The sequence below is a fragment of the Gymnoscopelus microlampas genome (genome assembly GCF_963454915.1).
Source record: "Gymnoscopelus microlampas genome assembly, chromosome: 11".
Taxonomy (NCBI): Eukaryota; Metazoa; Chordata; class Actinopteri; order Myctophiformes; family Myctophidae; genus Gymnoscopelus; species Gymnoscopelus microlampas.
In genome coordinates this window covers 3,644,970-3,717,058 of record NC_139948.1, presented here as the reverse complement: position 1 = coordinate 3,717,058, position 72,089 = coordinate 3,644,970, and the positions used below count along the sequence as shown (strand labels likewise).

Below are 72,089 nucleotides of genomic sequence, written 5' to 3'. Positions count from 1 at the left end.
GGGCTGGAGCCAGGCTAGAGAGAAACCTCACTTCTCACAAATCCAGTTGTATTCATAATGATTTGAACATAAAGCATTATTATACCATCCTCCATCATTGTGCCAGACGTATGCACAGTTCCAGTCTTCATGGTTACGAGGCCATCTCCTGCCGCCCCAGCTGCCCCAGTACCTGAATAAACAGAATAAACAACATCATGTATTTTAACCACATGCACTCACTCACATACTGTGACTTTGATAGAATTGCAATAGAAAACTAGACGCGTCGCAATTCTGGGAAATTGCAAAGTGTGGTTGCGCCGTCGCGGGTTGTGGTGGCGGCCGCCGGGACTCTAGGAATACGCGTGGAGGAATACCGTCGGAGGCCGTGCGTTTCAAATTCGGTGCCGATCGGATCCCGCGTTTGTGACACGTGCCGTTTTGATTTGAGGAAATAGCCCCCTCCCACTAAAGAAACATGCCCCTCCCACAAATGTAGCGGGCCAATGACATCGTCATGTCACTCCTGAGATCGCTTGCTTTTCTTTTTGAGAGAACTGATCCCCACAAAAATCATGTTTTTGCATCAAACGGTTACGTTTTGCGCATTTGTGGCGCCTCCTATGGATCAAAGTGGAAATGCTTTTGGGGATTAGTTGAGTAAACCACCCTCGATATGTGATTCAAATGTGGGATTGATTGGACGTTTCGTTTGTAATTTTTGGCATTCTTTGTAAAACGGGCCCCTCCCACTAACTTTGGAAGCCAATTACGGACGAACGGTAAGGACTATCAAAATGCCGTTTGGATATGTTTATCGCATGGGCCCAGAGATCATGTGTACCGTACCGTACCATTTTTTATTTTTTTTTTGTAATTTGGATAAAATATGTGGGAAGAGGAGCTAAAAGTGTGTTTAGAAGAAAATTCAAAATGGCGGAAAATCTATCCAGACGCAAATGGGCGTGGCCTATATGGGGAGTTGCGTCATGACCCAAGGAATCCAGGTGTAAAGATTTTTTTCATTTTACGACCTACGGTTCAAAAGTTATAGGCCAAAAGGTAAAGTGGGCTGTTATAGCGCCACCATGTGGCCGATTTTCCGATAAATCAATATCGGAAAATATATCCGGACGCAAATGGGCGTGGCCTATATGGGGAGTTGCGTCATGACCTTTTACCTTAGCGCTAGGTATACTCTTGGTTGCTTGTTTTTGCAGGAAATGCACTTAAGACTTCTGGTGATTAGTAGTTTCGTTCCCTACCTGTTGAATGCACTTATTGTAAGTCGCTTTGGATAAAAGCGTCTGCTAAATGACTGTAATGTAATGTAATGTAATGTAATGTAATGACACAAGGAATCCAGGGGATTTTTTCATTTTACGACCTACGGCTCAAAAGTTATAGGCCAAAAGGTAAAGTGGGGTGTTATAGCGCCACCATGAGTCCAACTGATGTAATATTTGTTTCAATAATTTGGCAATAAACTATGAACCTTCCCTCAAAGTTTTGTAACTCTAGTCTTTACGGTTTACGAGACAAAAATACTTGAAATTGAGTTTTTTCATTTGCCCATTAAAGTGGATGGGGAAATTGAATGCACTAATAAATCAATATCAATTAAACTATACAACCAATCTCTTAGCAAAGTACAAGCCCTGGATTCCCAATGAAGCCGGTCATTTTGACATATGGCACTAAATTGGGAAAAAATAAACTGTGGGAGGAGTAGCACATCAGAATAAAGAATAAAGTCGGTAGAGTACTATAGTCTGGTTGCCCTGTTAGGGCAACCACACTAATTAAAACAATCTAAAATGTCTCACTGTGTTGTGACTGTCAGTGGTGTTCCATTCACCCATGTCCATTTTCCTGCTGTCCTCTTCAGACCAACCCATGTGTGTGATGCTCCATTCCATGCGTTCAATCTTCTGATTAATTCCTGATCAATTAATTCATTGTCAATGGCATCATTTTGACTATTATCACAACATTACATTACATGCATCTACAGTATGTTGAAGATAGACAGCCGCACGCACGCACGCACATGCACACACGCACATTAGGGCGGGCCATACTTTTTTTTTTTTGAAAATCAAAAAAGAGGGGTGTTCAAATGACAGATTTTGGCATGTAGAACACAAATCTGAAGAAATTTTTCAATTCTGATAAACCTAACCTACATTTTTTTGCAGTTGATTATTGTAAATGTTTTGATTAATTTGCGATTTTCTTCTAGAAGAAAAAAATATTTTGGGAGGCTTTTATAAAGAATTCCTGTTCAAAATAACAGATGTTGGCATGTAAAACACAAATCTGAAGAAATTTTCCAATTCTGATAAACCTAACCTACATCAATTTGCAATTGATTATTGTCCATTTCTTTGATTAATTAGCGATTTTCTTCTCGAAGACAGAACTTAAGATGGAAGGCTTTTATAAAGAATTCCTGTTCAAATAACAGATGTTTGTGTGTAAAACACAAATCTGAAGAAATGTTTCAATTCTGATAAACCTAACCTACATACATTTGCAGTTGATTATTGTTTTATTAATTTGTAATTAATTCGCTCAGGCCAACTGCAGCAATAGCAACTGCGGCTCTGATTGAATCATCACAGAAGACACCCTATGAAAAGTGATTGATAAAAACAAGGTCAAGATAGCACAGGAGAAGTTGATACGAGAGCTGGGGGATGAATTTGAGGAGAAGTGCAGGAAGGAGGGGGGGGGGGGGGGGGCGTGTGAGTCCTGCATCCTCTTTGATGGACGGATTGACCTGACCAATGTAATGATGGAAGCTGAGGGCAGTGACCAATCTTTTCCTGCAAAGATGAGGGAAGAACATAGTGTTGTCAGTGAGCCTGGCAGCAACTATATGTTCCATTTTACCCCAGAAACAGCAACTAAAGAGGAGTCACATGCAGTGCAGATTGCTAAGGTCCTTTTTGCTTGGCTGAGAGAGAAAGGTTTTCATAAGACCTTGTGGGCCATTGGAGGAGACTCAACAAATGTCAACAGTGGTGTAAAAGCTGGAGTATTGTGAGGAAGCTGGAGCTGCACATGGGAAGACACCTGGTCTGGTTGGTGTGCAACTTACACACTGGTGAACTGCCCCTCCGCTGGCTCATTGTTGAACTTGAAGGTCCTACTCTGTCAACAAATTATCTGGACCAATACTAAAGCTCCTTGATTCAGCTACAGAGTTGGATATCAATCCAAAATTTACCAGGATCTCTGATGGCCCTTCACTGATCAAGCTGCCTTACAAGGTCATTCAAGATTTCTCGACTGATCAACACTATGGCTATCAAATTGTTTGTGCATTCGGAGACAGAGTGGTTCCTACAAGGCTGGATCTGTTGGATATTGGGCCACAATGGGCCAGTAAACCACAGCCACCGGCTCACCACAGCAAACAGACTTCTCAGGCTCTGGGTGTCAAAGCATGGACTGAGAGGAAAGAATCAGAAAAATCTGCAGTTCATTGTGGAATACATCATTGGAGTGTATTATCCATGTTGGTTCAATGTGAAGATCAAGGAGTCCTGGATTGAAGGGCCTAGGCACATCCTGTTTCAGCTGGACTGCCTGAAGTCCCAGAGGAAGTAGGTACTGGACATTGTGATGCCAACTGTTAGAAGATCTGCTTGGTATGCCCATAATGAATCCACCCTCCAAACACTGCTGAGCGCTAAGGATCAGAAGGAGAGGATTGAGGGGATGGAGGGAATCCTGGCCATCAGGGGAGAAGGAGACCCAGACACTCAGCTGGGGGACTCCTCTGTAAGAACCATAGGGACAACTGAGATCAATTATGATGCCTCCAGCATTGGTGGATTGATTAGCTGGTCAGAAGGTGTGTCAGAGCCACCTCTCACTTGCATACTAAACACATCGGAGATGAAAAACTTCATTGTCATCCCATGGAGGTGCCCAACTGGCCCTGCCACACTCAGAGCATTGAGAGGGTTGTCAAAATGGTGACTGAGGCTTCTTCTACGTACTTCTCTAAGGAAAAGAGGGATGGAGGGATCAGGACTCAGGAGACCAGCAGGAGACTGATGTCTAAGGCAAAGCGTCAAAGCAGGACTTGTACAACCTAGCAAAGTTTAGGAAGTGATAATTGATCTTCATAATTGTATCCAGTGATATACATGCACTTCCATTGTGAATAAATATAAATAAAGTATTTTCCTTATGTCTTTTAATATCCTAAAATGAGGCTAAAAAGGGCAAAATTAGTCATTTTGAAGTACAAAATAATGTAGGTTAGAGTTATTCCACCTAAAAAATAATGTCACATTTGAATTCCCCATATAAAAACACATCATTTAGACACCCCACATGTTAGGATTTCCTTTGGATTTTAATATCTTATAAATTAATTAGAACGGGTACAATTAGCGATATAAAAATGCAAAAAAATGTAGGTAAGAGTTGTCCTATCCAAAAAATAATGTCATATTTGAACTCTCCATCAAAAAACACATAAAATAGACACCCCTCTTTTTTGGATTTCCTTAATATTCATTTTAGCACCTGAGTATGGCCCGCCCTAACGCACATGCACACACGCGCACACACGCACACACAGACCTGTTCTTTTTTGCTGTTAATGATCACCAGATCAGCTCCTGTCTTCAGACATTGTTCTCTACTCTCCTCCCAAGTTTTCTTTTGAGTAGATGTGTAATAACAGCTGTCTGCCACCTTCATCCATCCACTGGGACAGGACCTGACTAAACATCAAACAGGGGTTTTATTGATGGATACATACTGTAATTACAATGATAGTAGTCAAATACTAAACCTTATAAGTAATGAATTGAGTAATGTTATCAGAATGATAACATTATTAATGATGACAGCGATGATGAGGATTTACTCTGTAATGTCTTTATTACAGTGGAATGTCAACATAAACAGTTGACATTCCACTGTATTAAACAAAATGGAACAAAACCAAAATACAGCCAGAGGGATGTGTCTTTCTACAGGAAAACACACCTGCCTAATTATAAAGTGGCTGATAGCTGGGGGGAAATATATATATATATATATATATATATATATATATATATATATATATATATATATATATATATATATATATATATATATATATATATATATATATATATATATATATATATATATATATATATATATATATATATATATATATATATATATATATATTATTATTATTACGTTATATTATTATTCATTTAGCCTCAAAGTTACCTAGTTTCCCTTTAAGCTGGTTTACTTCACTCTGCAACATGTCTCTCTCCAGTGTCAGGTTGGTGTAGTTGGTCTTTAAATGGTCTCTCTCCAGGGAAACGTTGGTGTAGTTGGTCTTTAAATGGTCTCTCTGCAGGGTCAGGTTGGTGTAGTTGGTCTTTAAATGGTCTATCTCCAGGGAAACGTTGGTGTAGTTGGTCTTTATATGGTCTCTCTCCATGGTCAGGTTGGTGTAGTTGGTCTTTAAATAGTCTCTCTGCAGGGTCAGGTTGGTGTAGTTGGTCTTTAAATGGTTTCTCTCTATGGTCAGGTTGGTGTAGTTGGTCTTTAAATGGTCTCTCTCCATGGTCAGGTTGGTGTAGTTGGTCTTTAAATGGTCTCTCTGCAGGGTCAGGTTGGTGTAGTTGGTCTTTAAATGGTCTCTCTCCAGAGTCAGGTTGGTGTAGTTGGTCTTTAAATGGTCTCTCTCCAGAGTCAGGTTGGTGTAGTTGGTCTTTAAATGGTCTCTCTGCAGGGTCAGGTTGGTGTAATTGGTCTTTAAATGGTCTCTCTCCAGAGTCAGGTTGGTGTAGTTGGTATTTAAATGGTCTCTCTCCATGCTCAGGTTGGTGTAGTTGGTCTTTAAATGGTCTCTCTCCATGCTCAGGTTGGTGTAGTTGGTCTTTAAATGGTCTCTGTGCAGGGTCAGGTTGGTGTAGTTGGTCTTTAAATGGTCTCTCTCCAGAGTCAGGTTGGTGTAGTTGGTCTTTAAATGGTCTCTCTCCTTGATCAGGTTGGTGTAGTTGGTCTTTAAATGGTCTCTCTCCAGAGTCAGGTTGGTGTAGTTGGTCTTTAAATGGTCTCTCTCCATGATCAGGTTGGTGTAGTTGGTCTTTAAATGGTCTCTCTCCATGATCAGGTTGGTGTAGTTGGTCTTTAAATGGTCTCTCTCCAGTGTCAAGTTGTTCACTAATTGATTATTGTCTGGATTATCTGCAAAGGACACAAATGGTCATTATAAACAGTGTTGTTGCTACTGTTCATGACAAAGTGAAGCATCGGTGTGGCAAATTTGCTTTGACAAGAAGAACTCAATGTGTTTGTTTTTACATTCATGATATGGTCTAATATCCATGGATTACATCCATAACCACTAGGCAATATGTCCATAATCACAGTATGTTTTGATAGATCTTTTTTTTTTTGCGTGTGTGTGTGTGTGTGTGTGTGTGTGTGTGTGTGTGTGTGTGTGTGTGTGTGTGTGTGTGTGTGGGGACGCGGCGACGGGACGCGTGCGGGTCCGTCCGGCCGTGTGTGTGTGTGTGTGAGTGTGTGTGGGGTGGGGTGATATATGCGCGAGACCGAGACAGGACGCCAATGATTGACATTAATTAATTCTCCATTTCTCTGTATGTCTCTCTCTTTCTCTCTCGCCCTCGTGCTCTAAAACAAACGTTTCAAAAAGTCAACCACGGTGCAATTCAGATCAGAAGCAGAGTTGCCGTGTCCGCTTATTATAAGCGAGTTGCTTGTAAAAAATATTTGTGGTTGCGTTTTTTCCAATTTGGCCTTGTTTCTTAATGTTGTTTTTTTTCCTTGAAAATAGCTGCGACGCGTTGTGAGCTTGTAGATTGGCAATTTTATTTGTATATAGGTTTAAAGTCGCTTTTGTTGGGCTTGTTTTCATAGACCTGGTTGCTTATTTCTCTCGCAAAATCTCGCAATACTCTTCAGAGATACATACGTGCGTCACACACACACACACACACACACACACACACACACACACACACACACACACACACGCATGTGTGCGCGCGCACACACATACACACACACACACACACACACACACACACACACACACACACACACACACACACACACACACACACACACACACACACACACAGCGAGCAAGCCCTATTCCTGTCAAATAATAAACAGCCCCATCCTTGAGCAGGCTCGCTCACTATCTCAATCTGTTTTATGATGTTTAACTTAATACAGTTAAACATACACGGTGCGTGGCTGTAGCGTGGCTCTAGATCGGGGCCAACATACCCAAATATCCAACGTTTGAAATCTAAAAGTTGTCAGGAACATCTCGCTGACCGCACTTTCTCAGGGTGGATCTTCTTGGAGTACCTTACACATTGCGAGATCAACACCTCGCCGAGGAACGCCCGATCTTGACTGAGATCAGTGGTTTTGTCGGCGAACACCAAAACATATCCCCGACAGTGAAATCGGGTCAAATATCGTACAGTGTGTAGGGGTCTTAAGCACTGTCTGTATACTTTTGCCTGCGCACTTCACCGGGTATGGACAAGTGATTATAATTCTAAACCTATGTTGTTGCTGTTTATAAATACAGCCTACCAGTTGAAGAAATTGCAGATTGACTTTATCCTTTTATGAAATATCTGAGGCTTTCAGGGTTTTTATGGAAGATGCTTCTGAACATCAATTTACAATTAAGCAATAGAACATGTATGTATTCTATTGCTAGTTTGACTCTTTCAACTTATAAAAATGGCATGATAACTTTAATCCATGTTGATTCCACAGCTCTGTATTAGATTCCTGTCTGGTCGATTGGTGTTCTGATATTTCACACACAGTAAGTGAATACCTGTGATGCCATGCATGAGTCTGAATGTGCTGGGAACCCTTAAAAGCCATGACCAGTTTGGACATGCCAGGTGTAGGGATGATACGAGTGTATGGTTGTAACATGAATATCCGTAATACTGGAAGGCCTAGACATTACAATGAGAGCCCTAAATAATAGTATTATGGATTGACACAGTAATCTGTTAACACCCACTTTAGTTATTGTACTTTGCAATAATGGACACATAAAGACTACACTAGAAACCATGGGAATTAGAAAGGGGTGCTCCATGGAGCTCATACCTCCGCCAGGATGGGCGGTATCTTCAGTAGGTGAGTAGCCAGCCAAGCCTACTACCAAAAACGTTGCTACTATTCTGAGGGGATTCCCATTGCTTCCAGTGCAATATTATTTTGTTTTGCTTCCAGCTAACGCTGTGACATTAATTACATAATCAATTACGTTGACGGCCCATAGGGAGAGGTCTTTATAATTTAGACGCCATAGCTAGGAAACGTCAGTCAACAACACTCCCTGAGTGAGTGATGTGGTAGTTTTGTGACGTGGCATACTCACAGCGCATGGCCTGGACTATGATCACAATGGTAGAAACCAACTGCATAAGACACAGCATCCCCTGACAGAGAGCAGCAACACTGAGAGGCCTTCTCACTGGCTTAGAGTTCTGTCCTGCAAGAGAAATTACATCTGCTAGGGTGTGCAGCAACTGAGAGACAAAAACAAGACTAAAAACTAAGTGATTTGAACTGATCAACATTCTCTCTAAAAATGCTTTTACACATCAAAGGAATGATACTGAAGGATATGGTGCAAGAAAATCGGAATTAAATGTTGAAGGAAAGACTGGGCTTTTTTGTTCGATAAACTCTTTTTCCACTTTGACACAGAGACATCACCTTGAGAGCAATTCACACATTTGTCAAACTCACCCTGAGCAGTGGTGGAAAAAGTACTCAAATGTTTTACTCAAGTAAAAGTAGTATTACCAGAATACTCTGTTACAATTAAATGGCCTGTGTTCCAAATGTTACTTGAGTAAAAGTACAAAAGTATTGGCATCAAAATATACTTAAAGTACCAAGAGTAGCAGATCTACAAGCTCACAACGCGTCACGATGCGACGCGTTGTGCTTGTAGATCGGCTATGTTCAAATAGGCTGTGAATAAAATAGGGCTGAAGTGGTTAATGTATGTTTTATAATATAATAATTTATACCTGCAAAGGAACTAGTAACTAAAGGTTTCAAATAATTGTAGTGGAGTAAAAAGTACAATGTGTGCCTCTGAGATATAGCAGAGTAGAAGTAAAAGTACAGAAAACTAGAAAAAGTGCTCCTCGGAGCACTTAGGGCTCACATTGGCCCTAACAGGCCAATGTGAAAATGGTGCCATTTATTCTTAGGTCTTTCACGGCAATCAGACACAGCATTCATGATTTGAGGCATTTTGTTCCAAAAATGTGTTTTGCCAAATTAGACCTGCTGGTGGCGCTATAACAGGCCAATGTGAAAAGGGTGGCATTTCTTCCTCGGCCTAGTGGGAATGTGCGTGCAAATTTTCACGGAAATCGCACGCTGCGTTCATGATTTGAGACATTTTGTTCAAAACGGACCAATCCTGCAAACCTTAGCCAATCAGGATGGAATATGAAATATCGGACAGATGCGTCTTGATCACATGACTATAGAGATACTGTGTACTGATTTGTGTGATGTTTGGATAAAATCTGAAGGATTAATATCCAAAAATGTATTTGACATAAGTCGGCCTCCTGGTGGCGCTGGAAAAAGCAGATGTGAAAAATGCAGTGCAGATGTTTTTCCTTGGCCTCTAGGGAGTAGGCGTGCAAAGTTTCACGCAGATCGGTGCAGTTATAGTTAAAAATGCAAATCGGCCTGTTATAGCGCCACCATGAGGCTGATGTGAAAAGTTTTAAGTGCCATTTCTTCCTCTGCCTAGTGGGAATGTGCGTGTGCAATTTTATGGAAATGGCAAGCTGCGTTCATGATTTGAGGCAGTTTGTTCAAAACGGACCAATCCTGCAAACTTTGGATGGCAACCTTAGCCAATGAGGACGGAATGTGGGAAATCGGACAGATCAGGGTTGATCACATGACTATAGAGATACTGTTTACCAATTTGCATGAGGTTTGGTTAAAAACTGTGGGAGTAATCGGAAAAAATGGGTTTTGCACAAATCGGCCTCCTGGTGGCGCTATAACAGGCCCATGTGAAAAAATTGAGGCAGAGGTTCTGAATAGGCATCCAGGGAGTCTGTGTGCACAGTTTCGCAGCGACCGGGCCAACGGTGCCGGAGATTTGGTGGTAACACACGGACAGGACGGACACACGGACGAACGGACACACGGACGGACGGAGGGTAAAACATACTCTCTCGCCATGCCTTTCGGCCTGGCGGAGACAAATACTCTCTCGCCATGCCTTCGGCCTGGCGGAGACAAAAATGGGAAATACTCCAGTAAAGTAAAAATTCCTCAAAAGTGTACTTAGGTACGTACTTGAGTAAATACACTTAGTAACTTTACATAACACCACTGACCCTGAGTGTGCCTACCTGCTGCATTCTGTGGTCCAGAGATGAAGTCGTCCGTGCCCTCGTAGATGTCCACCACTCTCTCCCCCTTGTCTCTCCTCTCCTCCTCCAACTGTCCACTGTCCTCAGCGGCCCCTCTCTGTCCTCCGTCTCCATCTCTCTGTCTGCTGACCTTCTTGGCACGAATATCTGCCGACATCTTAGGAGGATGAGAGGCTTGAAAAAAACGAACTACCGACTACACTTTGTCTATTACTCTCCTGTATTGTTTAGTTATCTCAAAATATCACTCTACATGATTGCTGGTTAAATAAACATACTGATTTAACAGAGTGTGACCATGTCTGTCTGTGGCTGTTGCAATGTATTATTAATAATAAAGGAGGAAGACAGAATCCACACTGCACCGCCCCGACCACGCAAACAAAAAAATTCACACACAAACACACGCACACACACACGCACGCACGCACGCACGCACACACGCACAGTTTCAGAATAAACGTTGCTGTTCACATTAAATGTGTGCTCACACATTGACCCTGCAGAGCACAGTGACTCAACAGTATAACTGCACGACACAAAAAGGGAAGTTTGTTCTGTAGATCCGAATAACTTTTGCCAAATGAGACCCCCCCCCAACACACACACACACACACACACACACACACACACACACACACACACACACACACACACACACACACACACACACACACACACACACACACACACACACGCACATACCTGGCACACCCTTCCAATCCAATCAAACTTTATTTATATTTAAAAACAACAGAGTTGACCAAAGTGTTTTACAGTGATAAGTAAAAGACACAATATGAAAAAATAATAAAAATAAATAAAATAATAACACAGTAAAACAGGATAAAAACAAATGAAAACAGAAAACAACTAAAATCATGAACACAAAGTAAAACTCTCACACAAAGCTATGGAATAAAAATGTGTTTTAAGATGATGTTTTAAAACAGAGTGTTTTTTTAATTATGTAACTCATGGGTGAGAAATCAAAAATAGTTGCTCCATTGATTAGAAATTGATAACACTGCACATACGGGCTGGGACGTATGCCACAACCCACAATGTAGACACTAAATATGGTCCGATCAGGTTTTTTGAGTCCGATCCCGATCACCAATCACCTTAGTCTGATCGTCCGATACCGATCACCGATCCGATCATGTGGGAGGGCATTTCTATTGTCTAAATATTTTTTTTTTATGTAAATAAAATAAAAAGGTTGTATCACACAAAGATTTGGAGACCCCCCTGTCGTAATCTGAGTTCCCAGAAGTTTTCGCCAGCTCTCGCATACAAACAGTAACTCTGAGGACACCCTAGGGGTGCCGGACCCCCTGTTGAAGACCCCTGCTCTACAGGTAATTACTTGATATCTAGGCTACGTTCACAGCTGCCATTCATTAGTGCTGTTGATTGCCATGTGGTCAAATGCCATACAGGCTCAACGAGCCATCGTTAACCTGCTAGTGTTACATAGCATACAGTAGCTGACTGTCAATTAGCCTGGTAAACCCTCCCTCCAGAAATCTCATTTCCATTTGATTTCTGGAGTGAGTCTGGCCTGATCCGCCTTTCTGCAATATTGGCTGTGGGCTGGAGTTGGGCGGGAGTAATACCGTTGACTGACAACCCCTTCAGCCAATGATCGTTTTTCCCCTTCAGCCAATTGCAGTGGATTTTTACCACCTCCGTCACTAATATGACGCAACAGGACTTTTGAGATCGCCATGCCCAAAATAGGTTGCCTTATTGGGATACATGCGTGTCACAGCACGCCCCTCCCGGTTCTCTGAATTTATATTTTTAAATAGGCTCTGTCATGATTAATTGACCACATATATGAAGTTAAACAACTAAATTCTATCCAAACGATATCTTAATAGTAAATTCTGTGCCTCAAAAAAAAATGTTGAGACCGTTTTAAAAACGAAAGTAAGACGTGAAGGCACTCGGACAACAACAATGGCTGCAGTTCGTCTTTTGTCGGAGGCACTCAGGCTGAACTCGGCTTCATTCGGGCTCACTCGAACTCGCCACCTGATTAGCCAACTGTCGCTGTCAATCACAGAACGATGAGCGACGACGCTGATGGGCTCGTCAGTTCGGCGTACAAAGCCAATATTGCAGAAAGGCCGATCAGGCCAGACTCACTCCAGAAATCAAATGGAAATGAGATTTCTGGAGGGAGGGTTTACCAGGCTAACTGTCAATAGCCGCAGCAGCAGCAGACCGATAGACGGTGCGTTTCTCCATACAACGGTGTTTTACTGAGAGATAATAGGCCTACTCCTCAATACAATGGCGATCGGATCGGTGAATTCACCCGTGATCGGAATGTCCCCATCACACTATTTACCTTCATATTGGGCCGATCCAATCCATGGTCGATCGATCGGACCATCTCTAGTAGAAATAACTAATTATATTTTACATGAGTAAAAGTACAAAAAAAAGGTGAGTGGGTGCGTATTATACATCATATGGCTATTATAGAGATTGTTGGCTTTTCAAAGGACAGTGTTATTCGAGGACAGAAGGAGATCAAATCAAGTTCTACCAGCTAAACCATTGGTTTGGTTTGGCAAGGTACGGTACTTATTTATGGTTTCCATTAAGGTGATCAGATATTCTGCTGTTGATGAGAAAGTCCAAGGCATGCACATGTAACAATGAAAAAATGACACACCCTACAAGCTACACTTGATTTGATTTATTAGACATCATAATATTAGAATAAATAAACCGAATCTCTGTATGCATGTCTGTCTGTCATCCACGTATCTCGAGAACCATTCAACCGCCTGACTTAAAATTTGCCACACACGTCACAAACGACCTGAGGGAGTGCAGTGCCCGGCATCGAGTCTGCCGGATAGGCGGTTGTCCAGAACCATTTGCATCGTTTCACTTGCATCATTCCCGAGTAGGCCGACGGGCACAGGTCTAGTTACATGTTATCACACATCAGGTGCCAAAACCGTAAAATTACGTGTTTTCAAAGAGTAGCGCTTTGGTGCCGAAACCGTAAAATTACGAGTTATCAGTCTTTTTTTTTTTTTTAATTTTTTCCACAAGGGGGGGCTAGCGCAGCACTGGAATCACCCATGAACACTAGTCTAAGAAGTAAGGGACAGATGGATCACCGTGCCAAAAAAAATCTGGCTCCCATCCGCTTCCATTCTATCTCCTTGCTAAAAACCTCTGTATCTCCTTAACTTTTTACAGTGGGCAAAGCGAGTCATTCTCGATGCGCGATCGCTCCACAATGGTGACTCTCATGAGACATGTTGTTGTTCCAGGCTTTAGCCAGAACCATCCATTGCTGTGCACGCATGCATTGTTTACGTGCGTGTGCTCGCTGTGGAGTCCACAGCTCTAAACAGCGTAGCGTTGCAGACGGTGAGATTTCTGGCACCGAACGGAATCTGTTTTTTTTTTCTGGCACCCGATTCTCACGGAAACGTCAAGGACAAAATGCCACTGGAACACTTCATTTGATTTATTAGACATAATAATTACATGTTAAATCGTTCTCACGGAAACATCACGGATAAAATTCCAATGGAAGACTGGAACAAGGAAACTTGAGAGACAAAAAAGATATGTAGGCCAACATGATGAGTGATTAATGAAGGTCATTACATGCCAGGATTCTAATTGAATGCAGTGTCACGGTAGTTTAATGCGAAGGCACCTGACTTTGATGAGAGGTGAGCTATTATGAGTCATTACGGACACTTTGAAACACTGTCTCTCAACTAACGACAACCAGCTTTACCTGTCCACTTCTGCCCTCCTTTGCCTTGGTAGCAAATACAGTAGCTCCTTCTGAACAGATAACATGCCTTCTGTTTTTGCTCTTTTCATGCACCATTCTTTTTACTGTGGTCCCTCGCATGCCGTTGATTTTAATTATTTTATTGTCTGACCACACCAGATACACTCCGTTGTCTTAAAAAAAAGAGAGAGAAAAAAGGTTTTCTCCAAAAAAAAAAAAGATTGAAAGCCCATTTAGCTTTTTCACAGAATTGAGGCAACTATTAGCAATCATTTCTTCTAGCTATTAGCAATCACTTCTTCTAGCTGTCTTGCGGTCTTGGAAACAAGACCGCAAATATTTTTTTGGACGGACCTTTTAGTCAAAGTATTTTAAATGTAATTGTGCTGTTTAACATAGTAATTTACTGAATAACTTAGGTACACCTTTACAGCAGGGAGTGTCAATCGGACACATAAAGCAATCTGACAACATAGCAACCAAACAGGCACACACAGGCTTTATATATGGACGAATCCACAGACGCGCTGCCTGTAGGCAGCCATAGCTGCGCTGTCAACGCTCCGCACCGCGACACCGCAGCAATGGCCGCCTACAGGCAGCTACAGGCAGCGCTGTCTGTCTGTGGATTTGTCTATAGACTAAGCACTGAATGGGGAATGGGAACAGGTGAGGAGAACAACACAGGTGGAAACAAGTAGTCATCAGGGCACTGGGCGATTGGGTGTGCCACAGGCTATGGCAGAGGCAGTGACATATATCTCCCCACTTTAGTCATTTTATACAAACTCTTTATACATTTTATATAAGCTGACAACATGTTGCGAAGCAGACTGGACACTTTATATGAAGAGATGTGGTGAAGATGGAGAAATAGAGGGGACAAGGACAGACCCCTATGGGCCCCGGTCAACTAGAGGGTTTAAGTGGGTAAGCTTCAGTTTCATCAATGACGTTAAGAGAAACTTCACTTCTCAGAGCCAGGTGTAAGTATGAACAAAAGACGCACGCACAACACACACCGACATACCGACACACACACACACACACACACACACACACACACACACACACACACAAACACACACACACAAACACACACACACACACACACACACACACACACACACACACACACACACACACACTAGTTGTGACATTCCTTTAAATCCTGGCATGCACTTCATCAGTATTGTTTTCATCTCTCATCTTTCTTTTTCCATTGTTCTATGCAAGGAAGACTTCCTCGCGATGAGAACTTGATAGCCTCCTGACTTCAAGTAACACTGTCCTCTGAAAAGCCAGACATCTCTATGATAACCATATACGCACCCACTCACCTCTGCACCCAAATGGACCTTTGCTCATGTAATGTGCGTTGGAAACACTAACTTGTACTGATATGACCCAATTAATGATATCCCAAATACTGTTTTTTTTCGTCTCATTTGACTCTTTAGTTTAATTTTCCCCCAATGATTTTAATTTACCTTTTTGTCGTACTTCGAAACATCAATATTTCATCACATTTAGAGGCCTTCAGTTGTAGAGCTCTCTAGATGCATCACTCAAGTTTTACTATCCTTCCCAATATTTAAGAAACTTTTAAAACAATACCTAATTTCTTCCTTACTGTAGTCCATTGATGTAGTTATCTTTACAATGTTTTTTTTTTTCTTCTTCTTTTTGAACAGTTTTTGTGTTTTTATTTCTTTATTTGCACCACTGCTCCCCTTGGAAACTTGTATTATTTTGTATTGTTCTTATTGAACTTTTAATCCTGTTGTTTAAAGGGACTACACCATGAATTTGAACTTTTTCTTCTTTTTTGTGTGTTTTTGGTCTCCCCTACCTCTCTTCTATCCTCAAAAATACCCCAGTTTGAACACTCAGGCTTTCACAGCAAATCTGTTTTTTTTTTGGGAAATTGGTCTAAAAACAGGCCAAACTGATTTGGTCCCCCTGCCTACGTCACGTCAGGGAACAATTCCTCCCGTTTTTCAGTTCCAACCAAAAAATAATAATGTTTTTCTTTTCTTTTTTTTTTTTTTTCACTTTTTCCACACAGAACCAGGAGATAACGGGAGGCATGCGTTAATCCGACAGACCTTTTCTCCGACTATATGGCACCCGCGTGCGGTTAGGGTTAGGGTGCGGGTTTGGTTCGGGTTTAGTATTGAAACGTCGGAGCGCTGCGCTGTCGGAGGAATGCGCTGTCGGACTAACGTACTGCACCCGGAGATAACATGCATACAAACTGGCTCAATAGCGCCCCGTGCCAAACAGGACAATGTGGTATTGCAGGTGAAAGTGCTTTATAAGCCAGAGAGAAGTTAGTTGGAATGAGTATATCTGAGGCTTGATTTAGGCTCAAACCTTTTGAAAAACGTTTGAGGGACATAAACAATATGATATTACATATTATTTTATTTTTTTAAATTCATGGTGTAGTCCCTTTAATGATTTCTCCCATGAAGGTAAGGATTCAAAATAAGCCAGCCGGCTTACGTAAAGGAAGACCTTTCCGTGCACAGCAACTTGTCATTTAATATGTATTGTTTTTATATTTGTTGTAACAATGTGCTAATAAACTAAACCAAATTAAACCAAACCAAACCAAACCAAACCAAACTAAACGGAATAGACTTTCACCATGCCACATTTAGTGCCTGTATTAGCCACCTAGCAGTCATAAGGTTTTCTTCAAAATAGGTAACCTCTTTAACCCTGGCATCCCCAGTTTGAGCATGTCATTATAGGCATGTTATTATATAAGTGAATTGGGTTTAAACATTTTTTACTTATATTTCATTGTGGCTCAGTGGTTAATGCAGAAATACTATCATTGGAAAAGGGTCATACTAATTGCCCAAAAGTACCCAAAAATACCCAAAAGTACCCAAATGTACCCAAAAGTACCCAAAAGCATACCCAAAAGTACCCAAAAGTACCCAAAAGCGTACCCAAAAGTACCCAAATGTACCCAAAAGTACCCAAAATTACCCAAAAGTACCCAAAAGTACCCAAAAGCATACCCAAATGTACCCAACAGTACCCAAAAGCATACCCAAATGTACCCAAAAGTACCCAAAAGCATACCCAAATGTACCCAAAAGTACCCAAAAGCATACCCAAATGTACCCAAAAGTACCCAAAAGTACCCAAAAGCATACCCAAATGTACCCAAAAGTACCCAAAATTACCCAAATGTACCCAAAAGTACACAAAAGCATACCCAAATGTACCCAAAAGTACCCAAAATTACCCAAAACTACCCAAAAGCATACCAAAAAGTACCCAAATGTACCCAAAAGTACCTGAAATTACCCAAAAGTACCCAAAAGCATACCCAAATGTACCCAAAAGTACCCAAAAGCATACCCAAAAGTACCCAAAAGTACCCAAAAGCATACCCAAAAGTACCCAAATGTACCCAAAAGTACCCAAAAGCATACCCAAAAGTACCCAAATGTACCCAAAAGCATACCCAAAAGTTATATTGTAAGTTTACTGTATATGCAGGCGGCCTTTACTATGTTTCACCCGTTTCAATTGAAACAGGCCTCTACCTCCTCCTCTCCCTCGCACCGGGGCCCTATGTCTCTCTCGCCCTGTCGTTATAAAGGATACAGCATTGTCATATTTAAAAGCACATCATCATTATTCACATAGCCTAACTGATTAGGCTACTGTTCTCTAGCCCTCAGCTCAAAGCCTGTATCAACAGAATAATGTCATAGACAAGGTGATGATTATTTTCCATTCTAAATGGATGATTACTCATATTGGTTTCTTAAAGACGCACTGAAGTGACATTTTCGGTCATTTTATTTTGAAGGTTCAGCCCGAAACGTCGGCTCAACGACTCTAAACCAATCAGAAGGTCCCATCCCTTCAGGCTATGGGACGTTGGATCTCAATCACTTCAGCCGTGCTGGCACACGGCTAGTGTTTGTTTACAAGTGAGAGAGAGACGGCCAGTGAAGCACGTTTGCTACTACCTGGCTTATTTCTAACCTATAATGTTTTCAGATACATATTTTAGTGTGCAGATGAAGTTTAAAATGAGTAATACACTCATCTTCAATGAGATTCAAAACGGAGTATCTCTGTAATTAAAATCAGCTGTGTTTGAAGAACGTGCAGCTATGGGAATCAAACAGGTGCATGTAATCAAGATTCATTTATATTCGTGAAGGCTGTATTATGTCATCACGCAGCACGTTTTCGTTTACAGGAAGTAATTAAGATTTGCTTTTTAGGGACTTTAGATACTTTAATACACAAAAATGTTTTTTTTTCATTTTTTTTGGCATCTATTGTTAGGTATGCCCATATGATGACCACGGATATGCTCTAAAAGTGTGAAAAACATATTTTTCATTTCACTACACCTTTAAGTAAAAGTATCAATACTGCAATGTAGAAATATATGTTACAAGTAAAAGTCAGAAATTCAAAATGTATATTATTCAAAAGTACTGGTATCTAAAAATACTTAAAAGTATTTGTCAAAAATAGCTGATCTAAAAACTCACGATGATACCATCATGAGCTTGTAGATCTGACATTTTGGTCATATTTTCAAATGACCGAAATGTATATGAAGTGGGCTGAAGTGGTTAATGTATGTTTTGTAATAATAATCAAAATATAAACACTTTTTTATCCCACAATTTGTAACCCTTTTTCACCCGGTGCCAATTTTCTAAGTGATCCTGAGCGCTACACTCCCCCCACCAGCCTAGGGAGCCCAGGGCAGAGCTCATGCCTCCTTCAATGCATGAGAGCCAACTGACCTTCTTATCACCTGACAGGGGGGAGTTTCCCCGGTAGGACGTAGCGCGTGGAAGGAGCACGTTATTCCAACCAGTTGGAGTGGATGGCTGTCATGGGGGAGGCGGTATAGCGACCAGGATTACTCCATGATTTTGTGAGGGTATTAAAGGAGTATTTCACCCCTGGAAGAACTTACAGTCACTCAATGTTACTAATATTTGTAGTAGATAACAGTAGCAAAATTTGAAATTTGCACTCTATGGCCAGAAAAATATAGAAGTCTGTGTGTTTGACTGGGGTTTGACTGGACTGCTGCATTACTACAATGACCATAATGCTTTGGGGCACTGCCCTTCCTTGTGGGGAGGGGAGGCTGCGTAGGGGTGTGGTCTACATTGTAGTCAGGAAATAAGGTGAGATAAAGAGACTATAGCCAAATTCCAATACCGAAAATCTCGGCCACTCGCTCACTCCCACTCGGTCACTCCGACTTCGAACCGGAAGTAGTCGCGGTCCAATTGTTCATGTGCGTCTTGGAGGAGGCGAGTGGAGTCGAGTGGAGTCGGCGAGGAGGCTCTCCACTTCCGCATTGAGCGAGTGTACATCAAGTGTATGCTCGCCCACTCTCAACAGCTCCTCCGCGGCAGACTTCCGCATCACGTGTACACTTTTTTTTGTTTTTTTCCCCTTCTCCCGTGACGTATACATGGTCCTCCTCCTCCACATGTGCCGAAAACAACGGCCGCACCCCCCCCCCCCCCTCGCCGCCGCCGCTCACTCGTTGCGCATCTCACACACACACACACACACACACACACACACACAGTGTAAAGTAACTGAAAAGACCGCAACAAGCCACTGGCTTCATTGCGTTGTTGAATGATATAAAGCATAATACAATTATACATTGTAATATATTGTGCACACTTTCTGTCTCAAAAGCTGTTTCTATTCGTGCATGCCTCAATGCAGTACACGGACAACTATAAATGACTGAGACAAAGATTATGTTAACATTTTTAACTTCTGGGACGAAGAAAAAGAAAAGAAAACGGGAGGTGCGCGAACAGCGCGATGGAGAAGAAGGACCCGCCGATATTTAATATTGTTTGTTGGTGAAACAATCATGACTGATACACATGAAAGAAGACAGCTAAATAGAGAATTTTACATTTTAAGAATCGGTTCAGAATTGAATGAGTACGACTATAGTTAAATGTGAACCGGTTTCTGCTATAAATATGCATCCACCGTTCTGCGCGCCCCTTGGCTGCGACGTTTCCTTTTTGCCACGCATCTACACTTCATGGAGTACATTTTTGTACTGGGGTTCTGGGGACTGTACGAGCAATAAGAGGGACAGGTCAGGATTAAATCAATAAATGTAAGTTTGCTCATCCTGGCGCTCACTATTTCAGGAATAAATGGCTTTGCACAATAATGTAACTATAAAGAGAACGATGTGGCCATCCATCCACATTGATGAATTGTCTATTCTTATATTCTGTATTATTCTATACCTGCATATTATTCTATGCATAGTATATTTTCATCCACGCCTCTGCTGCTCTGGTCCAACTGTGTGAGACGTCATAAGTGATCGCGGAATTTGCCGTCTCTTTGAAATGACGCGCTGAGTGTAGTCCGATCCTTTGAGGGCAACCGCTCGACCACTCGTCCTCTCAAATAATCCTCGGCTCCTCGCAGGGGCGGGGCTTAGGCGCGAGTGGAGGAAGCGAGGAGAGTGAGCGAGTGACCCAGTTTTGGGGAATGGAATTTGGCTTATGAGTCAAATGACTCATAGTCTCTGGATATGGATACAAATCTAAAAATACAGATACAACACAAAAAAACACACCATGCAGGATCATGTTTATGGGTCGTAGACCTAGATAAAAATAGGGGTTTGATGCAAAATCGGCAAAATGTCCCTTTAACTACCCTAGGAGACATGGGGAGAACATGCTGATGACGCGGAGGAGAAGACACGCCCCTAGTGCCCACAGAGTCCCCGGCGGGAATGAAACCCAGGACCTTCTAGCTGTGAGGCAACAGCGCTACCGACTGCGCAAGGGCCACCGTGCCCCTAATAATAATAATAATAATAATAATCAAAATATACAAAGTAATTAGTAACTAAAGTTTTCAAACACTTGTAGTGGAGAAAAAAAGTACAATATTTGCCTCTGAGATGTAGTGGAGTATAAGTAAAAGTACTGAAAATTGGAAGTACTCAAGTAAAGTAAAAATACCTCAAAATTGAGGTACAATACTTGAGTACATTTACTTAGTTACTTTCCACCACTGCTTGTTGGAACGGCAGGCTTTGTGGCAGACTTGTAGACCCTCTGTGAATCTCTTGCAGTGATGTGTTTTGGTGTGTTCATGGACTATCATCTTTTTGCCCATTTATTTGATAACAGAAGTGCCGTGAGTAGCTTATCATATTCTAATACAACTGTTTATTTGTGCATGACAGAAACAGTCTAATATCATGTGGAGTAAACAGGATGTAGATCCTATTAAATCAGGGCTCATCTAAATGAATCACCTGATTATTTTGAAGGAAGTGAGTCTTGTAATGTTAATTTAATGTGAGTGAATTGTTTGGCTAAACTTCAAGCATGTCTTATAGACATCAAGAGTTGGATGACCCGTAATTACCTACTCCTCAACTCGGACAAAACTGAAGTTATTGTACTCGGCCCTAAGCACCTCAGAGATAAATTAATCGATGAGAATTTTACCCTAGATGGTATTACCTTGACCTCCAGGGCCACTGTAAAGAATCTGGGAGTCACGTTTGACCAAGACATGTCCTTTCAGTCCCACATAAAACAAATTTCAAGAAATGCCTTTTTTCACCTGCGTAATATTGCAAAAGTTAGGCACATTCTGTCCCAAAATGATGCAGAAAAACTTGTCCACGCATTTGTTACTTCTAGGCTGGACTATTGCAACGCCTTACTATCAGGCTGCCCAAGTAAGTCCCTAAATAGCCTGCAGCTTGTCCAGAATGCCGCTGCGCGCATACTGACAGGAACCAGAAGAAGAGATCATATCACTCCTTCATTGGCCTCTTTGCACTGGCTCCCGGTTAAATACAGAATAGAGTTTAAAGTTCTCCTCCTCACATACAAGGCTCTCAATGGACAGGCACCAGTATATCTCAAAGAACTCATCGAGCCCCGTAAACCAGCCAGAACACCACTGCGTCCACAGTATGAAAAAATGCTTACGGTTCCAGTAAACCCCCAAAAAACTAGAACAGGAGGTAGAGCATTTAAGTTTCAAGCACCTCAGCTGTGGAACCTTCTCCCAGTCTCAGTCCGTAAAGCAGACACACTCTGTATATTTAAAACTAGACTAAAAACCTTTCTCTATGATAAAGCCTATAGCCGAAGTGTATAGACTCAGTCCCCCTATAGTCATCCTCTCTCCCCTCGTCCTCTCTCTTCCCGTCCTCCCTTTGGTTGTGTGGGTTTGTGTCCCATTGGTACAATCGTAATTAACCCTGTACGGATTCACGCTCTAGTAAGGCCTGCCACTAATTCTACAACCGGGGACTCGTTCCCCGGAGTTTCTTCTACCACCCACGTCGCAGGTCCATGGACTATTACTATGGACCCCCAGCTGCGGCTCAAGACTGTGACTGCGGACCGGGCCTGGGCCTCTCCATGGAGTCTTTGGACTGTTACTACGGACCCCCAGCTGCGGCTCAAGACTGTGACTGCGGACCGGACCGGGCCTCTCTCCATGGAGCACGACCTGGACACGACCGTGGACTTCTACTACACTACACTATACCGCATATTATATTATCTTAAACATTTTTATATTATTCCATTATATACTGCATACACACTATTGCTGTACTATATTATACTATCATATGCTAGTATCTTACACTATTATATTTGCTATTATTGTTATTGTTACTGCTTGCACTGTATCTCTTTCTGTCTCTCCTCTGTCTCTCCCTTTCTCTCTCTCTTCTTTCCCCCAACACGGTCGAGGCAGAAGGCCCCCGCCCTAGAGCCTAGGGTCTGCCTGACGTTTCTTCCTGTTGAATTAAGAGGGAGTTTTTCGTTGCCACTGTCGCAAAATTGCTTGCTCAGGGTGGGATGTTGGGTCTCTTCTCTACATGTAAAGTGTCTTGAGACAACTTGTTGTGATTTGACACTTTAATAAAATTGAATTGAATTGAATTGAATTTTAGCTATCTTCTATCTATAGCTGCCCATGGTGGAAGTGGGGCCTCATATTAGCTCTTAAAACTGGCTTCCAGATCCTCAAGGCTGCACCTATGTATATGTATGCTTCCCCATGTTTGATAAAAGGCAACATTGACCTCACAGGGCTGTCCTTCTGGGTGTGAACGTGAATGAACGGGTGAGGCGATGACTTTATTAACTTTATGTGAAATAAATCGGGGTTTATGAAAGCATATGAGGCCCGCATATTTTGCGTATTTTGCACGGGAATATGTGATTTTGCACCCTTTTTGAAAAGATCCTTGACCCCCTTAAAATCTGCGCCATTTGGCTGATTATACATTGAATTACGCGATCGCATTATCATGTTTTTCTTGAGGGTTTACATAAAGCACTAATCAACCAACACACTTTCAAAAGTAAAGCATGGTGTTCTTGTATGAGACACAAGTCTTGTTATATTGTTGTAAGAGCATGAATTTGACCTTTGATCACTCACAGTCAGAATCCATGGCCCTGCTTGTGGTCCTCACAGCAAATAGAACACACAGCAGCACCAGACACACTGCAAGAGCTCTGACGATGTCTCTCTGGATGATGAGTTCTCTCTGGACAGCTGGAGGATATAGAGTCTGTCTGTCTGTCTGTCTGTCTGTCTGTCTGTCTGTCTGTCTGTCTGAATGACAGATGTTATTACTCACATTGTACAATGGCTGTGATGTCCTAACCGACATTGTTCTTCACTGTTACAGAATTGACTGAGCTGTTGTCTCTTAGTTCTAGTCTGACTTTAGCACTGTCCAACCCAAGCACATCGTTTTGGCCACAAATGTAAACGCCCGTGCATGAATGCGCACACAATAACCAATAGTCTCTTTACCACAGTACGGTAACTTGAGGAAGTGAAAAAAAAAGTTTTCTTCACCTCCCTCGACAACTGCTGTAAGCAACTGGCCAATACAACAATTCAGATTTTGAAACAGTTGAGATTAAAACCATAAAGTTCTGTTTTGTTGTGTTCATAATTGACACTGTCGTATTGTAGATAACAATAAGTAAATGATGTTTATTTTTGTCAAATAATGACAGTGATCAGTTTGTGGTCAGTAACACCCTTTAGCCTTTTCTTCAGGACAGGAAACAGTGTGCTCAAAACACAACTCCCCACTTCCTGTCTCATGTCATGTTTCATGCAGAATGGGCCGTGGGTATGCCGTGCGTACAGACGTGCGTGCAGGGTAGTAGGCTACTGCGTGTAGTGTGTGCAGGTGCATGCTCCTTTGTCATATATTTGTCTAAAGGTAAGCCTCTAAGTCTTAGCCTTTTGTTTTTAGCCTTTTTAATGTTTTCTTTTCTCCTAATACAATTGTTTTTAAGCTGTTTTGTAAAGCGACTTTGGGTACTAGAAAACCGATATATAAGTCTGATGTATTATTATTATTATTATTATTATTAAAGGATAAAACAATAACGCTTGTGCCAAGTGTGTGTGTGGGGAATTTCACTGATTCTGCCTAGGTAACAATCAATCAATCAAAACCAAAAAAAGAATCTATTATATTTTGCATAGCCAACATCTAACTCCAAATACTTTGGGTCCTGAAGCGGAATTCCACAGGACACATGGTGCGGACACCGGTAAGTATGCCGGTCCTCCCATCCAGGGACGGCAGAATCAGGACAGCTCTGTAACCTTCTGAAGGGGGAACCGTCTGAAAACAAAACAGCATGCTACTCAGTCACCGTGCTAGGATGTCTCATTCTCATTTCAGAGCTTGATAGCAGTCCAGTTCCAAAAATGTTCAATGCCAGGCAGGGTCCATGTATCATATAAATAGTGATATATTTACATGTTCTTTTTTTTTTTTTTTTTTACAAATATTTATCATGTAACATGGTATGTTTGTTTATGTTGTATCCTGTAACATGGTATATGTTAGTTTATGTTGTATTCTGCATTTCTATGAGACGTGATCAGACCTGTGCAGCATCAATGTGCGCTGATGAAAGCTGTGATGGATGTAGGGCTGCAACTATCCATGACTTTCTAAAAGATTATTCTTTCCAGATTCAACCAAAAATTAAGAATATATATATATATATATATATATATATATTTCTTATATAATCAACGAATCAATCAATTGCCTTATTTTATACTTTGCTGCACAACAGTGTCCCGCAAGACTAGTGAAAGTAGCTGATCTACAAGCTCAAAATGCATCGCATCGTGACACGTTTTGAGCTTGTAGATCGTCTCTTCTCACTATTCTTTAAGCTCTGGAAGTTTTTTTTTTCTTCAAATAATGACATCTCCAAAATAGGGATTGATCATTAATGGATAAATGTATCAACTTATTTCTTATAAATTTGATTTTAATAATACATTAAATGTATTAGTTGGATGAACTGCTTTAGATGTTCTCTTGTCTACAGGTCTGGAAGTTTCACATAGTGTTAATGTATATAAACAATGGACAGTACCCGAGACCAACAGTAGGAGGCAGCAACACACAGACTGGCGTCTAGACAAAGTGGTCGTCAGAAGAAGAACATACCCACAATGCAGTAATGAAAACAACATGGTGTGTTGACTGACTGTTGTTGACACTTTAAAACCTATTATACCTCTATGTTTAAAACACCATAGATTTATATCAAAGTAAAATACAAAGAAAAGTAAAAACGTGTCGTTTCTAAACAGTGTCGTCGTTAAGCAACAGGAGGACGTTTGTTATCAGCTCAACCACTGAAACACAGCAGGTAAAGATCAACTCATTATGTTGGGTTTCATCTATCACCCCCCCCCCCAGATTGTCCTGAAATGTCACCAGTAAAGCCCGTATTTCTCCAAACATGTACAACATCCAAAATATAAGGTGATTACCCGGTTGCCCCTAATGTTAACTCGGTGTCCGGCGTGTTTGTGCAATGTATTAGTCCATATTCTTTAACAAATAAAATGTTTCAATCCCGTTTGAATGGGCGTTAGCGAGGGGGCGCATCTGGTGAAAGCCGGAATTACACTCAATGTAAACAGGAAGTAAACCAGGGGGGAAAATGGCGTTCGGCCACAAACGGGATTAAAACACTTATTTGTTAAAGAATATGGACTAATACATTGCACAAACAGGCCGAACACCGAGTTAATATTTGGGGCAACCGGGTAAACACCTTATCATTTGCATTTGTACATGTTTGGAGAAATACGGGCTTTGGAGCTTAAATTCCAGGGTAATCTAAGTACGATTCTCGTAGAGATAAAAAAAAAAAAAAGTCAAAATCGATAAAATACATCTACGAGAGTCTTTATATAAGGCTATAGCTCCACAGCAGCAGCAGCAAGACATTGATATACATTGTTTTGTAGCATGTTGTTGTTGACGTCACTATTATCATTGTAACCCTATAGTTACATCAGTTTTATAGCATTACTGTGGTTAATCTCCATAATAAGCAATGAAGTGTAAACGTATCTTGTAAACCAGTAGGATCTTTACTCTGTCCACAGTAATGTTAATGTGATTGTTTCCCTGTCTTTCATGGGCTGCAAATTGACAGTTTAGCTCCAAACTCACCTTTAATTGACAAAGGTTTTCTCCTAATTTCTTCAAATTATATAGCGTGTATACTTCATAAGTTTATTGTTAAATCACAATTTTACAAAAACGGCAAACACGTCAAGGGAACATTGATTCAGCTCTAAATACTGAAAAGAAGCGAACAAAACTGGCACTATTGTAATTGATTTTTCATGAAGAATAAGGCATTCTAATGACATATGCAAGCTTTGGTCCTATGTAAGTCTGCCTCCGAGCAGACGCGAGAAAGAGCGTGCCTCCTGCAAACTTCACCGTCAAAAAAGATGAATGAACCAGACTATTAACATGGGAAGTTGTGTAAATTCATTTACGTAACAAATATGGGCGTAAACAGCCTAGTGAAACATGCCCAACGGGTCTCATCGGGATGCATCATTATTCAATACGTTGTAGATCTGCTATTTTCAGATCACCTACGTATTATAGGTTTAAACTGGTTGCACTGATTTTGATGCTGTACATTTTGCTGGGGCTCCCCTGGAACCCCCTCAAGGACCCCTGGGGGTCCCCGTACCTCAGTTTTAGAACCACTGTTCTAATCTAGACCCTATGTAAACAACTGTGCAGAGCCATTGGCGGTCCTTTCATGAGGAGGGAGGGTTGGGACTAGGATAAGTGGGTGGTCAGCGTGTGTCGTTTTCCTATCCAATCGTGGCAACGCCCCCTTTTGTGATGCAGTAGGAACCACCAGGAATCATGGTTCCGTGGCATGCAACGTTAAACATTTGATTTACAATCCCAGCGCCTCCGGATCGAATCCCTCTCCCGCTGTTGTTTATTTATCTAATCTAAAATGTGTCACAAATTATTTTATTAGGATTAAAGTTAGGTTTAGGCATAGTTTTTGTTGCTCCCCGCGAAGCAGACCACTCGGCCCACTTGTGAGAACACACTACAGCCCCTAATATGAAGTAGTTAGGCAAAAAAACCTGTTACAACGACACATAGGCGCGCTGTCTCTAGTGGCTTTACGTCCACTAGAGACGACTCAGCGCCGTTCGAGTCATGTACCAATGAGGACAGAATCGTAATTTACCCCCCCCCCCCCCCAGGCAGTGCCAGCGCTGAGCACTATTTTCCACCACAGAGGAAAGCCGGCCAGTGCTATCCTCTTGGAATGAGACGCAGTGACTAGGGGCGAAGCAGTTCCGTGTGCGTCACAGAAGGGGGCGTTGCCAAGCTACTACGATCAGGTAGGAGAACGAAACGCGGGAGGGGGAGGGACTGGGTCAGGTGGGTGGTGCTAAGGTGTCCACATACAAATATAATTTTAAAGTTTTGTGAAGACTGAACCAGACCAACACTCGGCGACAGTATTTGCGAAGGCCTCACAGGGCGTTTTATTTAAATAAATGGCACAGTGGAAGGGGGAAACCCCTGCTGCCATGGAGGTGAAGACATTTTCAATAAACAAACACAACTTCTTCCCCTTCCCCGTAGCTACGCTACTGAATCTGTCGAGAGCCCCGTTCAGAACGTGTGCGTGTTAGCTTACCAGTGGGCGTGCCTTCAGATCAGGAAGCAGACCGCGCCCAATCAAATGTAGTGGGCGGGATTTACTATCTGTGCGCTCCCTTCCCACTGAAAACAAACCGAAACTCATTTAACAATAGCGTCCTTGGAGCAGACAAAACCACGGAAAGATATTCACATTTTAACTTGCTCTTACATCATAGAAACAAGTGGGCTTATAACCAAAACGACTTCTCTGGGAGAAGTGGTGTTAGTGTTCCTTGTAGAAATATTGTTAGTGGGAATGAAAACATAAGCGCAAAACTGGAAGTGAAGCGCTGAGGGCAGACCAAAACCCTGGTTTCCTTGCGCACGGGTGCTCCATTCAGCTCGTCCCAGAGCCAAGTGAAAGAGTAAAAAACAGCAGAGGGCGCTGTTTTTCCTTTTTATTTGGCGATGGGTTCCCAGATTGTAATTAGGGGTGTTCGATATGGCGATAGATATCGTCGCGACGATACTATGTCTCCACGATATGCTTTTTTAGAGATATCGTATCTATCGTCATAAAGTGAGTCACTCAGTCATAGAGTGTGCACTCACATTCTATGATTTGCAGTTCTATACCTTCATTTATACTTCTGTAGTACGACGGTTTCGTTCGCAAAAAATAGCAGATCCACAAGCTAACAACACGTCTCGACCGCACGTCCGGACCGCATTGATTGCTTGAAGATCTGTTGTGTTCATAACACATGCTCCCAAAGTCCCCGCCCCCTTTCTTCTTGGCAGCGAGGGGACCGTCACTCTTGTCAGTCTGCACAACAGCAGTAATGGACGGAGAGTCCGGCTCATTTGGATATTCCAAAACCGACACGGTGCAAACTAAAGTTAATTGCAAAGTGTGCAATGTTCGAACGTCACTCGATATAACTTTTAACCAAACGCGGGTGAAACAGCGAAGGTGTCCCCGCATAAAGAGTGCACGCACGCACATGGATCGACGGACCTCGCGTATCTATTAAAAACAACAATTCGTACCTCGCTTACAAAAGCTTATCAACACCATGAATTAACATAGGAATGACCGACCTGGCTGGATGCATATGCATATTAATGATCCATTGTGTGACGTGTACTTTTCCAGTAGTGGAAAAAGTACTTAAGTAAAAGTATCAGTACTGCAATGCAGAAATACTCATAAGCTCACAACGGGTCGCAAGGCGGCGCGTTGTGATTGGCTATTTTCAAATAGCCGAAGTATATAGGCTATGGATAAAGTGGTTAATGCGTGTTTTGTAATAATACAAATCTACAAAGTAACTCAATTGTAGTGGAGTAAAATAACAATATTTGCCTCTGAGATGTAGTGGAGTAGAAGTAAAAGTACTGAAAAAAGAAAGATAATCCAGTAAAGTGAAAATTCCTCAAATTTGTACTTAAGTACATGTACTTAGTTACATTCCACCACTGACTGTCAGATGTTCTGTCTGTTACACTACTAACTCACCATCAAGCAGCCTACACTGAATGTCACATGATGCAACAGCTGGATAAAAAGGAATAGATTATCTATCTATCAGCAGCATAAAAAACTAATATATCTACATCTATCTATCTATCAGCAGCATAAAAACTAATATTATATCTATATATCTATCTATCTATCAGCAGCATGAAAACGAATATTATATCTATATCTATCTATCAGCAGCATAAAAAAGAATATTATATCTATATCTACAGTATCTATCAGCAGCATAAAAACGAATATTATATCCATCTATCTATCTATCTATCTGTATGTAGCCTGTCTGTCTGTGAACACATTAATTAATAAGATATGATGATTCATTATATTATATAATATAATGATTATACGTGCCCCATGATCATATCTTATAAAAATGTTATAATCATATAATTAATCATCATATATGTTATTAATAATCATAAAATAATAATAATCCTAAAAACGAACATAAAACAATTATGGTGATATATATCGTCTATTGTGATATTTCTTGAAAAATATCGTGATAGTATATTTTTCAATATCGAACACCCCTAATTGTAATTGTCCATACGTTTCTCCTTCACGCCCACTGCGTGGGGTTCCAGTCCATGAACATTTCCATAAGTCAGTGTCGGGTCCTATATTGCCTAGAACAGAAACACTATAATTAGACTCCAAGTTATCACACCAAATAATGAGGAGGAGAATAAGTGGGGAGGTTTGCTTACCGCCTGTGCACCAGTCTGGTCAACGTAGAGAGTCAGGCCACACTGGGGCAGAGACGGTGCTTTTGTTCTGCTGGTGCACTCCCCAGCTGGGCAACGCAGGTGCGCTCAAATCAGGTTGATTCCATTGGTGGATTGGCAGGTAGTGTCCCTCGATGACGCAGCCCAGCTGGGAGCGTGGCCTGCTTGGCCCCGCACCGCCTCTCCCTGTTGAGGTGCTTACCTGACAGGCGGTTGCCTAGCGACACTCCACAGTTTACTGTACAAGTTTTGGAAAAACATTCTTTCTCCTTATATTATATTGAGACCCAATGATCATGTTTTAGGGGAAGTAGAACCATGGAACACTAAAGTCCTTATTCAATTCCTTCATTTCAGACCAGTATGTGGAGTCCAGACTGCAGGTGAAGATGAACTCTCCAGACTCAGCCAGGGACATTTCTATTAAACAGGAACCTGAAGACCACCCGCACCTCAGTACGTTTAATGTTCTCTCTCTTTCTTAAATTGTTTCTGTTCTATTGTAGAGCTGTCGCAATATAATTTCTTTACTACGCAATAATCATGACAAAATATATCATGGTGCATCGCAGGAGTCCATCTTTTGACACATTTCCATGTGTAGTCTTAACTCATTCAGTGCTATTGACCAAGGGGCAAGTCTTAGATATTTACGATGAGGCCGACAAAATGGCCAGAGTGGCGCCGTTTTACCCTGCGCCGACCTGCAGTGTCAGAAAGAATTTATTTTAACGCAAGTGAATGGGTTTTTTGACAAACTTTAGACTAGATTTTCTTACTGTAATAAAAATTGTCATAAATTCTATATGCTTCCAGTCGCTAGTTTAAAGTCTCCTTTCAATCATCAGGATATGTGTTTTGCTAAATTATGGTCCTATTTATTTTAAAATTGACGATAAAGTAGGCTATTCTCTAGGAGGGGCGGGATGATTTGATTGACAAGCTACACAACCAATAGCATTCATTCCCCGCCCCCCCGCTCTTGATTGACAAGCTACCCAACCAATAATGGTCTGGTCTCATTCTGACGCGATATTGAAAGATGGCGGACCTACAGTCTTGGAACAATCGGCTTCATTTTCGGTCTGTAGAAAGCAGCGGAGTGGCTTTGTCCATCTCATTTATACAGTCTATGCCAATGACGTGTAACACGTCCAAACAGTGTTTTCAGTGTTTACGCTAGATGGCGCTGTTCCCCAACCTGTGATCCACCATTTCACTCTCAGGCACACAAAGAAACAGAGATCATGTGATCGCAAAATCTCAGTCACCATTCGCTTCCTTGTAATTCGATTTGGGAAAACGTCTGTATCTTGCCTCCCTTGCCTCCCTCCCTTGTTTTCCTCTGAATGTTTGGCCAGACATGCTATTTAGAAACGATCGGGGATCGATCATACCGGAGATAAATATTCTGTGACTACTTGAAAAGGTAAGAATAATGAGAGATCGCACTATTGGCCATTATTTATTTACTTGAAACAGAATGAGTTAAGTTAAGCATGATTCCCTAATATGAATCCTATAATCTTTGCACCCAAAATGCATATGTTGGAGAGTTGGGCTTAGGCCATTTTGCCTTTATTATTGTTATTCTTGACACCACTAGGTCTCCAGTTATTAAAGTCCTTATTCAATTGCTTCATTTCAGACCAGTGTGTGGAGTCCAGACTGCAGGTGAAGATGAACTCTCCAGACTCATCCAGGGACATTTCTATTAAACAGGAGGAACCTGAAGACCACCCACACCTCAGTATGTATTGTCACTATACGAGAATCTTGGCAAAAAATATAATGACAATGATAATATCCGGATATTCATAGCCATCATTAAATATCACTCAATATTCCTTTTTTGTTTTATTCTCATTACAATATCCAAAAGCATGTCCTCTTTTTCACAAATGCAATACAAAAGAAAACTGCAGCAAATTGTAAATTTTTCTACAGAGTGGCCGTAGACCAAAGCATCTAGAACAGGGGTCTTCAACAGGGGGTCCAGGACCCCTAGGGGGTCCTCAGAGCTACTATAGGGGGTCCGCCAAATCTTTGTGTGATATGTTTTAATTTTTGTACATTAACCACTTGAACCCTAGAATTCCTTTTCTGAGGGTAACATTGGCCGAAAATAGCAGATCTAGAGCTTGTAGATCGGCTATACTTTTGGCAAAGAGGCTATAGGTTTAGAGGGAAAAAAGAGCAGACTAAGTTAAAAAAAAACTTTAATCTGAAACACAATTTTATACAATATAGAGTAGGGGGTCCCTGCTTCATCTCTCCCTCAACTAGGGGGTCCTTGGCCTGAAAACGTTGAAGACCCCTGATCTAGAACAGGGTTTGTCTGTCACACAGCTCAAGCCGCTAAGTGCATGACGTCATCAAACAGAAGCACATGAAAGCCTGACATGCCTGTTAAAAGTTTGCCAGTAGGTTAAAACTATGAAAAATGATTTTATGGTGTGCCTTTGTGGGGGGTGAGAAGTCTAAAAATGGGTCTGTTAGGGCAGGTACACACTGCAGGACATTAGGTCCGATATTGCTGTCGCCGACCTTTTTTGGCGCTCGCCGACAAAACCTCCCGATCTGACGCAGATCGGCCTTTGATCGGCGAGATAATGCTTGCTGTGTGTGAAAGGCTCCGCGACACGATGTGGCCGCGATTATCCGCTCTGCGACGGCTTTCCGACCATTTTCAGATAACTACCATGTTAGATATTCAGCTCTGTCTGGGACAGGAAAGCAGACAATATCATACAATATGAAAGGAGCTACGATCACCTTGCGAGGAGATGCACGCTACAGCCAATGAGAGCACATTACAGCCACCGTGGCTATGGAAGGTCTGTGGACCTGACCACAACAAACAAATTCTCATCATCCCCCGCATAGTTACCGCCCAGTCCTGTATTAAGTTAAGCATTATTATAAAACAGAATGAGTGAGAGAGCGTGCTAGAAGAGGGACTGTTTATTTGAGACTATTGCACAGAGATAGAGAAAGAGAGAGAGAGAGAGAGAGAGAGAGAGAGAGAAAGACACAGAGAGCGAGCGATCTGTATTTGTGTGTGTGTGTGTGTGTGTGTGTCGTTGTCTGTGAGTGAGTGTTGCCAGATTTTGCGAGAGAAATAAGCAACCGGGTTTGTGAAAACAAGCCCAACAAAAGCGACTATGAGCACTTTAAGCCTATATACAAATACATTGGATACTTGAAAATAAACGATCTACAAGCTCACGTTGTAGATAGGCTATTTTTAAAGAAGACATTTGGGGGGGGGGGGGGAATGTGGAATATTTACAAAATCCACACAGATCTTGTATGGGGGTCTATGGCACAACATGTTTTCAGAAGGGGGAGGTCTGCGCCTCTGTGGACAATTAATTATTATTATTATTTTGGGGGTCCTTGCCATGAAAATGTTTAAGAACAACTGGTTCAAACAACATTAGGAAACAAGGCCAAAAAAAGTAACTACACTTTCAAGCAACTTTACAGAAAAACAATCCCAAAGTCGCTTATAATAAGCGGACATGGCAACTCTGTCACTGACCGCTTCTGCGCACGCGAGCGAGAGCGAGCGAGAGAGGGGGGAGAGGGAGAGGGAGAGGGAGAGAGGCATATCACGGGATACGTTGATTAAAATGAATTGGAATAAACACAAATGTATGTATTGGGTCTGACTCTGGAGATAGCATCCTAGTGAACTATCCTACAGTGTGTCAGCCCTTGTTGGGGATCAATCGTGTTGTGAAGAGCACAACGATATTATGACAGCCGATTTCAAGAAATAAACTCCTGCAGTGTGTTATGCTTAACGATCAGATGACCCCCCGACCACTTTAAGGTCCTGCAGTGTGTACCTGCCTTTAGTCTGCTCTGTGTGAGATAAGAGATCTTTGACAAGCTTTTTAGAAGCTTCTTGATTTGAGGTGTAACCACTTCAACCCTAGCATCCCTTTGCTGGCGGGGGGGGGGGGGATTTAAAAAAAATCTGATCTGAAAACTCAAGAGATTTGGTGTAGAGGGAAAAGAGAAAGGATCAGTACAGAGTCGACCCTGCTCAACATTAGTATTAGTTAAAGGGCAAGACCACTTTGGTAACTACACAACCCAGACCTCTACCAAAGTGGTCTTGCCCTTTTAACTAAGCACTTTTTTCACACTTTCAGAGAATATCCGTGGTCGTAATGGGGACATAGTTGACAATTGATCCCCAAAAATATATAAATGTATAATTGTTGAGAATTTTTCCAATCTGAATTACTTCCTGTCAAACAAAAAAAAATCACACCCTGTGTGAAGGAAGCGGTGCCTTTGGGGCGGGCCTTAACTCATTTCAGTTCGTCCCTATTGGTGGTCTGAGTCCACTTACCAAATTTGTACTTGGCAGCATGCTGCAAACTGGAATAATGGCTGTTTAAAGTCCAGCCAATGGGCAGACAGAGGGGGCGGGGCTTAAGTAATTACAGTTCGTCCCTATTGGTGGTTTTAGTCCATGTTCAAAATTTGTACTCCGTAGCATGCTGCGAACTTGAGTTATGGCTGTGTAAAGGCCAGCCAATGGGAAGACAGAGGGGGCGGGGCTTCAGCAATTCATGCTCGACCCTATTGGTGGTCTAAGTCCACATACCAAATTTGGACTTGGTGGCATGCTGCAAACTGGAGTTATAGCTGTTTAAAATCCCGTGCTCATCCCGTGCTCATACACTGGGGGTCCCTGGACCCCTCTTTGATAACCAGTGGCACGTGTGGCCAATGAGAGGAGAGATGGCATAGGCAATCTGCAAGTCCGTGTGTGTGTGTGTGTGTGTGTGTCCGTGCGTGTGTTTGTATGTGTTGCTTCTTTGCCGTGCTCATCCCGTGCTCACACAAACGGACGGGCGGACGGACACGCAGACAGAGTCAAACGTAGAGCGGTTGGCACCACTAAAAATAACATAATATGAGATAACATCGGCGGGTAAGTAGGTAGCCTTGAGAACTAATTATTCCCGAGCCATGTGGCCCATAGGGCATGAGTTTATCTCCTGTTTCTGTGGCGTGAGGTGGCTTGATGTACAAGTATATCCCTGAGCCATGATGTACACAGACTTACCCCAATCCAACTCTTGATGCTGAGTGTCAAGTGGGGAGACATTGGGTCATATTTATAGTCTTTGGTATGACCCGGCCGGGGTATTGAACCCCGACCTCCCAACCATGCCAATTAGCTGGGTTTTCTAATCGGCGGGTACTAACCAATTTTAACATATTATATTAAACACTTGTCAAGTAGTCTTTCAAACAGCTATGATTCATCAGCCTATGCTAGATACTAGAGGACAGTGCCACTCAATCTGAACAAAGAGGATGGCCAAATGGTGCGTTATTGATTATGTCGTAAACGGTACATTAAATGTTTCCAAAAACATTTGAGGTGAGAAATAACATACACTTGATTCAGCACTGCCTTGAAAATGGGTGAAGTAGTCCTTTAAGTGGTTAACAACATTCAAATAAGTGTATCTTCTTCAACTATTTCCAGATTTCAGTGCATGGCACGTCACTTGAAAGCTTACAGTCTGCACTTTAATAATATTTATACACTGAATAATATAATGACCATGACTTGCAGCGCATTCTATTAGATGTGGAAAAAAAACTTGCTTGACCTATTGGCAGCATGCACAAGAAATGTGGCGCTGGTCGGTACAGTGGTTTGTGAAATTAGCCCCAGACACACAGATAGATTCACAGACTAATTTCTAGACATACTGTACAGGGTCTGATCATGAAAATAAGTGTACATACATTTTAAACTACGACCCATTAACTTTCACAAGACATGTCAAGCTTTTGTGTTTGGAGGTGCTTCTAGTTAGTGGCATGAGCTATCATTGGTCTACTTTGGAGGTGACATACATACATACTGTACATACAGACAAATCCAGTTGTATATAGCTTGGCCTACAGCCTCACTTACTCCCAAATCAGAGCTCACATATTAATTGATCGATTGATTGATTTAATACTTTATCAGAAAAACAAGGTAAACTGCATGGAGGTACAGTAAAACATTTAGGCTAAAAGGGTAACACAAAAAGCTTTAATGATTCAAATTAAATATTTGTTCTATCGCCGTAATTCATTTGTTGGGTAACATAACTAAATATATCGTTGCTGTCCAGCAGGAAGCAGCTAACTCCATTTTTTCCGCTTTTGCATTTTCTCCCATAAATCAGGGCCATTGAACACCTTTTACGTCTGTGTGTTGATTAAAAAAATATTGAACCAATGAAAAGTATTAAAAAGTGCCTCTGACAAAACCATCTACATTGGAATCTCAAACTTTCTGCTAAAAGAGCTAAGTTAACCATAGGGGGGTGGTGTTAGCTGGTTTAGCTGACTCCAGGCTCCACCCCCTTTTGACCTCCAACCTCATTGTGAGCTTGGAGGTCCATTCAGGTGTTCTAATCAATGATGAACAAAACCTCCTAACTCTTTTTTTGTTTTTGTAATTTCCTGAAAAATGAACATTTTGGAGTTAGCTGGTTGCTGCCGGACAGCAGAGATATATTGATTCAGGTTACTTTTTAAAATATGTATTTTGCTATAGTCTTGCTAACACTCGAGCCTGCTTTAGATATTTCCAGAACCACCTGTAAATACCTGTACTTATTTAGTAACTGTTTTGTCAGTCGTAGTAGGTAATAGCTATTTACATGGAAGATAGAACAATAGATATACATTTTAGGTGTTCACTATCATGTTATTTTTCTGCTCCTAGCCATCCTGCACATGGTTGTGTGTAAAGAGGAGGTTTCTCCTGAACAGAAGGGGAGCCCCAGTCTGCTCCAGGAGGAACCAGAGCCTCCACACATTAAAGAGGAACAGGAGGAGATACTTCAAAGACCAGAGGAGCCTGATGGATCAATGTTGACATTACTAGCAGTGAAAAGTGAAGTTGATAATGAACACATCTCTTCACACTGCTCTGAAGTTGAAGTTGAAGTTGAATCTGACACTGAAGTCACTGAAGACAGTGATGATTGGGGGGAGACGAGTGGAGGTGTCCACACTGGAGAAAAACGTTTCCACTGTAAACTGTGTAACAAGAGTTTCAGCCGTTCATCTGACCTGAAGAAACACCAGCGTATCCACACAGGAGAAAAACCTTTCCACTGTAAACAGTGTGATAAGAGTTTCTTTCAGTTAGGTCATCTGAAGAGACACCAGCTTATCCACTCTGGAAAAAAACCTTTCGACTGTAAACATTGTGACAAGAGTTTCACTGATTCAGGTAAGCTGAAGGAACACCAGCGTATCCACAGTGGAGAAAAACCTTTCCATTGTAAACATTGTGACAAGAGTTTCAGACAGTCAAGTCATCTGAAGACACACCAGCGTATCCACTCTGGAGAAAAACCTTTCGACTGTAAACATTGTGACAAGAGTTTCACTGAGTCAGGTAGTCTGAAGAGACACCAGCGTATCCACGCTGGAGAAAAACCTTTCCATTGTAAACATTGTGACAAGAGTTTCAGAGAGTCAAGTGACCTGAAGGTACACCAGCGTGTCCACACTGGAGAAAAACCTTTCGACTGTAAACATTGTGATAAGAGTTTCACTGATTCAAGTGCACTAAAGAAACACCAGCGTGTCCACACTGGAGAAAAACCTTTCCACTGTAAACATTGTGACAAGAGTTTCTTTCAGTCAAGTCATCTGAAGAGACACCAGCTTATCCACACTGGAGAAAAACCTTTCAACTGTAAACATTGTGACAAGAGTTTCACTGATTCAGGTAAGCTGAAGAAACACCAGCGTATCCACACTGGAGAAAAACCTTTCCATTGTAAACATTGTGACAAGAGTTTCTTTCAGTCAAGTCATCTGAAGAGACACCAGCTTATCCACACTGGAGAAAAACCTTTCGACTGTAAACATTGTGACAAGAGTTTCACTGATTCAGGTAAGCTGAAGGAACACCAGCGTATCCACAGTGGAGAAAAACCTTTCCATTGTAAACATTGTGACAAGAGTTTCAGACAGTCAAGTCATCTGAAGAAACACCAGCGTATCCACTCTGGAGAAAAACTTTTCGACTGTAAACATTGTGACAAGACTTTCCGTGAATAACGCCAACTGAAGAAACACCAGTGTGTCCACGCTGGAGAAAACTCTTGTCACTGTTAACAGTGTGAGAAGAGTTTCAGTCAGGTAAGTGCTCTGAAAAGATATCAGTGCATTCACACCAAGGGGGAGAAAAAAAAACGTTCCACTATAAATCAGCTCACTGGGAGGATCGAATTAAACAGCTGTATGTTGTCAGGGAGTTGGATAGACAAGTGAAAATATCATGGAGATGTATAATGCTCCTGTTAGTAGACGTTTCTATTAGGACTTATCTTGTGGAGTCATTCTCCATCTCTTTAGTTTTTCTTATTTTGAAACATTACTACAATCAGTTTAGAGTTAACGGTAACTTATTTTCTTTCTTTTTTTACTTAAAGGCATTCCAAATGACTGTGGTGTTATTTATTTATAATGTAAATGACCATGTAAACCAGGGGTGGGCAACTTTGTAGATGGTGAGGGCCACTAAATTTCCACACTCACTCTGGGGGGCCGCATTGTTTATCGGCACTCTCGCCAGTAGTACCCCATTACTCAAAAAGCCCATAATAGTCACATATGTGATAAATAAGGGATATTAACAGTTATTGTCATTTTCATTTAGCATTTAGTAATGCTTCTATCAACTTACTACAGCTGTACTGCTAAACAAAACTTCACATTCCTGAGTATGCTTTCAGAGTATTGCTGTAACCTTGGCTTAAAAATATACAAAAATGAACACTAGAAGTATAATTAATAAGGCTTCTATTAAAATAAACGAGAGCCCGCTCTACTGGTGGACTGTTGTAATTAAAATGGTTCATGGAAAGTTGCACGTTTTGAACAGCTGAAGGCAATAGTTCACCATTTCGGATATGTTTAGATTACTTTGTTTTTCTTTGTGATTTTTTTGTGTTATGTGACTTTATTGTCACATAACAGGTTTATACTACAGCAATAAAAAGGTGGGTGAAATTAGTTTTTGTGCAAGTTCTGTCGTTTTTATTTCCATAGATAAAATGAAACGGAAGAAGGAGAAGGGGGCAAGGGGGGAGAGAGATCAATCAAAGACATGTAACCATAATACCTGATGATTATGTTTTAGGGGGGGAAGAAATCACTGAAAATCACGCCACCCCGTCTTTAACATCACTTTCATGGCAGATGCAATGCAATAGCACACAAAAATAGAATCCTCACAGTTCACAGACAGGCCTATGATCACCCCCAGCAGCTTAAAGGAGTAGTTCACCCAAAAAATGACTTATTTTTTGTCAATTACATATCCCTTGAAGGCTTGAATTGATGGAGATTGTTTTGTTTTTGTTGCATTCCTAAGCCAATAATTTGATGACCGGCTGTGTTTCCGGTAGGAGACTCAAAGAGTCTCTTTTGAGTCTCCTACCAGAGACATTAGCATCTTTCCGCCGGTCATCAAATTATTGGCTCAGAAATGCGTAAAAAAAAAAAAAAAAAACTCCATGAATTCAAGGCTTCATGGGGTGTGTAATTGATATAAAATCGGTAATTTTTTGGGTGAACTACTCCCTTAAGACACAGCTTCCCCAGACTGAGAGCAACACCTCTAAGAGGCCTTCTCACTGTTTTAGAATGCTATCATGCAATGGAAAGGACAGCTAGGTGTACACTGACTGAGAGAGACAAAAACAAGACTGTAAAGTTGTACTTTTACACTTCAAAGGAATTATTTACTGAACTGGCCAGGTTTATTTTTAAGTTTAAGTTTTATACTGAATTCTGAATTGAAGTCATCCTGCTGCAGGAAAGGCAATGCATTGTTTTGTTGTAAAATAAAAATTCTCCACTTTCAAACAGCGAAAGCACCATGATGTCATAATTGTCATTGTCATGACGCGATTCAAAAGAAGGAAATCCACTAACACCAGGCACGCACACACACACACACACACACACACACACACACACACACACACACACACACACACACACACACACACACACACACACACACACACACGCCAATAAAACAATTCCGATTGTGTTTAGACTAAACACATAAAGTCTAGTTTAGTTGTGTTCATAATTGACACTGTGGTATTGTAGATAGCATGGTAGGGTTCTTGTATGAGACACAAGTCTTGTTATATTGTTGTAAGAGCATAAATCTGACCTTTGACCACTCACAGTCACAAGCCATGGCCCTGCCTGTGGTCCTCACAGCAAATAGAACACACAGCATCTCTGAATGATGAGTTCTCTCTGGACAGCTGGAGGATATAGAGTCTGTCTGTCTGTCTGTCTGTCTGTCTGTCTGAATGCCAGATGTTATATTACTCACATTGTACAATGTCTGTGATGTCCTAACCTACATTGTTCTTCACTGTTACAGAATTGACTGAGCTGTTGTCTATTAGTTCTAGTCTGACTTTAGCACACTGTCCAACCCAAGCAAATCGTTTTGGCCACAAATGTAAACGCCTGTGCATGAATGTTCACACAATAACCAATAGTCTCTTTACCACAGTAACTTGAGGAAGTGAAAAAAAAAAGTTTTCTTCACCTCCCTCAACAACTGCTGTAAATGTAATCTCCAGCAACTGGCCAATACAACAATTCAGATTTTGAAACAGTTGAGATTAAAACCATAAGTTCTGTTTTGTTGTGTTCATAATTGACACTGTCGTATTGTAGATAACAATAAGTAAATGATGTTTATTGTTGTCAAATAATGACAGTGATCAGTTTGTGGTCAGTAACACCGTTTAGCCTTTTCTTCAGGACAGGAAACAGTGTGCTCAAAACACAACTCCCCACTTCCTGTCTCATGTCATGTTTCATGCAGAATGGGCTGTGGGTGTGCCGTGCGTACAGACGTGCGTGCGGTGCAGGGTAGTACTGTGTGTAGTGTGTGCAGGTTGCATGCTCCTTTGTCATATATTTGTCTAAAGGATAAAACAACTAGAAAAAGTGCTCCTCGGAGCACAGGTCTCCGGCAGGTCAGGTAGACTATTGTGGCCATAGATATATATAAAGGCTAGATGACTCACCCGCGCTGCTGGCCAATGGAGTACGACGTCGCCACATGGCGGCCATCTTGGGACGGTCATTCATAACATTATGTCTATGGTGCATATACTTTGAAATAACCATAGCGTGCTCAATTTTCATCCGATTTTCAAACGGTTTGGTGTTTTGTAAACACCAAAGATGTAGTTATGATATTATTGTATTTAAAAAAAAAACATGATTATAATTATAAGTATGCAGTATCATAACTACATCTTTGGTGTTTACAAAACACCAAACCGTTTGAAAATCGGATGAAAATTGAGCACGCTATGGTTATTTCAAAGTATATGCACCATAGACATAATGTTATGAGTGACCGTCGCAAGATGGCCGCGGTTGAGCTACGCTTGCGCCGCCCCTTGAGCCATCTAGCCTTTATATATATCTATGATTGTGGCCTCCTGGTGGGGCTATAATAGGCCAATGTGAAAAGGGTGCCATTTCTTCTTAGGCCTTGCACGACAATCGGACACTGACTGCATTCATGATTTGAGGCATTTTGTTAAAAACATTTGTTTCGCTAAATTAGACCTGCTGGTGGCGCTATAACAGGCCAATGTTAAAAGGGTGACATTTGTTCCTCAACATAGTGTGAATGTGGTGCAAAGTTTGACCGCAATCGGACGGTGCGTTCATGATTGCAGAATTTTGTTCAAAACAAGCCAATTATGCAAACTTTAGATGTCAATCTTAGCCAATCAGTATGGAATATGAAAAATCAAACACATCCGTCGTGATCACATGACTATAGAGATCATGTGTACTGATTTGAGTGAAATTTGGATAAAATTGGAAGGAGTAGTATAAAATAATGTGTTTTACATAAGTCGGCCTCCTGGTGGCGCTATGAAAGGCAGATGTGAAAAATGCAGGGCAAAGGTTTTTCCTTGACCTCTGGGGAGCGTGCATACAAAGTTTTACACAGATCGGTGCAGTTATAGGTAAAAACACGAATCGGCCTGTTATAGCGCCACCATGAGGCTGATTTGAAAAAAATCAAATGGTAGTTCTTTCTCGGCCTAATGGGAATGTGCGTGCAAGATTTCACGTAAATTGCATGCTGTGTTCATGATTTGAGACATTTTGTTCAAAACGGAGCACTCCTGAAACTTTGGAAAACATTTTTAGCCAATCAGGATGGAATATGAGAAATCTGAAAGACCAGTTTCGTTTAATGACTATAGAGATACTGTGTACGGATTTGCGTGATTTTTGGACAAATATGTAGGAGTACTGTCAAAAAATATGTTTTGCACAAATCGGCCTCCTGGTGGCGCTATAAAAGGCCCATGAGAAGAATTTGGGGCAAAGGTTCTGAATTGGCATCCAGGGAGTGTGTGTGCACAGTTTCGCTGCTATCAAGACAACGGTGCCGGAGATTAGCTGGTCACGGACGGACGGACACACGGACACACGGACGGACGGACAGGGGGGAAAACATACTCTCTCGCCATGCCTTTCGGCTTGGCGGAGATTGATTGATTGATTGATGTACTTTATTTAGTAAGACATGAGAACAACAGTACATGGAAGTACAAATTCACAATACGAGGTCTACTAAACTGGAAGACTCATAAAAGCACTGAGCTTGTTTCAAATGAGTTCCCCACGCACAGAGACAGACAGATATACACAACTACTATAGAATGTCATACAATCAGTTTACAGGTTACTGGTATGAAAAGTGAGAAATATGTACAAAAGAAGAAGGAGAGGGGGGGGGGTAGGGGGTCGGGGGGTAGGTTAGGTTAGGACGTAGACAGGGGCCATTTTCCAATTGCAGCCTCCTGAAGGTGTATATTTAGGGCAGTTTTGAAAGAGAGTAGGGTTTTACACTCCTTTACTCCTTTTGGTAGGGCGTTCCACATTTTTGATGAATAGCATGGGAACGAGTTACTTCCCTTTGTTGAGCCAAAAAAGGGTTGGACAAGGTTTGTGGAGCTGCCTCTGGTATTGTGGTCATGGACATCATTAACATTTTGGAAGTATTTTGACAAATACAGGGGGATCACAATGTTGTGGTATATCTTGAAGAACAGGCCCATAGCAAGTTGCTGTACTCTGTCCTCAACCCTAAGCCATCCGATCCTATCAAAATGATCAGGGGTTAGGTGGGTTTTGTAATTGAGGCCAAGAAGTAGCCTTACAAGTTTGTTTTGGGATAACGCTTGTGCCAAGTGTGTATGTGTGGGGAATTTCACTGATTCTGCCTAGGTAACAATCAATCAATCAAAACCAAAAAAAGAATCTATTATATTTTGCATAGCCAACAACTAACTCCAAATACTGTGGGTCCTGAAGCGGAATTCCACAGGACACATGGTGCGGACACCAGTCAGTAGGCTATGCTGGTCCTCCCATCCAGGGACGGCAGAATCAGGACTGCTCTGTAACCATCTGAAGGGGGAACAGTCTGAAAACAAAACAGCATGCTACTCAGTCACCGTGCTAGGATGTCTCATTCTCATTGCAGAGCTTGATAGCAGTCCAGTTCCAAAAATGTTCAATGCCAGGCTGGGTCCATGTATCATATAAATAGTGATATATTTACATGTTCTTTTTTTTTACAAATATGTATCATGTAACATGGTATGTTTGTTTATGTTGTATCCTGTAACATGGTATATGTTAGTTTATGTTGTATCCTGCATTTCTGTGAGACGTGATCAGACCTGTGCAGCGTCAATGTGCACTGATGAAAGCTGTGATGGATGTAGGGCTGCAACTATCCGCGACTTTCTTCAAGATTATTCTTTCCAGATTCAACCAAAAATTAAGAATATATTCTATTTTTTTTTTATATATCAACGAATCAATCAATTACTTTAGCCTTATTTTATACTTTGCTGCACAACAGTGTCCCACAAGACTAGTCAAAGTAGCTGATCTACAAGCTCAAAATGCATCGCATCGTGATACGTTTTTTTTTTTTTTAAGATTTTTTTTGGGGCTTTTTATACCTTTATTTAGAGGGGGACAGGGAAAGTAGGCTGACAGGAAATGGGGATAGAGATGGGGGGTGACATGCAGCAAAGGTCGTTGGGAACGGGAGTCGAACCCGCGACACGCTGTCAGGCTGGCATTGCAGCCTAGGGTGCCTGGACCGTCACGCTACGGCCCAGGCCATCATGATATGTTTTGAGCTTGTAGATCCTCTCTTCTCACTATTCTTTAAGCTCTGGAAAGTTTGTTTTTCTTCAAATAATGACATCCCCAAAATAGGGATTGATCATTAATTGATAAATTAATGATCAATCATTAAAAATGTTAACTTATTTCTTATAAATTTGATTTTAATAATACATTAAATGTATTAGTTGGATGAACTGCTTTAAATGTTCTCTTGTCTACAGGTCTGGGAGGTCACATGTTACAGTAAAAAACAGGGGTCTTCAACATTTTCAGGCCTCATCAGCTGAGAGACAGATGAAGCAGGGACCCCCTCTATATTGCAAAAAAAATATGTTTCAGATTAAACTTTTTTTGTTTACTTGGTCTGCTCTTTGCCAAAAATAGCCGATCTACAAGCTCACAACGCCTCGCAGCGCTAAAGTTCTCCTCATAAAAATTGATGCTAGGGTTCAAGTGGTTACGGTAAAACATAAAAATCACATCACACAAAGATTTGGCGGACCCCCTGTTGTAACTCTGAGGACCCCCTAGGGGTCTCGGACCCCCTGTTGAAGACCCCTGTAAACAATGGACAGTACCCAAGACCAACAGCAGGGGGCAGCAACACACAGACTGGCGCAGAAGAAGAACATACCCACAATGCAGTATTGAAAACAACATGGTGTGTTGAGTGACTGTTGTTGAACACTTTAAAATACCATAGATTTATACAAAAGTAAAATACAAAGAAAAGTCAAACGTGTCGTTTCTAAACAGTGTCGTCGTTAAGCAGCAGGAGGACGTTTGTTAGCAGCTCAACCACTGAAACACAGCAGGTAAAGATCAACTCATTCATGTTGGGTTTCATCTATCAATCACCCCCCCCCCCCCCAGATTGTTCTGAAATGTCACCAGTAAAGTCCGTACTTCTCCAAACATGTACAAATGCAAAATATAAGGTGATTACCCGCTTGCCCCTAATGTGAACTCGGCGTCCGTTGTGTTTGTGCAATGTATTAGTCCATATTCTTTAACAAAGACGTGTTTTAATCCCGTTTGTTTGTTGTCGATTCTGTCGGAAGTTATCAATGGGCGTTAGCGAGGGGGCGCACCCGGTGAAAGCCGGTATTACACTCGATGCAAACAGGAAGTAAACGAGGGGGAAAAATGGCGTTCGGCCACAAACGGGATTAAAACACTTCTTTGTTAAAGAATATGGACTAATACATTTAACAAACAGGCCGAACACCGAGTTAACATTTGGGTAAACCGGGTAAACACCTTTATAATTTGCATTTGTACATGTTTGGAGAAATCCATGTCTTCATGCACCAGACATTGAATCCTTACCAACTAAACATTTGTCAAGCTGTAGTTTGTCTGTAAAGCAAAGCAAAGTTTGTTGTTTACCCAGGGTGTCGGACTAAGTACGAAACTTGTTTCCAGCCGGACCCTGCAAGGAAGCCTTGCTCAAGGGCTATTCAGCGGTGATTCATGATTGATGTGATGAATTGGGGAATCGAACTAGGGACCTTCCAGTATCAAGGCCGCCCCTCTAACCACTAGGCCACCGCTGCCACTGTCAGGCCTAGAATGACCATCCAGGTAATGCATGGCATTGAAACGGCACGGTGGCGCAGTCGGTAGCGCTGTCGCCTCACAGCTAGAAGGTCCTGGGTTCGATTCCCGCCAGGGACGCTGTGAGCGCTGGGGGCGTGTTCTCTCCTCCACGTCATCGGCGCCCATACCCTAGGTGGGGTTGGTGAAAGGGCCTACTCTGTGTGGAGTTTGCATGTTCTCCCTGTGTCTCCTAGGGTAGTTAATACCCTCACAAAAACATGTAGTAATCCTGGTCACTATACTGCCTCCCCCTGGTCAGCCGGGGCGCCTGATGGAGGGGAAGGGAACTGGTTGGAATAACGTGTTCCTTCCACGCGCTATGTCCAACCAGGGAATCTCCCCCCTGTCAGGTGATAAGAAGCGGCCTGCTTGCTCCTCATGCATTGAAGGAGGCATGAGCTTCAGCTTGGGCTCTCCCTAGGCTGGCAGAGGGTAGGTAGTGCCCAGGATTACATAGGCAATTGGCACTGGGTGAAAAAATGTGGGTTACAAAATCGTGGGATAAAAATTATTGAAAAAAAGAAAAAAAGAAAATGGTCTTCATCATGGGCTGCAAATTAACAGTTTAGCTGCAAACTCACCTTTAATTGACAAAGGGTTTCTTCAAATGATATAGCGTGTATACTTCAAGTTTATTGTTCAATCACAATTTTACATAAATGGCAAACATGCCAAGGGAACATTGATTCAGCTCTAAATACTGAAAAGATGGAGAAAAAAAATGTCTATAATATGCATACAATCAATAGATCGTTTGACATAGGCCCGGCCTATATTTCCTTTTTTATGTGTTCACAAATGTTTGGACACAAGTTCGCACGACATGAGGTATGGCACTGTTGTAATTGATTTTTCCTCAGCACCTGAGCTGAGGTGATCAAGCACCCTAGAAAAGCAGTGTATTTGATTGTGACAAACCATTATAGCACTGACGAAGGTCCTGGTAGGACCGAAAACATTTTGCTTTTTATTTCACAGAGCACCTGAGCACAACATGGGCACTACAAAATAAAGAAAAACATTTTTCTTTAAGTCTCGTCTAAGGAGTTTTTCCTATATCTATATGCAGTGAGCGAGTCTCCTTTTGCCAGTTCAGCTTTATGTTTTTCGGGACCACCGCACCTGCAGCTAATCCTCACCTAAGGGACAAAGAAAGGCGCAACAGTTCTCCTATTCTCATGAAGAATAAGGCATTCTAATGACATATGCAAGCTTTGGTCCTATGTAAGTCTGCCTCCGAGCAGACATGAGAAAGAGCGTGCCTCCTGCAAAATTCACCGTCAAAAAAGATGAATGAATCAGACTATTTACATGGGAAGTTGTGTAAATTCATTTACGTAAAAAAATATGCGCGTAAACCGCTTAGTGAATCATGCCCGACGGGTCTCATCGGGATGCATCATTATTCAATACGTTGTAGATCTGCTATTTTCAGATCACCTACGTATTATAGGTTTAAAGTGGTTGCACTGATTTTGATGCTGTACATTGTGCTGGGGCTCCCCTGGAACCCCCTCAAGGACCCCTGGGGGTCCCCGGACCTCAGTTTTCCAACCATTGTTCTCATCTAATCTGTAAACCATTGGTTCTCAAAGTGGGGTCCAGGGACCCCCAGGGGTCCTTGAGGGAGTTCCAGGGGGTCCCCAGCTAAATGATAGATTTAGATTAGGCACCAAATGCACCCTTATGGGTCTGCACAGTTATGGGTCCATTTGGTTCCATTTGTACACTCTCAGAGTTAAATTGACATATCTATATATATACAATTTGAATCCTGCGCCATGTCGGTTGTCAGTATGTTTGTCAGTATGTTGTATGTACGTTGCGTCCCGAATATGGACACAACGCCAGTGTGACGTAATCTCACGACAGCATGACATCACGATGAGACGGTCGTCCCGAATATGGACACAACGCCAGTGTGACGTAATCTCACGACAGCATGACATCACATCCTACCTATAAAGCCTGCCGTGGATTTAGGAGAGCACAAAACTCTCTCTCACACTGTGAGGTGCCTGTAAGGTGGCACTGCAAAGTGAACGACGCGTCACGCTAGACGAACTTCTAGTATTTTACAATATAAATTGGGGTCCAAGTGATAGAAATGCCTTTAAATGGGGGTCTGTAGCCCTAATGCATGTCAAACTGGGGGTCCTTGAAATTAAAATGGTTGAGAATCACTGCTAGAGACGTAAAAAATATTCTCTTATGGGGGTTCCTGGCATATCTTTTGAAATGGGGGTCCGCGGGCTAATAAGTGTCAATTTGGGGGTCCTTGAAATGAAAAAGTTTGAGAACCACTGCTGTAAACAACTGTGCAGAGCCATGGGCGGTCCTTTCATGAGGAGGGAGGGTGGGGACTAGGATAAGTGGGTGGTCAGCGTGTGTCGTTTTCCTATCCAATCGTGGCAACGCCCCCTTTTGTGATGCAGTAGGAACCACCAGGAATCATGGTTCCGTGGCGTGAACAGACTACAGCCCCTAATATGAAGTTAGGAAGTAGTTAGGCAAAAGAAACTGTTACAACGACACATAGGCGCGCTGTCTCTAGTGGCTCTACGTCCACTAGAGCCGACTCAGCGGCGTTCGAGTCATGTACCGATAAGGACAGAATTGTAATTTATCCCCCCCCCCCAGGCAGTGACAGCGCTGAGCATTATTTTCCACCACAGAGGAAAGCCGGCCAGTGCTATCCTCTTGGAATGAGACGCAGTGACTAGGGGCGAAGCAGTTCCGCGTGCGTCACAGAAGGGGGCGTTGCCAAGCTACTACGATCTGGTAGGAGAACGACACGCGGGAGGGGGAGGGACTGGGTCAGGTGGGTGGTGCTAAGGTGTCCACATACAAATATCATTTTAAAGTTTTGTGAAGACTGAACCAAACCAACACTCGGCGACAGTATTTGCGAAGGCCTCACAGGGCGTTGTATTTAAATAAATGGCACAGTGGAAGGGGGGAAACCCCTGCTGCCATGGAGGTGAAGACATTTTAAATAAACAAACACAACTTCTTCCCCTTTGTGGCTCTGTGTCATAATTGTCCTAATCTCTCAAGAACAGATTCAGAGCTACGCTACTGAATCTGTCGAGAGCCTCGTTCAGAACGTGTGCGCGTTAGCTTACAAGTGGGCGTGCCTTCAGATCAGGAAGTGACCGCGCTTTACCTAATCAAATGTAATGGGTGGGATTTACTGTCTGTGCGCTCCCTTCCCACTGAAAACAAACCGAAACTCATTTAACAATAGCGTCCTTGGAGCAGACAAAACCACGGAAAGATATTCACATTTTAACTTGCTCTTTCATCATAGAAACAAGTGGGCTTATAACCAAAACTCTGGGAGAAGTGGTGTTAGTGTTCCGTTTAGAAATATTGTTAGTGGGAATGCCCTCAGCGCTCCACTGGAAGTGAAGCGCTGAGGGCAGACCAAAACCCCGGTTTCCTTGCGCACGGGTGCTCCATTCAGCTCGTCCCAAAGCCAAGTGAAAGGGTAAAAAACAGCAGAGGGCACTGTTTTTCCTTTTTATTTGGCGATGGGTTCCCAGATTGTAATTGTCCATACGTTTCTCCTTCACGCCCACTGCGTGGGGTTCCAGTCCATGAACATTTCCATAAGTCAGTGTCGGGTCCTATGTTGCCTAGAACAGAAACACTATAATTAGACTCCAAGTTATCACACCAAATAATGAGGAGGAGAATAAGTGGGGAGGTTCGCTTACCGCCTGTGCACCTGTCTGGTCAACGTGGAGAGTCAGGCCACACTGGGGCAGAGACGGTGCTTTTGTTCTGCTGGTGCGCTCCCCAGCTGGGCAGCGCAGGTGCGCTCAAATCAGGTTGATTCCATTGGTGGATTGGCAGGTAGTGTCCCTCGATGACGCAGCCCAGCTGGGGGCGTGGCCTGCTTGGCCCCGTGCCGCCTCTGCCCCACTGACTCTCCCTGTTGAGGTGCTTACCTGACAGGCGGTTGCCTAGCGACACTCCACAGTTTACTGTACAAGTTTTGGAAAAAACATTCTTTCTCCTTATATTATATTGATACCCAATGATCATGTTTTAGGGGAAGTAGAACCATGGAACACTAAAGTCCTTATTCAATTCCTTCATTTCAGACCAGTGTGTGGAGTCCAGACTGCAGGTGAAGATGAACTCTCCAGACTCAGCCAGGGACATTTCCATTAAACAGGAACCTGAAGACCACCCGCACCTCAGTACGTTTAATGTTCTCTCTCTTTCTTAAATTGTTTCTGTTCTATTGTAGAGCTGTCGCAATATAATTTCTTTACTATGCAATAATCATGACAAAACATATCATGGTGCATCGCAGGAGTCCATCTTTTGACACATGTCCATGTGTAGTCTTAACTCATTCAGTGCTATTGACGTGTAACACGTCCATTTTTTCCGAAGCCCAGAGTGCCAATGACGTGTAACACGTCCAAACAGTGTTTTCAGTGTTTACGCTAGATGGCGCTGTTCCCCAACCTGTGATCTACCATTTCACTCTCAGGCACACAAAGAAACAGGAGATCACGTGAACGCAAAATCTCAGTCACCATTCGATTCCTTGTTATTCGATTTGGGAAAACGTCTGTATCTTGCCTCCCTTGTTCTCGTCTGAATTGCTATATTAAACGGCCAAAAACTAGAGAATGGACGGTCGAAATGAGACGTTTTTAATTTAGATTTTTTTTGCGGAAGCACATTAAAAACCTCCGTGTTTAGCAACGATCAGGGGATCGATCATACTGGAGATAAATATTCTGTGACTACTTAAAAAGGTAAGACAAACGAGAAAACGCACTACTGGCCATTATTTATTTATGTACTTGGCTAGTTAAGTTAAGCATGAATCATTCCCTAATGTGAATCCTATAATCTTTGCACCCAAGATTCATATGTTGGAGAGTTGGGCTTAGGCCATTTTGTCTTTAGCATCTGCAAATATTATTGTTATTCTTGACACCACTAGGTCTCCAGTTATTAAAGTCCTTCAATTCAATTGCTTCATTTCAGACCAGTGTGTGGAGTCCAGACTGCAGGTGAAGATGAACTCTCCAGACTCAGCCAGGGACATTTCTATTAAACAGGAGGAACCTGAAGACCACCCACACCTCAGTACGTATTGTTACTATACGATAATCTTGGCAAGAAATATAATGACAATGATACTATCCGGATATTCATAGCCATCATGAAATATCACTCAATATTCCTTTTTTACATGTTTTATTCTCATTACAATATTCAAAAGCACATCCTCTTTTTCACAAATGCAATACATAAGAAAAACTCCACCAAATTGTAAATTTTTCTACAGAGTGGCCGTAGACCAAAGCATCTAGAACAGGGCTTGTCTGTCACACAGCTCAAGCCGCTAAGTGCTTGACGTTATGAAACAGAAGCACATGAAAGCCTCACATGCCTGGTAAAAGTTTTGTAGTAGGTGAAAACTATGAAAACTGATTTTATGGTGTGCCTCTGTAGGGAGTGAGAGGTCTAGAAATGGGTCTGTTAGTCTGCTCTGTGTGAGATAACAGATCTTTGACAAGCTTTTTAGAAGCTTGTTGATTTGAGGTGTAACCACTTCAACCCTAGCATCCCTTTGCTGGCGGGGGGATTTGAAAAAAATGCTGATCTACAAACTCAACAAGAGATTTGGTGTAGAGGGAAAAGAGAAAGGACCAAGTACAGAGTCGACCCTGCTCAACATTAGTATTAGTTAAAGGGCAAGACCACTTTGGTAACTACACAACCCAAACCTCTACCAAACCTCTTGCCCTTTAACTAAGCATTTCCCACACTTTCAGAGAATATCTGTGGTCGTAATGGGGACATAGTTGACAATAGATGCCAAAACAATTATATATTCATAATATTTATGATTGTTGAGAATTTTTACAATCTTAATTACTTCTCCGAGCCATGATGTACACGGGGACTTACCCCAATCCAAAATTTGATGCTGAGAAAAATGGTGCCATATTATCATGAGCCTTAGTGAGGTCCAATTATATGAAGACAGGTTGAAAATGGGTGACGTCGTCCTTTAAGTGGTTAACAACATTAAAATGAGTATATCTTCTTCAACTATTTCCAGATTTCAGTGCATGACACGTCACGTCACTTGAAAGCTTACAGTCTGCACTTTAATAATAAAACTGAATAATATAATGACCATGACTTGCAGCGCATTCTATTAGATGTGGAAAAAAGCTTGCTTGCTTGACCTATTGACAGCATGCACAAGAAATGTGGCGCTAATCGGCGCCCATACCCTAGGTGGGGTTGGCGAAAGGGCCTCTCTGTGTGGAGTTTGCATGTTCTCCCCGTGTCTCCTAGGGTAGTTAATACCCTCACAAAAACATGTAGTAATCCTGGTCACTATACTGCCTCCCCCTGGTCAGCCGGGGCGCCTGATGGAGGAGAAGGGAACTGGTTGGAATAACGTGTTCCTTCCACGCGCTATGTCCAACCAGGGAAACTACCCCCTGTCGGGTGATAAGAAGCGGCCTGCTTGCTCCTCATGCATTGAAGGAGGCATGAGCTTCAGCTTGGGCTCTCCCTAGGCTGGCAGAGGGTAGGTAGTGCCCAGGATTACATAGGCAATTGGCACTGGGTGAAAAAATGTGGGTTACAAAATCGTGGGATAAAAATTATAAAAAATAAAATAAAATAAAAGAAATGTGGCGCTGGTCGATACAGTGGTTTGTGAAATTAGCACCAGACACACAGACAGATTCACAGACTAATTTCTAGACATACTGTACAGGGTCTGATCATGAAAATAAGTGTACATACATTTGAAACTACGACCCAATAACTTTCACCAGACATATCAAGCTTTTGTGTTTGGAGGTGCTTCTGGTTCATAACGTCATGCACTACGTGGCATGAGCTATGATTGGTCTACTTTGGAGGTGACATACATACATACTGTACATACAGACAAATCCAGTTGTATATAGCTTGGCCTACAGCCTCACTTACTCCCAAATCAGAGCTCACATATTAATTGATTGATTGATTGATTGATTGATTGATTGATTGATGTAATACTTTATCAGAAAAACAAGGTAAACTGCATGAAGGTATAGTAAAACATTTAGGCTAAAAGGCTAAAACACAAAAATCTTTAATGATTCAAATAAATATTTGTTCTATCACCATAATTCATTTGTTGGGTAATATAAATAAATATTGATTCAGGTTAGTTTTTAAAATATGTATTTTGCTATAATCTTGCTAACACTTTCAAGCCTGCTTTAGAGTTTCCAGAACCACCTGTAAATACCTGTACTTATTTAGTAACTGTTTTGTCAGTCGTAGTAGGTAATAGCTATTTACATGGAAGATAGAACAATAGATATACATTTTAGGTGTTCACTATCATGTTATTTTTCTGCTCCTAGCCATCCTGCACATGGTTGTGTGTAAAGAGGAGGTTTCTCCTGAACAGAAGAAGAGCCCAAGTCTGCTCCAGGAGGAACCAGAGCCTCCACACATTAAAGAGGAACAGGAGGAGATACTTCAAAGACCAGAGGAGCCTGATGGATCAATGTTGACATTACTAGCAGTGAAAAGTGAAGTTGATAATGAACACATCTCTTCACACTGCTCTGAAGTTGAAGTTGAAGTTGAATCTGACACTGAAGTCACTGGAGAAAAACGTTTCCACTGTAAACTGTGTAACAAGAGTTTCAACTGTTCATCTAACCTGAAGAAACACCAGCGTATCCACACTGGAGAAAAACCTTTCCACTGTAAACAGTGTGATAAGAGTTACAGTCAGTCAGGTGACCTGAATAGACACCAGCGTGTTCACACTGGAGAAAAACCTTTCCACTGTAAGCTTTGTAACACAGGTTTCGGTTATTCAGGTGTCCTAAAGAAACACCAGCGTGTCCACACTGGAGAAAAACCTTTCCACTGTAAACAGTGTGATAAGAGTTTCACTGATTCAGGTAATCTGAAGAAACACCAGCGTATCCACGCTGGAGAAAAACCTTTCGAATGTAAACATTGTCGTAAGAGTTTCACTGATTCAGGTGATCTGAAGAGACACCAGCGCATCCACACTGGAGAAAAACCTTTCCATTGTAACCATTGTGACAAGAGTTTCTTACAGTCAAGTCATCTGAAGACACACCAGCGTATCCACACTGGAGAAAACCCTTTCTACTGTAAACATTGTGACAAGAGTTTCACTGATTCAGGTAATCTGAAGAGACACCAGCGCATCCACTCTGGAGAAAAACCTTTCCCTGTTAACATTGTGACAATACTTTCCGTGAATCACGCCAACTGAAGACACACCAGTGTGTCCACGCTGGAGAAAACTTTCCACTATAAATCAGCTCACTGGGAGGATCAAATTTAAACAGCTGTATGTTGTCAGGGAGTTGGATAGACAAGCAAAATTATCATGGAGATTTATAATGCTCTTGTCAGTAGAAGTTTCTATTAGGACTTATTTTGAAACATTACTACAATCAGTTTAGTGTTAACAGTAACTTTTTTTCTTTCTTCTTTTACTTAAAGGCATTCCAAATTATTGTGGTGTTATTTATTTATAATCTAAAGGACCATGTAAACCAGGGGTGGGCTAAGATTACTTTGTTTTTCTGATTTTTTGGGGGGATTTTGGCCTGGGGCCGCATTGAGTGACGGTGCGGGCCGCCAGTTGCCCATCCCTGTTGTAAACCATATTGATCGTATAATCTACGACTGTTTTTCCAGAATTTTAGTTTTAATATCATGATTTGATGTCCTTGTGCTGTGTGCTATTACATGCTCAATGAATGGGGCACCATTACAATTACCTTTCTTATTCAATATCAGTTAACTAAGGCTAAAATACTTTGCATGTGTGTTTTATGAATTATGACAGTAATTGTTACAATTAATTAAATAGCTATGATCATTATTACATTGTATTACATTATTAAATTGTGATGTGAATTTGAATCAGAATCAGCTTTATTGTCACATAACAGGTTTACACTACAGTAATAAAAAAGTGGGTGAAATTAGTTTTTGTGCAAGTTCTGTTGTTTGTATTTCCATAGATAAAATGGAAGTGAAGAAGAAGAAGAAGGGGGGCAAGGGGGGAGAGAGATCAATCAAAGACATGGGGTAAGATGTAAAGGTGTGTGAGCAGCAGATGTATACTGTGGAGTGGACATTAAGGTCTGTCAAGTATGTCAATCAATCAATCAAACAAACCATTTCAATTATTTTAATGATATGCTGGTTAACTGAGGGATGTATTTTTGTGGATTTATGACTAATAATTATACCTAATGTAATGACTATGATCACTATTAAGTCATATTACATGATTAAGAGTGTGATGTGATAGCAAATTAAAGCCTGTGCTAAAGCCCTATAGCACACACAGATGTGCAAGATGTTTTATTACTATGCTATTAATGGATTATTATCAGGAAGGTGAAATACAAGCTATGATCTCTTAACATTACTGCACTGCTCAAAATAATTAAGGGAACATATTGATCCCTTAATTCTTTTCAGCAGTTTTTGTTAGCAGTATGTACACAGTTCATGAACACTCAAAATAATTAAGGGATCAAAGTGTTCCCTACAATTCAGAATCAACTTTAGTATCACATGATTACAGATGTAAAAGAGTGGGTGAGATCATTATTTGTACAAGCTCTCAACATCTACAGTTACAGGAAGAGTTAAAATAGAGAAAGAATATAGAAGAAAGGAACACATAAGAAGAAAAAAAAAGACTAAACAGGAAGCAACTGTATAGACGGGTTTCATGTTTGTAAACATTGAGAGGATATGACCGCGCAGAGGAGGGGGTAAGCCTATGGGTGCGTTTGGAAATTACGCACCGGAGCACACTCGCCTATTAGTTTGTATTGGCCAGTGCGCTCACTGCCGCTCAGGGCTGTATTTTCGAACGCGCCTTTCCCCCAGGCATGCGCAGATTGCGCATTCTGCTCTGTGATGACGTCGCTCGGAAACCCGTCTATGCAATTCTAGAAGTATACTGTTGACCAGTGACTCCAGGAAACAACACTGTTTTTGCATCAGTAGATGCTTTGTTAAAGGTAGGGTAAGTGATATTTTTTCGTTAAAACAAAAAGTATTTTGTTAAAAGGTTAAAGCACGATATTCTGATAGTAATCATTTCTATAGAGAGTGTTTGTTCAGTAACAGGAGTCTCCATGTCTCTCCAGCTCTTTAATACACGGAAAATACATTTTCCGGTAGGTGTCAAAATCTCAGCCAATCAGGCGAAAGTACCCATTTTTAAGCTTCATTTTTATAGCGCTCCAGTTCCAATTTTGCCTGCTCATTTCTTAGTGTCATCACTTCCAATTTCACTTGTTTAATCTATATCCTGATTGAGTTCTCTATCCTGATTGGATAAAATTTGAAATGAAACCGAAACTGAAACGAAAATGCATTTTATTTTTTATAAAGCTGGAGCTGGAGAGACAAGGAGACTCCTTTTACTGAACAAACACTCTATAGCAATGAGTACTATCAGAATATAGAGCTATTTAACACTTATTTTAACCAAAGAAAATCACTTACCCTACCTTTAACTGAAAAACTGACCAGTGGGTGGCGACCACAAAGAGTGTGTTGACATTTGGAGAGACAGAGGACGGCCGGAGAGACGGCAACCTGGGGTGGAGAGGGTTGGCAGCCCTTACCACGTCTTCTGAAGGGAAGAACCCAAAGCAAGCTACATACTGAGGTAAAACCTGCAACATTGAAGAGGGTTTTTAAAAATCCATCAAGGCAGAATGAGATGTTTGAAAGCGGCAACGACGACACAACGCACAGAAGTCACTTCTGGTCAGACGCAGGAGGAGCCAGGCCCGGAGGCAACCCACAGTGCCCAGAGCCTCCTAGTGTCGCCCTCACCTGCTGCCCTAAGCCCCCCAAGAGACAGTAGGGGCAGTAGCATGCCACTTGGACACAGGCCGGTCTGATCAGCCTCGGTTGGGACTTCTGGAGGAGGGTGCTTGTTGCAAGACCCGAAACACCCAGTGACTCAGGAAGCAACGCTGATGATGTGTCCAAGTTTGTGCATCAGTAGATGTTTTGTGAACCTATATAACATGTGTTAATAAACCAACAGGGGCCAGTTGCGCCACCTCACACTAAGTTGAAACTTAGCCTAGTTATAGCTTAAACACATTCAATCCGGGAAAGTATCTCTGTCATTTTAGATTTCTTTGGCTATTCAAAAATAGCAGATCTACAAGCTCATAGTGCGGCACTCGGTGCCGCACTATGAGCTTGTAGATATGTTATTTTTGAATAGCCAAAGAAATCTAAAAATGACACAGATACTTTCCTGGCTAAATGGGTTAAATGGCTTTTTAAACGCCATTTAAGCTATAACCAGGCTAAGTTTGAACTTAGTGTGAGGTGGTGCAACTGGCCCCAGAGCCATATCTGCAGACAGGACTCATTCAATAGGATGGTGGGTGTGTTTTTATACCTTTGTGTGGCCCTAGATCTTGGCGCACAATAATATGAAATCTCATGATTAATTACACCATTTTAGGTCAGCCTGACCCATTGCAATTCATCTATTACAATCAATCTATCTTACTGAACTGTTTCCTATTTCCCAGAATATTCTGGTACAATAACCAAACTCATAACTATTTGGAACATACATTCCTTTGTAACTTGTGATAATCTTACTGTGTCACAGTCTGAATATACCATACAGTCTGAATGTATTATAAACATATTGATATAGTTACATACTGTACTTTGAAAACGATATGGGTAATAACATGTTTAATACAAGGTATGTGTTGCATCCAGCAACATGGTATATGTTAGTTTATGTTGTATCCTGCATTTCTATGAGACGTCACGTGATCAGACCTGTGCAGCATCAATGTGCACTGATGAAAGCTGTGATGGGTGTAGGGCTGCAACTATCCATGACTTTCTAAGCAATTCATCTATAGATTACTTTTCTGATGAATCAAATAATTAGGAGCTGTTTTTTTCTTAATATGTTTTTACTTCCCAACACATTGATTGAAAACATCAGTCCTATGTCTGTGTCGTGTAAGACATGTGAAAATAGCTGATCTACAAGCTCAAAACGCATCGCACTGTGACGTGTCGAGAGCTTGTAGATCTGCTATTTTCAATATTTTTGGTTTTGATTTGATTGTGATTTGATTGTTAATTTATCAAATTAATGATTAACAATAATTTTTTTTATAATAATTTGAATTGATTAGTTGGATGAACGTCTTTACTCCTAGGTGGATGCTCTCTTGTCTACAGGTCTGGAAGGTCACATAGTACTGTTACTGTATAAACAATGGACAGTACCCGAGACCAACAGTAGGGGGCAGCAATACACCAACTGGCGTCTAGACAAAGTGGTCAACTGATGATGCACCCTTGGCATACTGTTATAGCCTGGTTCCAGACGAAATCTGCCATTGCAAAAACAAAATGGCAGATTAGGTCTGGCCCCTCTCAATAGAGATTTTATTTCTCTCCTTCCGAAGTTGCGAGGGACCAATCAGAGCCCAGTATGCAAATATGGGGCGGGTTTATCACCAGAGGCATTTTTTGTATTTACCCCTCGGAAATGCAGGTTCCACCCAGAGATTCCAGACTAATATCTACGCAGTGATATTAGTTTGGCCATGCCAGGCTAATACCGTGACACTGCGAACCGGAACCGGAACAGGAACAGGACATAACCTGGCAGAGCTCATGACTGAGAATGATCTTCTGACATTATTCAATTCAATTCAATTTTATTAAAGTGTCAAATCACAACAAGTTGTCTCAAGACACTTTACATGTAGAGCAGAGACCCGACAGTCCCAATCTGAGCAAGCAATTTTGTGACAGTGGCAACGAAAAACTCCCCCTTAACTGGAAGAAACATCAGGTAGACCCTAGGCTCCAGGGTGGGCGACCATCTGCCTCGGCCGTGTCGGGGGGGAAAGAAGAGAGAGAGGGAGAGACAGAGGAGAGACACAGAGAGAGATACAAGTAGCCTAGTAGCAATAACCAGGCATGCAATGCTCATTTGGTATGTTCTTGCGCTCTATTTCAATGACGTGACACGCACGTCGCTTAACACCTACACTGCAAGTCACACAATGGACAATTGATATGCATCTAGGCTTATTCCTATGTTAATTCTCTAGGTGTGAGTCGGGAGCATTTGAAAACTTTGTTGAGGTGCGAATTTAAAGTAGTTTTAAATCTATGCGTGTATTCCCGGTCAAATAGGTTCCGGCATGGCGTGCAAGGCCGTCCAGTGAACATTGCACCCCTGGCAATAACAATAATAGCAAATATAGTATTGTAAGATAGTATATAATAATATAATATAGTACAACAGTAATGTTATATAGTATATAATGGTATAATAGAAAAATGTTGAGATAATATACAGTATAGTGGTATTGTATAAAATAGTAGAAATTCACAGTCGTGCTCCATGGAGAGGCCCGGTCCGCAGTCACACTTTTGATCTGCAGCTGGGGGTCCGTATTAACAGTCCATGGAACTGTGAAGTGGGAAACACAAAAAACTCCAAGGAGCGGGTCCCCGGATGTGGAATTAGTGGCAGGCCTTACTGGAGCGTGAGTCCGTAGGCTACAGTGTTAATTACAATTGCACCGATGGGACATGAACCCACAACCAAAAGTGAGGAGGAGAAGAGAGAGGACGAGAGGAGAGAGGGAGGGGATGAAAGGAAGAGGGGAAGAAGGCAAGTATTCCAGTATTCTAAAGTATTCCAGACTGGGCACTTAGCATGCTTCATCATCAGCATCATCATCATGCTTGTTTGTGTGTTAACACCACTTTCATGGCAGATGCAAAGCAATAGCACACACAAAGACTGCGTCATAGAATCCTCACAGTTCACAGACAGGCCTATGATCACCCCCAGCAGCTTAAAAGAGTAGTTCACCCAAAAAATGACTTATTTTCTATCAATTACATATCCCTTGAAGCCTTGAATTGATGGAGATTGTTTTGTTTTTGTTGAATTCCTAAGCCAATAATTTGATAGACTGAGAGAACGAGAGCAATCTATGGTCTCGAAGGGCGGATCCAAAACCATGCGGCCGGAGCAGTGCGCGTCCTCCGATTGCTTCACCAATCTATGTCCCCGCCTCCCCTCCCCTCCCCCCCCCCCCCCCCCCGGTCTGTGCACGGAGCAGGCTGACGTCACCAAATTTAGAGCGACGCCCCTCTGCACTCTGGTTGGTTAGGAGTTAACAAGGTCCTAAGACCATCGTTCCTGCACCGTTCGCCCAGTCTTTTTTCTTTTGAAACAAAAAAAAAGGCTGGGATTCCGAGGCTAATAATTTGATGACCGGCTGTGTTTCCGGTAGGTGACTCAAAGAGACATTAGCATCTTTCCGCCGGCCATCAAATTATTGGCTCAGAAATGCGACAAAAAACTAAAAAAAGCTCCATGAATTCAAGGCTTCATGGGGTGTGTAATTGATATAAAATAAGTCATTTTTTGAGTGAACTACTCCTTTAAGACATAGCTTCCCCAGACTGAGAGCAACACCTCTAAGAGGCCTTCTCACTGTTTTAGAATGCTATCATGCAATGGAAAGGACAGCTAGGTGTACACTGACTGAGAGAGACAAAAACAAGACTGTAAAGTTGTACTTTTACACTTCAAAGGAATTATTTACTGAACTGGCCAGGTTTTATGTTTAAGTTTAATGCTGAATTCTGAATTAAGTCCTCCCTTGCTGCTGCAGGAATGGCAATGCATTGTTTTGTTGTAAAATGAAAAATGTCTCCACTTTCAAACAGCGAAAGCACCATAATGTCAGAATTGTCATTGTCATGACAGCGATTCAAAAGAAGGAAATCCACTAAGACCACACACACACACACACACACACACACACACACACACACACACACACACACACACACACACACACACACACACACACACACACACACACACACACACACACACACACACACACACACACGCCAATACAACAATTCCGATTTTGAAACAGTTTAGATTAAACACATAAAGTTTAGTTTAGTTGTGTTCATAATTGACACTGTGGTATTGTAGATAACAATAAGTAAATGTATAATGTTTATTGTTGTCAAATAATGACAGTGAACATCAGTTTGTGGTCAGTAACACCTCATTTAGCCTTTTCTTCAGAACAGGAAACAGTGTGCTCAAAACACAACTCCCCACTTCCTGTCTCATGTCATATTTCATGCAGAATGTGCTGTGGGTGTGCGTCAGACGTGCGTGCAGGGTGATAATGTGTGTAGTGTCTGCATGTTGCATGCTCCTTTGTCATATATTTGTCTAAAGGATTAAACAATAACGCTTGTGCCGTGTGTGTGTGTGTGTGTGTGTGTGTGTGTGTGTGTGTGTGTGTGTGTGTGTGTGTGTGTGGGGGGGGGGGGGGGGGGGGGTTGTGATAATTACATGTAATAGTTCAACCAATATTAAATACATTCATGCAATTACCAAAGTAAAAGTCAACTGAAATAACAGCAACAAGCAACCTTTTATGGTTATACTCGTATCACTTTGGGACACCATCTTGGATGTGGCAATAAATCATAAACTGATGAGTAGTTCACCCAACAAATTACTTATTTTCTATCAATTACATATCCCTTGAATCCTTGAATTGATGGAGATTGTTTTGTTTTTGTTGCATTCCTAAGCCAATAATTTGATGACCGGCTGTGTTTCCGGTAGGAGACTCAAAGAGACATTAGCATCTTTCCACCGGTCATCAAATTATTGGCTCAGAAAGTCATTTTTTGGGTGAACTACTCCTTTAAGACACAGCTTCCCCAGACTACTGAAATAACAGCAACAAGCAGCCTGCTTTTATGGTTATACTCGTATCACTTTGGGACACCATCTTGGATGTGGCAATATATCATAAACCGATGAGTAGTAAACTGATGAGTAGTGGCAATAAATCATAAACTGATGGTAATTTCACTGATTCTGCCTGTAGGTACATACCAGAATCAATCAAAACCAACAAAAAAATCTATTATATTTCGCATAACCTACATCTAACTCCAAATACTTTGGGTCCTGAAGTGAAAGTCCACAGGACACATGGTGCGGACACCGGTCAGTAGTGCTGGTCCTCCTATCAGAATCAGGACAGCTCTATAACCTTCTGAAGGGGGAACCGTCTGAAAACAGTATTCCATCCAAGCCGCTCCTGCATTGTAAAAGGTCGTTGATCATGACTACTATCACTTGAGGGTCAATGGAGTTGGGATCCTAATGTACAGGAGAATAGGCAAGTGCATGTTGATCTGTTAGCATTTAACCACATGAGGCTCGGTACCACATCCCATTGTCAGAATGGAGGAATGATGCTCAGGTATCACAAGAAGTGGTGTTACTCAGTCACCGCGCTAGGATGTCTCATTCTCATTGCAGAGCTTGATAGCAGTCCAGTTCCAAACATGTTCAATGCCAGGCTGGCACCCTTGGCATACATGCCAAGGGTATACACATATGCAGAGCTCATGACTGAGAATGATCTTCTGGCATTATTCCAGAGCTTAGAGATGAGGATAGATGTGGCTCTTCAAGGACTGCTATTGTGTGCTATTGCAAAGCAATAGCACACAAAAAGACTGAACCTACAGTAAACAAAGGAGAATTAAAAAAGAGTCAATGTTTGGGTTAATGCTGGGTTAAGACATCTATAAAATGTAAGACAACAAACCCCCAGAGTGAGTGATGAGGTGGTTTTGTGACAGAATACACAGCTATGATCACATGTGCCTACTGTATGATCACAACCAGCAGATACACAGCTTACCCAGACAGAGAGCAACCAGTCTTATAAGGCCTTCTTCACTGTTTTAGAATGTTGTGCAATGGAAAGTACAGCAACTATGTGTACACTGACTGAGAGAGGCAAAAACAACACTGTAAAGTTGCACTTTCACACTTCAAAGGAATTATATAGGCTACTGAACTGGCCAGGTTTTACTTTGAAACAGCGAAAACAGCGAAAGCACCATGTTATAATTGTCATTGTCATGACAGCGATTCTAAGGAGAGATATACACAAACACGGACTCCCAAACAGGCACGGACGCACGCACACATGCACACACACACACACACACACACACACACACACACACACACACACACACACACACACACACACACACACACACACACACACACACTTTGCCCGCCCCAGGCCCAGGGGCCCAGAGGTCAGGGGGGCCCTCTAGAAAATTGGGCCCACTGTGAGGCACTGAGGGGCAGACTGGGAATTTAAATGACTGAAGCCCTCATATGTGGTATTGTTTTATAGAACAATAATAAAGTAGTAAAAGCACATCAACCGGCTGATCAGTCAGTCTATTAAATAAATACATAATATGATTTATCAGCTATGTAGCCAGACACCCACCGTCTGTTTTACAAACCATACAGTGACACTGCTTGCTCTTTTTGCTCTATGGTAGGAAACTGATGCCAAAAAGATAAACAAAAGAGAGAAGTATGACTACAGTATGTTACGGAAGCATTTTACCAGAATAGGGATGCTAGGGTTCATGTTGTTAGAGAATAACAAGTGTGACGTCAATACCATAAATGGTTCTGGAGTTACTTAATTTACTTGACATTTTTTTTCCTTGCTACTGTTTGTAGGTTCATATCATATTTATATACATGTATTAATTTATTATTAGTATTAGATGATAGATGATTAGATCATATTTACTGCACAGGCTCATTAGATTATCTCATATTGACACTACTTGCAATTCTTCTTTCTATATGGGAGGTAACCGATGACAAAAAGATAGCAAGACAGAAGCATTTTATCATTATTGCATGTTGAAATGTGTCCTGCAGATCTGGCATCAGGGGCGCAGCCATGGGTGGGCCTGGGTGGTCCGTGGCCCACCCACATAGAAAGCTGACCTACCCAATCGCCTGCTCATTTCTTAGTGTCATCACTTCCAATTTCACTTGTTTAATCTGATCGAGTTCTCTATCCTGATTGGATAAAATTGGAAATGAAACTGAAACTGAAACTGAAACGAAAATGCATTTTCTGTTTTATAAAGAGCTGGAGAGACAAGGAGACTCCTTTTACTGAACAAACACTCTACAGCAATGAGTACTATCAGAATATAGAGCTATTTAACACTTATTTTAACCAAAGAAAATCACTTACCCTACCTTTAACAAAAAAGAGATAAAAGTGGTGACACTGTGTTATTGTAGATAACAATGATAAACATTGTATGATGTTGACTGACATCACAAATAATGACATGAGTATGTGGTCAATAAAGCACTTTTATAATGTTTTGTTTTAACATAGGAAACAGGATGCTTTTACAAATACATTTCTGCTCCTTCCATATTAAATGGAATTATGGGTACAACAATTTGTACTTCAGCAAAAAAAAGAAAACACGTTTGTTCTTATTTCCATTACTAATTAGCCTACTACTGTTTAACTTCACAGAGCAGAACATTACAAGTATAACCCTGGCATCCCTAGTTTGGACAAACTTTTAAAACATTAACAGATTTGGTGTAGAAGGAGAAACAGAGGGCACAAGGACAGACCCCTAGGGGCCCCGGTCAACTAAATATAGAGGGTTTAAGTGGGTAAGCTTGATTGATTGATTGATGTACTTTATTTAGTAAGACATGAGAACAGTACATGACAGTACATAACAGTACATGGAAGTACAAATTCGCAATACAAGGTCTACTAAACTGGATAGCTCAGTTAAGCACGTAGCTTGTTTAAGATGAGATCCCCATGCACACAAATCATGTTGACATATAAGAGACAGACAGATATACACACTACTATACAGAATGTCATACAATCAGTTTACAGGTTACTGGTATGAAGGGTGAAAAATATGTACAAAAAAGAAAGAGAGGGGGGGGGGGGGGTTAGGTTAGGACATGGGGTAGGTTAGGACTTGGACAGGGGCCATTTTTGAATTGCAGCCTCCTGAAGGTGTATCTTTAGGGCATTTTTGAAAGTGAGTAGGGTTTTGCACTCCTTTACTCCTTTTGGTAGGGCATTCCACATTTTAGATGAATAGCATGAGAAAGAGTTCATTCCCTTTGTTGTGCCAAATCTGGGTTGAACATGGTTTGTGGAGCTGCCTCTGGTGTTATGATCATGGACTTGATTAACATTTTGGAAGTATTTTGACAAATACAGGGGGATCCCAATGTTGTGGTGTATCTTGAAGACCAGGCCCATAGCAAGTTGCTGTACTCTGTCCTCAACCCTAAGCCATCCAAGCCTAGCAAAATGATCAGGGGTTAGATGGGTTTTGTAATTGAGGCCAAGAAGTAGCCTTACAAGTTTGTTTTGGGATGTTTGGAGCCTTGTTTTTAGGGCCTTGGAGGTGTTGTGATACCATGAAGTGCATGCATAATCATAATGACCTTGTATGAGGGCCCCTACAAGAATCTTCAGAGTATTTTTACTGACTTTACGATCAAGTCTCCACATCCTCCGTGTTATTTTGTGGACCTTTTTGATCGTCTTTTCAGCGTTTTTGTCACCTGAGAGGTTTGCCTCCAAGATGGAACCCAAGTAGGTAATTTCCTCCTTTCTTGTGATAACATTTTCACCCACTTTGATCGTGAAACTCTCAGCCTTTCTAAGGTTAGGGTTGGACCCAAAGAGGATGGATTCAGTTTTACCCAGGTGTAATGAGAGTTTGTTGTCGGAGAGCCAGATGCAGATCTTGTTGAGTTCAGTGCTGAGGGTTTTCTCAACCTGCAGCCTGTCCCTGTCCGAGACCAGCAGAGCCGAGTCATCTGCGAACAGGAACAGTTTGCAGTCGCAAGCTGAAGACATATCATTCACATATATCAGGAACAGTAGTGGTCCTAGTATGCTTCCTTGAGGAACACCACAAGTCACTGGGAGGGGAGGGGACTGGGTGCCGTTTACTTCCACCACTTGCTCCCTCCCTTCCAGGTAGGATCTCATCTAGTTCACCGACGTGTCGTCAAAGCCTATTGCTTTGAGCTTATTGATCATAATTGGGTGATTAACGGTGTCAAAAGCCTTCTGGAGGTCCAGCATGACCATGCCGCAATATTTGCCCTTGTCGACATCTTGTTTGATAGAGTCGTTCAAATAGAGAAGGCATGTGTCAGTGGAGTGGTTTGTTCTGAAACCAGATTGGAATTCGTAAATTAGATTTTTTTCGGCAAGGTACTTATCAACCTGTTCATAGACTATTTTTTCCATGACTTTCGAGATGGAGCTAAGAATAGAAATAGGGCGGTAGTTGCCAGGGTCTAATTGGTTTCCTTTTTTGTACAGAGGGGTCACTCTTGCTTTTTTGAAGTCGTTAGGGACCCGTCCCTGTATGATGGAGAGGTTTATTATGTGGGTAATGATTGGGGCAATGGAGGCGGCTGAGTCTTTTAGAAATTTAGCGGGGATGTTGTCGGGACCTGTGGCTCTGTGTTGTTGGAGTGCACTCAATTTTTTAAACACCTCATCTGTTGACACAGGGGAGAGTTTAAAATCGTCTTTGCGTACACCCTGTTTATCGTAAAATGAATCAACATACTCTCCACCATGACTCCCAGAGTGAGGGGGTAGTTTTTCAACTAACTCTGAGGCCACGGTCGTGAAGAATATGTTGAGGATTTTACTCACTTCCCGTTTGGATGAAATGAGAGTGTCATTCACCTTGAGGTTTATGTTTGTAAACCTGGTTTTCAATTTCTTGCTGCAGCCTAGTAGGTTGTTGAATAGCTTCCAGAGCTCACGTGGTTTGTTTTGATTTTCCTCAATTTTGCCATCGAGGTAGCTTTTTTCTGCTAACAACAGCATGCCATTAACCTTGTTTCTTAGCATGTTTTTCTCTTTTTTGAGTTTCGCTACGTGGGATTCGAGACCTTTATTGAAGCTTTTGGCAAGTTTGATCCTACTTTTATGATAGTCAGAACACTTTTTGTCTCTGACTTTCATGGTAGTAAGGATATCCGAATTCATCCATGGAACCGAGCGGGTTTTGACCCTGATGGTTTTCATGGGAGCCACACTGTCCAAAATTGGAATGAATTTGGTTTTGAAACCAAGCCAAGATTCGTCTACCTGTGTGCTGTTTAGTACGTCGGACCAATCCTGTTCCTCCAGTCTGTGATCTAAGTCCTCACTCTTGTAGTTTTTGAGGTCTCTGATCGTGACTGTTTGGTGGTAACCGGTCTTTGGTTTACGTTTCTTTCTGGTGCAGAAGATCATGTTATGATCAGATATGCCACAGGTAGAAACACCACTATTGAGGATTTTGTCCTTGTCCGTTGTTAGAATGAGATCTATGATAGTTTGAGTGGAAACACACAGCCTTGTGGGCTGAGTGATCAGCTGGTGGAGTGAGTGCCGATTACAAAACCCCCTGAATGACTTAAACACTGACGCTTCCTTACGGAGCATGTCAGTGTTAAAGTCACCAAGAAGTACTGTCTCCTCATTGTCCACTTTAGCTAAACATTCATCAAGTCTATCATAGAAATCAGTCTGGTTAGGAGGTCTGTATATGGTACCGACTAGCACAGGTTTAGCATTTTCAAAAATGATCTCGACCCACACAGCTTCAATGTCTGCATCATTCAGGTCTTCACGAAGGATGCAGACATTGTCTTTATGTACATACATGCATACGCCGCCCCCGTTTCTGTTTCTATCTTTTCTGAAAAGTTTGTAGTTTTCAATCTCAATATCAGTATCATCTATCGTATGATCAAGTTTCGTTTCAGAGAAAGTTAAAATGTCAACCTTACCATCATAAAACATCTGCTTGATTTGTGTTAGCTTGTCTCCTACAAGGGAATTCACATTGAGGTGTATCATGTGCAAGCCAACGCCAAACGATTTTTTCATTTGTTCAATGAAAAGATGACTGTCCACTGATAGTCCACAGAGAGAAGCAGTATCGGGGGGGGAGGGGGGTGTTGAGGTGTTAGCGTCCATCAAAGCCTCTGTTTCGCTGTGCGCGGCCATCTGTGGGGGTTGGGGGGGGGTGGGGGGTTGGGCATCGTCTGGTTCTCGGTGGTAAGCAACCAGCTGTGGGGCTTGGGGGATGGGGGGATGGGGGGTTGAGGGGGGCCTTCGTCTGTGTCCACGGGGGTCCATCCTGGTCCTTGTGCCGCTACAGTTTCATCAATGACGTTAAGAGAAACTTCACATCTCACAGATCCAGTTGTATCTATTTGCACAAAATTCATTATACCATTTTCCATCATTGTAGTAGTATGCACAGTTCCAGCCTGCAGTGTTACGAGGATATACCACACCGACCCCGCTGCCCCAGTACCTGCAGAATAAACAGCAATGTATTTTAACCACATCCACTCAGTCACTCACATAAAGACTTTGATAGAATTACAATAGAAAAACTTCTAAAATGTCTCACTGTGTTGTCAGTGGTGTTCCATTCACCCATGTCCATTTGCCCACTGTCCTATTTAGACCAATCCATGTGGGTGATGCTCCCCTCCCACAGGTCAATCCTTTGATGAGTTCCTGATGAATGTTGTCAATGAGTGAATTTTCACTATTATCACAAAATGTAATCACAATCTGTACATCATTTGTGGAAGATGGGCACCTGGGTGTGCACGCACGCACGCACGCACGCACGCACGCACGCACGCACGCACGCACGCACGCACGCACACACACACACACACACACACACACACACACACACACACACACACACAAACCTGTACTTCTTCACTGTTAGTGATCACCAGATCTGCTCCAGCTGTCTTCAGACATTGTTCTCTACTTTCCTCCCAAGTTTTCTTTTCAGTGGATGTGTAATAACAGCTGTCTGCAACCTTCATCCATCCACTGGGACTTGACTTGACTAAAAATAAAACAGTATTGAAAGATGTTCAATGCATTGATAATCAATGGTAACAAAATCATAATAATGATAGTAGTCAAATATTAAACCTGAGTATATATATATATATATATATATATATATATATATATATATATATATATATATATATATATGTGTGTGTGTGTGTGTGTGTGTGTGTGTGTGTGTGTGTGTGTGTGTGTGTGTGTGTGTGTGTGTGTGTGTGTGTATAATATCTCTCTACATATCTGTGTCTAGAAGTCTAAATGTTTCTTTAACAAAAGTCTATTTAAAAAACTAAAACTTTTTTTTAAATGATTATTATGGTTCTATTGCAGTGATGATAAGCCAGCAATGTTGAGGGTTCACTCTCGTTGTTTACCACCTCATCCCTGACAATAATTGAAATATCAATAATAATAGACTAAATTTTCCTTTTAAAAGGTCCATTACCTTTCTCAACTGCTTTCTTAAGCTGGTTTACTTCACTTTGCAACATGTTTCTCTCCAGGGTCAGGTTGTTCACCAACTGGTTAATGGCTGGATTCTCTGGATGATCTGCAAAGGACACACAAGGTGATTATAAGGGGACAAGGTGAAGCATTGGAGTGAGAAAAAAAAATGGCTTTGAGAAGAAGTAACTCAATGTATTATTGTTTTGCCCGCATATAGTATGGTCTACTCTGTGGATTAGACCCATAACCATATCGGCTATTATAGAGCTTATATCGTAGTATTAGTGTATTAGTGTTCTGCAATTTCACATTACAGTGATGTCCTTGTGATGTCATGAGTTTCTGTGCTTGGAATCCTTATGAAAGGCAATGACCAGTTTGGCTAATACATTCATGTACGTATAACCAGATAGGCATGATACGTTTAGGTTGTAATACGAATATGTTTAATGTCAATCCATAATGCTGGTAGCCCTATACACATTAAAATGAGAGCCCTAAATATCATTATAATATATGGATTGACATGTAACACATACTTTGTTAACGCAACATTGCAATACTAGACAGACAAAAATGTGTGCAATTCTGGCACCCCTCTCAAGATGATGACCTATAGCTGCCTATATCACTCTAGGAAGATCCATCCCTGTTCTCTTTATAGTTGCCACAGCTAGGAAATGTCAGTCAACAAACTCCCTGAGTGAGCGCTATGGTAGTTTTGTGACATGGAATACTTACGCCGCATGGCCAGGCCTATGATCACACCCAGCAACGCAAGACACAGCATCCCCAGACACACAGCAACAACTCTGAGAGGCCTTCCCACTGTTTTAGAGCACCATCTTCCAAAGGCAAGTACAGCTACTAGGGTTGCAGCCACTGAGAGACAGAAAGTGATTTGAAATTACCAACATTCTCTCCAACATTCTCTCTCAATCAGGAATGATACTGAAATATATAGTATATTTGTTAAGCTTTGTGGTGCAAGGAAATCTGAATTGAATGATCTTTTCCTGTTGCAGGAAATACAGTTTTTCTTTTAAATAAACTATTTTGAAACAAAAAAAATCCCCTTGAGAACAATTCACAAATTTGTCAAACTCACCTTGAGTTTGACTTCCTGCCGTGTCGTCCCTCCTGTCCTCCTGTGGTCCAGAGATGAAGTCGTCCACACACTCGTAGATGTCCACCACTCTCTCCTCCATGTCTCCGCTCTCCTCCTCCAACTGTACACTGTCCTCAGTGTCCCCTCTCTGTCCTCCGTCTCCATCTCTCTGTCTCTTCGCCTTCTTCGTCAGGTCTGGCGTGGTATAAATATCTGCAGCCATCTTACGAGGATGAGAGGCTTGAAAACCAACTACCGACTGCACATAGCGACTATTTTTTACATTACTCTCCTGTCTTGTTTAGTTATATCAAAATATCGCTTTACATGATTAATAGCCGATCTACAAGCTCACAACGCCTCGCGCTAAATATACATACACAAGAGTTATCAAAACACGACAATGTCTGTGTGTGGCTGTTGTAGCAATAAGGAAGGAGAAAACAGAACCCCGCCTGCCACCACCACCACCACCATCACCACACCCACACACAGTTTCAGAATAAACACTGCAATTCACATTATATGTCATTTGTGCTCACACATTGATCCTGCAGAGCACAGTGACTCAACAGCAACTGCACAACACAAAAGGGGAAGTTTGTTAACGTTATCTGTAACTGTCCGTGACACTTGGTCATTTTTACTTCAATTAATTATTTATTTGAAGTTATTTGTTTTCGTTGTTTATTTGATTTACCTTTATTTTGACACTTCCTGTCACTTTATTTTTGTAACATCCTGTTGCTGCCCCTGAGCTCTTATAACTGAGGCCTGCTAGCTTAACAGGGCAGCTCAGTCACACATTGAAAGCCAGAGTGAGAGGTGGAGAGACACTGAGACAGACAGCATGTGTTTGTTTGAGGCGCAGCAAGGTATGAAATGTTTGTTTGTTGTATGCAACATTCACTCAAATGATTAAGTCATGTTAAAAGGTATTCAGTTTGAGTGAAATGGTTTGTTGTCCACAGTTCCTGCTGTCGCATGCTGTGTTTGTTTGATGAACCCAGTTGAAGTTTAAAGTTCCAAGGTGGCTTGCAACCTAGCACCCCCGGTTAGCGGAGTGAGGTACAGCATTGTTTATTTGTTTGGGTTTGTTTGATTTTGGGAGTTAATTAATTGTATTTGTTTAGTATTGTCTTTGGGTTATGGTGCTTTTTGCTTTGTTCTTTTGTTTGCTTTGGGT

At 41.7% G+C, this 72,089-nt stretch overlaps 2 protein-coding genes across 2 annotated transcripts; both read left to right on the top strand.

The window, feature by feature from the left end:
- The first annotated feature begins 27,892 nt into the window (after positions 1–27,892).
- Positions 27,893–39,519, top strand: LOC311055922 (uncharacterized protein). The gene is made up of 4 exons (XM_084072193.1): positions 27,893–28,014; positions 30,890–30,988; positions 32,181–32,282; positions 37,293–39,519. The coding sequence occupies exons 2-4, from the start codon at positions 30,922–30,924 to the stop codon at positions 38,642–38,644; spliced, it is 1,521 nt and encodes a 506-aa protein (XP_083928319.1). The 5' UTR covers positions 27,893–28,014; positions 30,890–30,921; the 3' UTR covers positions 38,645–39,519.
- Positions 39,520–45,563: 6,044 nt separating this feature from the next.
- On the top strand, positions 45,564–57,561 carry LOC311055825 (uncharacterized protein; the record flags this gene model as incomplete). Its single annotated transcript, XM_084072091.1, has 6 exons — positions 45,564–45,621; positions 49,081–49,186; positions 50,515–50,613; positions 51,419–51,520; positions 53,815–53,962; positions 57,531–57,561. Exons 3-6 carry the CDS (start codon positions 50,547–50,549, stop codon positions 57,559–57,561), a joined length of 348 nt encoding a protein of 115 aa, XP_083928217.1. The 5' UTR covers positions 45,564–45,621; positions 49,081–49,186; positions 50,515–50,546.
- Positions 57,562–72,089: the final 14,528 nt, after the last annotated feature.

Bases quoted from the DNA above. Each gene is read 5' to 3' on its own strand.
- LOC311055922 (XM_084072193.1), top strand. From the start codon at position 30,922: ATGAACTCTCCAGACTCAGCCAGGGACATTTCTATTAAACAGGAACCT. The intron at 30,989-32,180 runs GTACGTTTAATG...GCTTCATTTCAG, and splicing joins TGAAGACCACCCGCACCTCA to ACCAGTGTGTGGAGTCCAGA. The intron at 32,283-37,292 runs GTATGTATTGTC...TTCTGCTCCTAG, and splicing joins TGAAGACCACCCACACCTCA to CCATCCTGCACATGGTTGTG.